Genomic DNA, 72,089 nt, shown 5'->3' with positions numbered 1-72,089 from the left:
TAGAAAAAACTTCTTCCTCTTTTTCAAGCTCCTATAGTGACTCTCCTTGTGTCAGTGAAGTTAAATATGTGGTGAGCCATCTGCATGGTGGTTGTGGATGTGACTAAGGGCAGCATGCCATCCTTGCAACTGTTTTAATTGTGGGGGTGGCTGTTATGGACCACCTCTGAGGAAGCTGTGCAAAGTCTTGTGGTGGTGGTGTGGTGTGGGATCTTACATTCTGTGTGGGACGGGTGGGGGTCTGGGAGGGTGGCTGGCCTATTCCCCTGCCTGCTTTGGTGCCTCCACCATTGGTCGTGGTGCAGCACAGGGTTCTGCCTCCTTTGCAGTTGTGGCAAGGGTCTGGGCACGAGGCTGATCTGTTCTCAAGACTGAGTAATTTATAAACAATAAAAGTTTATTTGGTTCATAGTTTCAGATGCTGGAAAGCCCAAGATTGAGGGGTCACTTCTTGTGAGGGCTTTCTTGCTTCACTGTAACATAGCAGAAGGCATCACATGGAAGGAATTAAAAAAGAGAAAAAGAATCAAGCTGAACTCATCCTTTTATTAGGAGCCCACTCCCAAGACAAATAACCACCTCCCATGATAACAGCATTAATTCACTCAGGAGGGCAGAGCTCTCATGATCTAATCACCTCTTAAAGACTTCCACCTCCCAATACCATTACATTGGCAATCAAATTTCAACATGAATTTTGGAGGGGGCATTCAAACCATAGCAATATTTCTTGAATAAATCAATCATGATGCTGAGTACAATAGTTTAGGAACTAGAAAAAACTGTTTAGTCCAATTCTGTCATTTACTAGCAATGATAACCTAGAAAACCTTTCAAAATCTCCATTTTCCAATCAGCAAACCAATATAAATAACTGCAGAGTGGACACGAAAATCAAATAGAGTAATGCAAGTGGAAATATTTTGAAAAAGTACAAAATGTTATCGTGATACCAGGTATTAACATTATTCATATTCACTTTAAAAAATGATGTACTTACAATTTTAAATGCCAATTTTCTTACATGTGATCTATATTTGTTTTATTTCCACTTAAATATTGCTATATTCAATGGTAGTGTGTTTTTCAAAGTGCTCCATTTATTATCAACAGATATGTTTTAAAATACAATTATTCAAAATAGAAGTTTGCAGAAGTTCATGGGAAAATAAATAAGTGCTATGATGTAAGATCATTTAAAAATACATTTTTGTGGGTTTCATTTGACTGTATAATGCAGCATGGTTGACATGCATTCAGGCTGCCTCTTTCTTTTACTCATCTGAGAAATAAATTCAGTTATTAGAGAAAACTGTCTTTTTGTAAAATTGAAATATAATATTCCATACATGTAATTTCACAAATTGCAAAGCACTTTCATATCGACTATCACATTGATTTCCCAAATAAACTTATATATTGGAAGAAAATATACAACACAAAGTATCTTGATACTGTTACTTCTCTTTTACAGGTGAGAACAATGCTGCTCTCTAAAGTGAAGTGAGTTGCTGAGATCTACAAAGCTGATAAGAGGTAGAGCTGGGACTACGACCCAGGTTTCTTGTTTTCTTGACTGATGATCTTTCTCATATGCCACACTACTCTTTCAATAGTACAGCTTGAGCTAATAACCAGTACCATATCAAAATAAGGACTTTATTCCTTTCCCAATATTTCAGCTGCCCTACTTTTCAGAGTTTAGGAAGTAAGGAACACTTCATGAAGAAAGCTGACCACCAAGCACAGAAAAAATCATTTATGGGGTTACATGTGAGGCAAATTCCAAATATGGAAATACACTTGGTTAAGGTTTCTTTTATTTGTTTAAACAAGCATCTAAAGTAATTTTCAACAAGTGATACTTTAAAGTAGCCGAAACAGTTTTTATTCTATTCATCATTAGTCTCTATAAATATGGTATCTAATGCATGTTATTAGCAGGTATTATAGGATTCTTGTAACGAGTCACACAAAGCTGGTTACCCATCTCTTGGTGACTCATTTGCTTATGTGGCTTCTTTCCCCCTTAAATCAAGTCAATTTTTAACAAGAGTCACCTTGAGCATGTCTTTTGCTTTTAATGGAAAATAATAAATCTTAATGAATTTTCCCTTACCCCAGAATAACATATATTCTCATATTACAACTATGTAAATCCTGTAATTCTCTTCTAAAGCCTACTGTTTCTATTTAATTTTTTAAGCTTTAACGGTAGATGGCTGTAAAGAGGTCCTGTTCTACAAAGAGCTCATGACTTTAGCATAATATCCTTGGAAGGCTTACTATAATTGATACAAAATTATACATACACAAAAAATTGAGCAAGGTATAATCTGTAAGACAGTTGATTTAATGTTTTTTTCTTAACTCTCAAGTTTTAAAAGCAAAAAATTATCTCTTGTTGACCTAGAAGAGTTCAGTTCAAATGTATATAAAACTCTCATATGAAGCAACGGATCCAATCCGTAGCAAGAAGTACTGTCTAAATTCATTCCCTACTCAAACTATGACCATTCTATAACTTTCAAGGTAATATAATGCATGTATTTTTTAATTGTCATTTAGGAGTTTGTACGGGTTCCTAGGACTACTGTAACAAATTACCACAAAGTGGGTGGCTTAAACCAACAGAAATTTATTATCTCATAGTTCTGGGTTCTAGAACTGGGAGTCTAAAATCAGGATGTTGGCAGGGCCATGTTCCCCATAAAGGCTTTAGGGGAAGATCATTTCTTGCTTCCATCAGCCTCTGGTAGTCCTAGGTGTTCTTTGGTTTGGGGCAGCATAACTCCAATCTCTGCTCCATCTTCACATGGCATCCTCCCTGTATTTCTGTGTCTTTTCTCCTCCTGTAAGGCACATTACTCTAGTATGACATCCTAACTAAACTATATTGGTTCTTATAGAAATCTCTAGTTTATGTATAAACAAGCAGAATTTCATTTTCCCTCTTTTAAACAATAGGCATTATACTGTAACATTTGTCTTTACTTAACTTTTCATTTAACAGCATTTTGGGAGACTTTTCCAAATCAGCAATGACAGAAATTGCTAATTTTTATATAGCACTTACTATGTATGAAATGAGTTAATGTATGTAAAATTTATGAAAACCCTGCAAGGTGAGTACTAATATTATCCCCATTTTACATGTGATGAAAATGAGCCTGAGTCTGAAACTTATCCAGAATTACACAGTTAATAAATAATAGAGCTGTGAGAGGAAACCTGGAAGACTTGATCTAATGTCAATGGCCTAACACACTGCACAAAATTGTCTCTCTAAAGAGCTTCCTCATTCTTTTTTTGTGATATTATACTCCACTTCATGCATGTAGAATGGCTTATTTACTCATTTTCCAGTCAGTTTATTATTTAGATGATTTTAAATCATTACTTTTACAAATGATGTTGCAATGAATAAACTTATGTATATAACATTTTATACATGCACAAAAATATCTATGTGTTCAATTCCCAAAGTGGAAATTTGGGTGAAAGGATATATTTATTTGAAATTTTGACAGATATTGCCAAATTTCTTTCCAATTTGTACTCCTACCAGAAACAAATGAAAGTGCCTGTTTACAGAATGCTTTATCAACAAGTATATTACTAAGTTTTTCATGTGCAGCCCACCTGGGAGTTCAAAATGGAAATTCTAAGTAGTTTTAACTATTATTCTTTACCTACACAAAGTAGGTAAGAATTATTGGTCAGGATGGTAAATTTTCCACTTACACGTGCTTTTTATATATCAGGGAGATTATTTTTTTCTTGGTGAAAAAACTTTTTCTCAGTGTGTCATTTAAAAAAAAATATTCATACCATTTTTATTTTTTGTTATAGTATTGTATTGTAATTTGGGCCTTACAAGTGTTGCTTGTATTTTATAAAATCAAATTTATTAATTATTTATCCTTTAAAATTTATTAATTTATTTTTAATTTATTAATAATAATGGTGTGTTTTTATGAAATACATTGTGATGGTTGGACCTATGTATACATGGTAGAAAGATTAAATTGATCTAACTGACATATCCATCATATCATCAACTTATCTTTTTTTGTGGTGAGAACATTGAAAACCTATTATTTTAGCAACTCTAAAATATATACAATAAATTATTATTAATGCATTATGTATACAATACATTATTATTATAACCATGCTGTGCAATAGATCACAAAAACATGTTCTTCCAGTCTAACTGAGGCTCACTTAAGATTTGCTGATTTTGAATTATAGATTGAAAGTCCTCTCTCACTCCAAGGATTTATAAAATTATCTACTATTTTCTTCTAGTTATCTAGTGAACTCATTTTCATATTTAAATTGCTGCTTCATTTGAAATGTATGCTGATGTATGATTTAAAGTGTGGATCCAACTTCTGTTTTTCACCAAATGGTTGATCATATTTTTCTAGCACCATTTAAAAAATAAACCTATGTTCTTACACTGACTTGAAATGCCACCTTTATCATACACTAAATTTTAATTTATTTATTGAATTATTTCTATTTTTGTTGGCTGGCTAATATAGGGATCAAACCCCCAGCCTTGGGGTTATCAGCACCACACTTGAACCAACTGAGCTAACCAGTCAGCTCTCATATTCTAAATTTGTATATGAATTTGGGTTCATTCTTGGATGTCAAGTTCTAGTCATCTTTGGCTATTCACGTACCTATAATAAACACTCTTTTTAATTTAATTTAATTTTTAAATTTTATTTTAAACTGACAAATAAATTTGTATATAATATATTTATGGGGCACAATGTGATGTTTTGACATGTATTTACATTGTTGAATGATTAAATCAATCTAATTAACAAATCCATGACCTCACATACTTACCTTTTTTGCAGTGAAAACATTTAAATTCTACACCTTTAGTGTTTTTGAAATATACAATACATTATTATTCTGGGCAACAGATAACTAAAGTTTATTTTTCCTATCTAACTGAAATTCTATACCTTTTAATCAAAATATGCTCCTTCCTCATACATCCTGCTCCCCTAGCCTCTGGTAATGACCCTTCTAACTGTCTACTTCTATTAGTTTTCCTTTTTTTTGGATTCCACATATAACTATGATCATGGCATGTTTGTCTTTCTGTGCCTGGCTTGTTTCACTTAGCATAGTGTTCTCCAGGTTTATTTATTTTGTCACAAATGGGAGGATTTCCTTCTTTTAAAGCATGAATAGTATTCCATTGTGTATATATAGCACATTTTCTTTGTTTATTCATCTGTTGGCAGACATTTAGGTTATTTACATAGCTTGGCTATTGTGAACAATGCTACAGTGAACATGGGAGTGCAGATACCTCTTCAGCATATTGATTTCAATTCCTTTCTATATAGACCCAGTACTGGGATTTCAGGATCATATGGTAATTCTATTTTTAGTTTGAGGACTCTCCATACTGTTTTCCATAATGGCTCTTATTACAGTTTTATATTATATTTTTCATATCCTCATACTCTTCCAGAACATTCTATATTTACTTGTTTATTTTTCTCTATTAACACTGTAATCAGTTTTTCTAATTTCCCACAAAATATCATTGACATTTTTATTGGGTTTGAATTAAGTTTATAGACCAGATTTAGGGAAAATTAATAACATTATGTTTTTGGAAATTCCTATTCAGGGTAGTATGTTTTGCCTATATTCTTTTATGTCCTTCAAGAGTGGTTTTAAATTTTGTATTTACACAGAAATTGCCTATGACCGTTAACATTTTTTCTATATGTTTCATCTTCTTTGTAGCTATTGTTATGTCACTTTTTCCATTATGCTATCTATTCCATTATAACAACAACCTTATTCCTCCTTATGGATGTTTGTGTCTATATATGAAAGTTATTAATTTCTGCATATTTCTTGTGCCTCACTAACTTACTAAAATTTGCTACTTTTTTCAATTAATTTTCTTGGGTTTTCTATGAATGCAATAGGATCATTTGCAAGTAGGAATAATTTTACTTCCCCTTTTCCAATTTTTGTATAATTTTTTTGCTTGTCTAATTGCTTTAGCTAGTGCGGGGGCGTGCCTGGGGTCCTTCCGCAGACCCAGAAGGAGAAGGAGCCGACAGGATTACCCCCGGTGTTGGGACTGAGGGATCCTGGGGAAAAGTGAGCCTGCTGCCCACCAACCCAGCCCTGTGAAAGAGACACTCAGACATGGCAGGGGTTCTGTCAGGGCAGTTCCACTTTATTGCCGTTACACTGCAATTTATATAAGCAAGCAAGTAGGGGCTTTCCATGACCTAACCAATCAATTAAAGGATCATGCGGGCATGCATTTTGTACTAACATGTTGAGGATAGTGATCACACAGGGTTCATGAGTGTGGAAATATTGGAGGACCAATAAAAACCTTTTGGAGCTATCTTGGGTTACGCCTCCCTTACTTCCCGTGGGTGCCATCTTCATCCTCCACCCATAGGCAACATGTGGCTCACAGATAATGTTTGCTTCTAAAAATGGGCTCAACATCTCCCCCTATTTTCTTTATAAAAAGAACAACCCTGTAATGGGCAGTTGAAGGCTGCTAACCTCTCAGCCTCGTTGGCTTTTGTGTGACTGTGCCTGTCTTAGGTTGTCCCCCTCTGGGGATCTTACCTGTCATTGGCTAGCCAGCCACTTGTGGAGAGCCAGCGGAGCCCCTTAAAGATTACTGTGGATTTTTTGAAGGGCCATATTGACCCAAGGGTTTGGAGGTTTTTTTCTTGGGCCACATTTTCTACCACTTGGGTGAGCATAGTTATGAATACTAGATTTCATCGAATGAGAGCCATGATTTTAGTAAAAATTAAAGGACCAAACATTAGCACTAAGAGGAGGATTAAGAGGGGGCCCGCTAAGGCAGATATTAAGGTGGTAAGCCAGGGAGAACTGTGAAACCAAGATTGAAACCAGCCCTCATTGGCCTCTCTTTCTCTTTTACGTCTTTCCAAGCCCTCTCTTACCTTTGTCATAGATTCTTTTACTATTCCAGAATGATCGGCATAAAAGCAACATTCTTCCCTGAGAGCTGCACAAAAGCCTCCCTGTTGTAAAAATAGGAGGCCTAATCCCCTTCTATTTTGTAATACAACTTCGGAAAGAGAAGTTAATGATTTTTGCAAATGGGTAATTGGTGTTTCAAGCCTATCTAGATCTACATCTATAGCCTCCCTTAAAGCTTGTGTATGGGTGTAAGTATATACTATTCCAGCATCCTCTACCCCAGTGCCTACAATCCCCAATAAAGTACTAATGGTAACAGCGGCCCCTAGTGCCCTTTTACTGTGGTGCGGAAAGTTACTTGTCCAATACTGAAACATTTCTTCCCCTTTACGACGTAATATTTGGGGAACAATATCTACTGATACACAAGTTTCACGAGATAAGGATTGATTAAACACACAAGCAGTAAGCCCTGATTTGGTGTATAACCATCGCCCAAGGCTGGGTTTAGCCCAGGTGCTGTTGAGGTTAATGGTATTGGAACAAAGGGAGGGGTTGTTTACTCCAACACATAATCCTTTTCCCAACATATGTAGTATGGTTAAACCAGGATGGGTTCTGTTGTAATTAATGGCACACTGGGTGCTGTTAGTGGGGAGGATGGTTACGTTACTTAATGCCACAGCCTCAAAATATGGGGGATGAACATCATAACATGACCAACAATCTTTTGTTCAGGTTTGTTGCACTGGTAGGTGATTGGTTCCCATGTGTCGGAGAGCCAGATGGCCCATAGGATGACCAGGTGACGCATCACGCTGCTGTTGATGTTGTTAAGGACAAAGGCAATCAGGATTGGAGCGAAACTCTCCCACGAGGATTAAGAAGCAGGTTCACCTGGGTTGTCGCGTAAGTCTCCTGAAAGAGAAGAATTTGTCTCAGGGTTATTGCTGTCCCTGGGCTGCATTATTGGTTCAAGATTTTGAGGTACAAATTTAAGGTTTGTGGCCAGTATCCATATGGGGCAGGGTTTGTCAAAGGGGAATACACACCCAAATTCCCTTCCCATAGTTAGGAGTGGGTCAGGTCCTCTCCAGTGTCCGGAAATGGGGTCTTCCCATCTAACTTGTACCCCGGGCTTTATGTCTTGATTAGACCAGTGCTTTTGAAAAGGTGTCATTAACTCATTTTTGGAAAAATTTAGAATGTTTAATGTAAATAGTGCTAATCCTAATTGTTGGTGGGGGCTGGTGGTACCCCCTTTTTGTTTTTGTAATTGAGTTTTTAAAGTTTAGTGATAACGCTCTATAATAGCTTGTCCCTGTGGATTGTATGGAATACCTGTGGTGTGGCGAATGCGCCAGCTTGAAAGGAACTCCTGAAATGCACGGCTAACAAAACAGGGGCCATTATCAGTTTTAATTTGATTGGGGAGTCCAAGTGTTGCAAAACATTGTAAAAGGTGACTTTGGGCATGTCGAGCCTTTCCCCCTGAATGAGCGGTAGCCCAGCAGGCATGAGAATAGGTGTCAACAGTAACAAAAACATACTGGAGCTTTCTAAAAGGAGAAAAATGAGTAACATCAATTTGCCATAATACATTGGGTTTTAATCACCTAGGGTTAACTCCTGGGGATTGTAAAGGGGGCACCTGCAAGTAAGGAAGGCAAACTTACAAGTATGAACAATCTTTTTAAAATCTTTAATAGGGATTTGCAGGAACCATTTATGTAGGCCCCTCCAATTTATAGGAGTTAGGGCATGGAGATTAGATGCATCTTGTAAAGTTAAAACACGGGGGTTAGAAGATGCTGTTTTGTCTGCTAAAAAGTTTCCTAGTGAAAGTAGACCCGGCAATTTTCGTTGGCCTCTAAGATGTTGTACATAGATGGGTTGGGCCCATTTGAATAACAATGATCAGGCCTGTATCATAAGAGGCGTAATTGAGTTGTTATCTAAATGAATATGGGAATTAAGCAACCCTGGCAGCAAATTAGTGGCATACAAACTGACAGAAAATAAATTTATGGGTGCTGAGACCTTATTAAGTGCTAAAACTATAGCTAAGAGTTCCTTAAACTATACAGATCCTTCACAGGGCTCATAGTACTTTTGAGGGACAATGTCAGATGATGGTTGTTTTCCATGTGGCAAAAAGACAATAACAGCAGCCCCATGTTTACCCCCATCAGTGAATACATTATAGGCATCAGGCATGGGTTTGTGTAGAAATAATTGAGGTGCTCTCCAGTTTAAACGGCCTGTAGTGACAATTAGGGATGCCAGGGAAACCCTCTAGTGCCAAGGCCATTCTAGGATTGTTTCTGTAGATCCATTCTAGGTCACTCAGTCGGTTTGGAATAATTATTTTGTTAGGTTCCCATGCATAGCATCGGAGTGCTATGTCCCTTCCCTTTTGCGTTAAGTAAGCCATTTGGTCTATATAGGTATAGAATAGAGGGGATCCCCCCCCCCAGAGATATATGAATCCATTGTAAGGGGTTTCCCTCTTGAACTAGGACCGCCATGAGGATGGTGGAATTAGGCAGAATCCATAATTGCAAGTCTTTTGAGGGAGAGTATCTAGCAAGCTGAGCCTGGTTGAGAGAATTTTGAACCTCTTGTAAGAGCTGTTTATGTGCAACTGAAAGCGAGATTTTATCATGAGGCAGGCTGTCCCTTAAGAGGTTAAAAAGAAGTAACAGCTGGCCCTTTAAAATGGGAATCCAGGGCTGTAGCCAATTAATTTCACCTAAAAGGCATTGTAAATCAACCAAGGAACAAGAATCTGGGATACAAAGTTGAGGTTTTAAATGACTAATGCCTTGCAAGGTTAACTAGGTACCTAAAATTTTAAAAGGCAGAACAACTTGGATTTTATCAGCTGCAACATGCAAGTTACCCTTTGTAAGGCACATTTACAGGACTTTATATGCATCAGCTAATTGGGAAGTATTTAGGGCTCCTAAGATAATATCATCCATGTAAATGTACATTTCAACATGGGGGAGCCTTTGACAGGTTGGAGTAATTCATAAACATAGCTTTGGCAAAAGGACAGATTATTGGCCATACCTTGAGGCAAAGCCATCCATTCAAAACATTTATCTGGCCCCTTAAAGTTAGTTGAGGGGACCAAAAAGGCAAATTTTTCATAATCCTGAGGTAAAGGAATGGAAAAGAAGCAGTCCCTAATATCAATAACTATGAGGCATAAGTTACCAGGGATGGCCAGTACCCAAGGCAATTCCTTTAGGGGGGTTCCCTGTAGCAACATTCTTTCATTAATTTTTCTAAGATCCTGTAACAGTCTCCATTTTCCTGAAGAATTTTTAATGACAAAAATAGGGGTATTCCTGGGGCTAGTGGATGGGCGAATATGTTTTAATTTTAATTGTTCTGTGATAAGTTCCTCAAGTGCTTGTAGATTATTAGCTGGGAGAGGCCATTGCTCCACCCAAATTGGGGGTCCCGGTTTCCAAGGGATGGGAGGTATCCAGGGGGCAGTTGCCTTTAGGATTGGGGGTGCACCTTCCATCTTGTAAGTGGCTTTCCCTCCCGCATGTTTTGGAATTTGTGGTCCCCTCTATAATTCGGGCAAGAAGGGAGGTTGAACTGCTGCTGGTACTCCTCCTCATCTAAAATGTCATCATGAAATTCTTTATAATCAGTGGTGATATAGGCGTCTGCTTGTCCCAGAATGTCTTGGCCTAGGAGGTTTGCATTAAGTCCTGTGGCTATAAGAGGTTTGACTTCCCCTCTTGTGCCATCAGCATCTTTCCAGGGGAGTCAGCCAACAGTTTCTTTGGACTGAGTATTTCCTCCGACCCCCATTATTTGTGGTCCTGGGACCATCCTCCAGCTATTAGAAACTTCCTCCTCTCTAAGGACTGTGCGTGACCGGTGTCAATGAGGCATTGGAAATTTTCCCCCGGATCATTATATCCATTTGGGGTCTTAACCCAGGCACAATAGGCACTGTCGAGTTAGCCCTTGCAGGTTTTCAGGCTTTGTTAACTCCTGTTAGCTCTGTGGGGGGTCGGTGTGAGTTGCATCCAGGTTTAGGTTGACTTAGAAGGTTTCTAACTTGTTGTGGTGGAAAATGGGGTCCCCCTTGGGATGATGGGGCTAGGGACTGCCCCTTTTCTAATTTCAAGGATTACCATCCTTATCAAATTTAGATTACAATCTGCCTTCCAGTGGTAGCCCTTTTTGCATCTTGGGCATGGGGTGGTGGGAGGTTTTTGGCCTTTTGGTTTTGAATTATTTGGGGGACAGCTATTTTTAAAGTGTCCCTGTTCCCCACAGCCAAAGCAATGGCCTGTTTTATTACCAGAGAGGCCATTTCCAGGGGAGGTCATGGTATTAAAGGCCTTAGTCATTGCCTGGGTGAGGGTGTCAGTTTGGGCTTGGAGGGCAGTAGCAATGGTGCGGGCCTGACGTCCTTGGGTCCCCACATCCCTAGAGGCGATAATCCACCTTTCTATGGAGCGGTCCTTTTGACCTGAGCAGGCCAATTTGTGATCTGATGTCATTCCCTCCCAAACCAGCATTTTAACAAACTGGTCTCTTAGGGGCCCTAGGGGGAATTTCCTTTGTATGCTTTTTTTTCTACCCTATCCACGAAGGAAGGGAGGTCATCATTGTTTCTCTGGGTGATGCCTGATACGGGGGGCTCTGTAGGGCCCTCTGCAAGTTTTTTCCAAGCCGCTAAGCAGATGGCCCTAACCTGGTCTTGATATGGAGCAGGGATAGTGGCTTGCTGAATTCCTGTGCTGTACTGGTCTGCTGTTCCTGATAGCATCCCAAAGGTTATTGGGATAACTGGGTTAGCAGCCTGATTCCTCTCTGCCTGAGCATGGCATTCTTCTTTTAAAAAGGCTCGAAATTTAATACACTGGGGACCTGAGAGTACTGCCCTACACAGCATTTTCCAATCCTGGGTGGTGCAGGGTTGGTGTGCTAATCCCTGGAGGATGGTTTCTGCCCATGGGAAATTTGGACCATTTTCAGCCACAGCCTTTTTTAGCTCTTTTAGGTCTGTAGCCTCCCAGGGGTACCAGGGTGCTGGCCTGTTCCCCCCAGGTTTGACATTGACAGGAAAAGCCTGGGGTTGGTAAGGAAAGGGTGGTGGAGTTTCCCAGGGATTCCCCAATGACTCATGCTGTTTATAGTTAACGTTAATGGGGAAAGCTTGAGGCTGGTGGTGAAAGGGCAGGGGAGCCTCCCAGGGATCATTTAGTTGAAATTTGTGTTGCCAACTGGCTGTTATTTGTTTATTGTTTGTGGTCCCCTTCTGTAAGTCTTTAGTGAGAGGAGGAGGGGAGGGTAAAGGCCCTCCCCAGGGGGGCTTATGCTGGGGAAAGTCCCGGTCCTCTTGTGACCCCCCACGTTCCTCTGGTGGGTCCCCAGAACTATTTGTTGGCTGAAAGGTATCCTGAGCATGACCTTGTGAAGAGATGGTTAGGCCACCCTTAATACATTCCTTTCAAACTTTTCCCATTGCTCTTCTAAGTGTGGGGAGGTAGGGATATGGCTGTCACCTTTGTGGCCTTGCAAGGAGCAAAACTTAAGGGCTGAAATAGTAGGTAAAACCCTAAGGGTGGGTCTTCCCCACAGCAAACCTCACGCTGCCGGGCAAGGGTTTGTACACAGTCCCACGTGTCCCAAGAAAACATGTTGGCCGAGACAATCCAGGGAGCCAGGGCTAGAACGGTGTCCCAGGTCTTGGCAGCCATACTGTCAGAAATCTCAAGTCCTCTACTTTTTAACAAATATTTTAGCGCCTTAAGGGCCAGTTCATCCATTTTGCCCGTGGTATTTCCCATGGTGTTTAGATGTATAGAAACAGAAAGAGAAAGCAGCTGAGGGTTAGCACCAGAAAAAACATGACGGGACTGGTGATGGCCAGTATTTTGGGAAAAGGGGATGGCCGGTCCTTCAGCTGAGAGAAGGCAAGGAGGACTGTCACCCGGTCGGGCCTCTGCTACTGGAGCCGACTGATATGAGACCTTCAAGGTCTACCAGAGAGTCACCCTGGTCACGACCTGTCAATTGTCCCACACCTGTCTGCTTGTTCACTGAAAGTCATGGAATGGAGAGGGAAAGAATAGTGGGAAATAAGAGTAGGAGGAATAAGAAAAGAGTAAAAACAACTTACCCTATTCGCCTGTTGTGAATAAGGAGACTCACCTTGAAAATGTCCATTACCCCGAGATGGTGTTTCTCCAGAGGGAAACTCCGTGCTGAGGCTTGTGGCCACTCATCGCCTCTCTCTCAAGGCCACACGGTGGGTTGGTTCCTCTTATGTGGTGGGTCCCTGTTCAGGCACCAGTTTCTGCAGGGGTGCACTTGGGGTCCTCCCGCAGACCCAGAAGGAGAAGGAGCTGACAGGATCACCCCTGGTGTTGGGACCGAGGGATCTCAGGGAAAAGTGAGCCTGCTGCCCGCCAACCCAGCCCCGTGAAAGAGACACTCAGACACGGCAGGGGTTGTGTCAGGGCAGTTCCACTTTATTGCCGTTACACTGCAATTTATATAAGCAAGCAAGTAGGGGCTTTCCATGACCTAACCAATCAATTAAAGGATCACGTGGGCATGCATTTTGTACTAACATGTTGAGCATAGCGATCACGCAGGGTTCATGAGTGTGGAAATATTGGAGGACCAATAAAAACCTTTTGGAGCTATCTTGGGTTACGCCTCCCCTACTTTGCATGGGTACCATCTTCATCCTCCACCCATAGGCACCATGTGGCTCACAGATAATGTTTGCTCCTAAAAATGGGCCCAACAAGCTAGTACTTCCAATATAACATTAAATTATAATAATAATAAGAGACATTGTTATCTAATTCCTTACTTTAGTGGGAATGCATCTAGTATTTTCCCATTAAACACAATGCTGCCTTTTGGAAATTTTATTTATTTTTTATTTTTGTGTGTGTGAATATGTTTTCTTTGTTGTTGTTATTTTTATGAGGAATTGGTCAATGGACACAAAGAGTGATTGCATATTGTAAAGATGAGTAAGCTAATTATACTGATCTAACCACCACACGTTCCACAGTTATTGAAAGCCAATGTTGTACCCCACATGAATGTACAATAAAAAATAAAAATAAAATAAAAAATTGGGAATTTTCTTATATTAAGAAAATATACATGCATTCTTATCTTATTAACTATTTTTTTTTTTAAATCAAGAGCTTATTGAATTTTCCCACATACTTTAAGCATTTATAGAGTCCAATTGTTCTGTGGAAATTATTCTCTTGAGATTTTATCTATTTTATGGTAAGTTTTGTTAAAGTATATATTCTAGAAAAGTTTCTATTTTACCCAAGTTTTCACATTTATTAGCATAGAGCTGAAAAATTAGGTTTTTTTTTACAGTTTTAAGTTTATCTGTTCATATGATTTTTTCCCTATTTTGATTTCTTTATTTCATACATTTATGCTTCTCACTGATTAGGTTAGCTAAAACTTTGCTTATTTTTTTAATCAAGTAATTATAATTTAGAATTATCTAATAGCTTTTTATTTAAATTCATTCATTTCTGCTTTTATTAATACCTTGCTACTGCTTTTCTTTCATTTATTTTATTGGCCCTTATATAACTCAGTCAGATGTTTATTTCAATTGTCTTTTATTCTTTCTTCTTTAGTGACATACATATTTAAGGTTATTGATCTTCTGATGACTGCTTTAGCTGTACTCTATAGGTTCTGGGATTTACTATTTTTATTATTGTTGATTTGTATGAATTCTGAAATTTTCATGTTTACCGCTGCCTTTACCAAAGTTACTTAATTTTTTTATTGTTTTTGTATGTACAATTCTTGTATTTTCGGTAATCAGATAATTTCATCTACCATTATTTCTACTATATAAAATTAAAGAGTTCATTTGTAGCATTATATACTCTTAAATTTGTGGCTATACCATGTACACTTATGAATTATACTTACATAGATATCTAATAATCATGCAGGGAGCCTCTGTTTTCATTTTTGCCTGGGCCTGAAAATTTTAGGCGGGGGGCTTTCTGCTTCTATTCTCGTTAACATTTATCCCTATTTTGTAGTATCTTTCCTTCATTTTTTCATCACACCCACCCCCCAGTAGAGTATAATTTCCCTGAGGACAGGGATTGTTTTCCTTATTAAAAACTATATCTTTAACCCCTAGAAGTGTTGGGCATATAGAAGTTTGATAAATACTTGTTAAATGAATGCATACTCCTAGATCTGAAAATTCTGGGTCATAGGCAATTGATTTTAGAGGCTAGATGGACTATGAAGCCCAGAAAAGAGAAACTTTATTATGTATTACAGATATAAATTTCACACTGTCATATTGGATTTTGAACATATTGTGGCAGTGACCATTTGTCAATAAAAACCTCTTCTTTTCTTAAATTCAGTGAGTTCACTTGAGCACAAACTTAAATTTCCCACCATCACTATTAATTAAATGTGGCCATGCCACTAAATTATCATCAAAGAAATATGAATGAAGGTAATTAGTGTAATCTCTGACTCACTTAAAAGCAATTTAGTTGCTCTGGGCTTCCTCTTTTTGTTCTTCCCATGAACTGGATTAGAAATGTGATTATGAGCCAGCCTTGATCTTTCAGGAGTGGTCCCCTTTTTTCCCTATATGCCCTTTAAAAGTGTTTGCATATTCTTACACTGAAATCTAAGGGTTTTTTTTTTTTTTTTACAATTTTAAAAAGTTTAAAAAAAATTAATTTCTAGAATATTTTAAATATTAACATTTTAAAATAAAACTGTTTATGTTAGTCATAAAATTATGTTCAGTGGAATCTAAATACCTTAAACCATTCATTTTCTACTTACTCAGAAAGATACAGAGAATCTGAAGTCACCCATCACTGTTGCTGCTGCTTTCAGAGCAAGTGCCTATGAGCACTGCACTAACAAAACTGGTAGAGCATTAGCTGTCATAATGACCCTAGAAATTCACTGTCAAGCAGAATCCAGAAGACTAAGTTGTCCATGCTGCTTCATACTTTCTAATAGGAACTAGAAGAATTCTAGGAAAGAAAAGAAAATATAGTTTCTCTCTCCTTTCCTCCAGTCTCCCTCTGTGCCTTTCATAAAGACAACTTAAATGGAAGCTAACTGGCAAGAATGTAAGGGAATTAGTCTAAAACTTTCCAACACCCTGCAATACAGGAAGAGGCATGGAAAGGTGGGGATATAAGCAAATAGAAATGTCTAACATAATCCATTAATTCAGCTGCTTAGAATCAATTCTCATCTTTCTTTCCATATTTAAAATTCGATGTAAGAGAAAGAAATAACAAGAACAACATGCTTCCTTCTAGCAATTATTTCTCATGGAAACAAAGATGCTCTCAAACTTTTCCCTCCAAAATGAAGACACAAATTGCTGTATCTAATTCTGGAAGATTTTAATTCCTCTTCTAATTCAGTAGTAATCCTACATGTATACTATTTAATGTAAAATGTAAATTATAAAATTAACCACTAACGGTATATCTTAAACAAAATATTAGGGGAAGTGGAGAAAATAAATATTTACATAATAAGTAAGGAAATTTATATGCATAGCTACTGTTTCCTGTTTCTGTAACAGTCATCAGGCCACAGTTGATATTTACAACTCCCTTGAGCTCTACCTATTCCAAGTTCCCTCTGCTGATCAGGGTCTTAATGGGCCATTATAGCCATTTATTAACTTTTACTATTGGACAGTACTAAATACTAAGAGATTTTGATAATCTGGATCAATCACCCCAGCCAGGAGGTTAACCACACCCTTACCTGTCAATTGAGTGTCATAAAGACTAAAAATAGCCAGGTGGCAGTTTTGTCTTCCAATTCAATGAAACCACGATTGTGTTCACTAGTTGAATTATTCACTTCATGGAGACTAAGACCTCCAAATCAGCACAGCTTAAAGTTGCCAGAACAGAGGCAAAATTTCTGTTTTGGGGTTATTAGCTGTCCTGGAGAAAAGAGGAACATCTTCTTCCAACCTTCATTCATAGACCCTTATTAACAAAATATGAGTTTCTCTGCTCTTTGAAATATATCCAGTAAATTCTACATACCATGTTGGTTTAAAGTGAGCCATATCCATTTAAACATGGATGAACAAGGTCTTGTTTATAAGCAAGTTACGTATGTTTTACTTTTTCTCTTTGAATTTATATTTACCATTCAAATTCTATCACATGATTTTATCTTGATTACATATATTTTGTGTTTGAAAGTGATATTCCCCTGATCGTTTTTGAGTATTCTATGACCCTAAACTGCAAGTTTTAAAATTTGCTAAACTGTCATTACAATTCTTAGTGCATAGTTGATCAAAACAACAAAATTAAACTACAGATTTGATAAACTACAGTTAGACAAGAAAAGGAAAATTTCATTGGAAATACATCTCTTGAAGAAATAATTGGGGGATTTTTTTTTTAAGTAATTCATTTGTTTGTGAAAAAAGTCAGTATTGAATGAATGTCATTTTTGAGCCCTGAATGAAACAAGGTCCAGCATCTATTCCTTTCATGGTTTTTATAAATACTCATTCTGAGAAAACGTGTACTCTCAATTAGTGATTTTTTTTTTTCTGAGTAATATAAAAATAATTTGTCAGCTGAAAATTTCAATGCATCTTTCAATTTTGTTTTAAGCAAAGAAATGAAAACCACTTAATTTACAAAAGGAAATTAAAGATATGAAAACACCCAGCTTATTCATTCAGTCTTTCTATTTATTCAATTTCTGAACACTAATACCATTATTTTAAATTGTCCCTTCATTTGGTACTCTGGTAGTTTTTAACACCTCTGGAGCAATGCACCATAGTAAAATAAGGATTGATGAGACATATAACCTTCTTCTGTAAAGTTGTATAGGGAATCAAGAAAGGAGAGTTGTCAAGAAAAAGTGTCGTGTGGGAAATATATTGATGCAATGAAAGCCTTCAAGTTCACTACCAGGTAAATCATTCTAGAAGTCATGTAACATAAAGGCTCACAGAAAAAATTAAATAGCTCAAATCCCATGTATTATTAAATCCATTTATGCAAAATACACAGTAAGAAACAAGAAAAAAGAGATAGACGGTTATAGCACAAGAGAAGTTGCAGATGGAATGGAAACACCTCACTAACTTAATCCAAGGGTCATATAATATTCTCTTTTTTCTTTATCCCCCCACCTACCCCTGCTGATAGTATGAATAAGAATACCAGAGGTTTGGTGTTATTAAGGAAGAACAACTGGCAAAAGTTACCTGGAACCACCACACACTCATACTTGCTTTATCAGAGATATGATGGGATAGGAGTGCCATATGCTTGGCCAGAGCTGTAGCCTGATAATTAGCATGCTGAACATCTGTGTATTTTATTCACATTTCTTTAGTAGAGCACATGTGGGAGCAAGATGGGATCAAATTGAGTTTCACAATGGTTGGTCAATTTAAAATGGCAACACTGTTGTCCCATAAGTGGCATGATTGCAAACTATGACTTGGTCTTTCAATCCCTTTCTATCTATAAGTAGCTATCTTCTTCTTTCCATCATATATCTTATTTATTTTATCTTTAGTATGTATTACATGTAACTTGCTTACTTTCTCTCTATATTTGACAAAGATAAATTCTGATTATGTCTCACAAGTTACTTGCTTACCCATTATCAATACTTGACATACATATGAGTTGTTCCTATATATAAACTATCTTACTATTTATCCTTAATACCCCTTATGAATCCTATTTATTATTATTTTTGTTTCTTATTCACTACATTGGTGAGGGAGAGGATTCCCACAATAGGATTGTGGGAATGGCTGAACACACAACACCTGACAATGAACAAATGGCATGAGCAGATGTTTACTAAGTTATTACTAATAGCCCAGGAGAGGACTCTGCATGCCATGAAAGGACACATGGGAGTTACACTCAGGAACAGAGCAAACAACTATGGGCTATTGGAAGCAGGCTTTGTGGTATCAGGATGCATGCCATATCTTGGATATTGTGAATAAAGCTGCAATGAACATGGAAGTGCAGATATACCTTTGACATGATGATTTCCATTCCTTTGTGTATATACTCAGAAGTGGGATTGCTGGATCATATAGTAGTTCTGTATGTATTTGTTTCAGGAAACTCCATACTATTTTCCAGAGCAGTTGTACTAATTTACTGTCCCACCAACAGTGAAGGAGCATTCCCTTTTCTCAATATCCTCGCCAGGATTTCTTATTCTCAGTCTTTTTTATAATATCCAGTCTAGCTGGGGTGAGGTGATATCTCAGTGTGGTTTTGATTTGCATTTCCTTGATGATTAGTGATGTTTAGCATTTTTTTCATGTACCTGTTGGCCATTTGTATGTCTTCCTTTGAAAAATATCTATTCTGTTCCTTTGCACATTTTTTAAATGGAATTTTTTTTTTTACTGTGAAGTTGTTTGAGTTCCTTGTATAGTCTGCATATTAATCGCTTGTCAGATGTATAGTTTGCAAATATCTTCTCCCATTCCTTAGGTTGTCTTTTCCCTCTGTTTTTTGCTTCCTTTGCTATGCAGAAGCTTTTCCCATTTGTTTATTTTTTCTTTTGTTGCTTGTGCCTTTGGCTTTTTATGCATAATGAAATTCTGCTGTTCACAGCAACATGAATGAGCTTGGAGAAAATCGTGTTAAGTGAAATAAGCCAGGCACAGAAAGAGAAATGCCTCATGTCCTCACTCATAAGTGGAAGGAGAGAGAGAAGGAGAGAGAGAGAGAAAGGAAAGAAAGAAAGGAAAGAAAGACCCCAATAAAACTTTGAACTTTCAGAAGAAAACAGAGCTATAGTTACTAGAGGTTGGAAGAGAGGAGGGGGAGAGGTGTTAGGGAGTAATTGGGTAAAAGACACAAAGATAATTACGATTGGTAATGATGAATGTGTTAACAATATTGATTTGATCATCACATGCTTTACACAAACACTAATAGTTAACTCTGTACCCCATAAATATGTATGAAACTCAAAAAATGAAATAATTTTTTTAAAAAAGCATGCTGCTCCCTGGTTCCAGCAGGAGGATGTGACTGGCTCGTTTGAGTAATTCAGAAACTGTCAGACAACCAAAACCCACTACTGAAGGATAAGCAAGAACTGCACCTGGTCCCCTAGACAGAAGGGTTGTTTGGCTAGGGGAACTTACCTGGAGCAAAATGAGTAGTTCTGTGGTTATTAGAGTTGGGAAAGGGGGGGCGGTTAGCAAGAAAATAGTCAAGGGTCACAAAGATTGATTACATTTTATAAACATGAGTATACTAATTATCCTGATTTGATCACCACATATTGTGCACATGTATTGTTATTCAACTCTGTACCCTACAAATCTATATGATATGATCAATTACATTTCAATAAATAACACTGTCAAAAAAAGAAACTTATTAAATCCATTGAGTAACCCAAATATTTTCCTTGAAAGGCAAAACATTGTGGATTACTAATGTCAAAGAGTTACGGACTTAATAGCGCCACAGCAATAACTACAGATGTACATTTCTACTTTTTCATTTCTCTAGATGTTGATTGCATTTGTCTAACCTTATTTAGGAAGTTTGTGGCCATGATAAATAGAAAGTGTATTAGTCTGTTTCTGTTGCTTATAACAAAACACTTGAAATGGGTAACTTATAAGGGAAACAAAACTTACTGCTTATACTTTCTTAGGCTAGGAAGTCCATAGTCCAAGGAACACATCTGGTGTTGGCGATAGTGACTCAGGAATCTAACACTGCAAGATGGTGGAAGCAGAGAGAGAGCAGAGAGGGAGATAGACAGAATCTCTCTTCATTTAAAGCCCTCAGAACCATGCCCCTGACCACTATTTTTAATCCATTCACTACTGCATGGTCCTACAATCCAATCATCTCTTCAGGGCTCCACCTTTCAATTACCATAATAGGATTCCCCACCCTCTTAACAGTCACAGTGGGGACTAAGTTTCTAATACATAAAACTTGTGAGACACAATTCTAGCTTCAATGAGTTTGGGGGGAACATAACTCAATACACTACAATTTTCTTTAACAATAACAACAACAATAAAATTATTTTTCTTGCTCTACTTCTAAAAAGTTCATATTTTATTCAAAATGAATGGATAATGAGATGATGATAAAGGAAAGATCCACCACATATCTGTATGAAAATGTAATTAAGCAAATCTAATTGCAGTTAATTTCAGTATGGCTAACTTACTGTGATCTTACATGTTTTTTGTTGATTCACATTTTCTTTCTCACAGGAGTTATAAAATTTGAAAGAATGCACTCTTTTTAAGATGGTAGAGACTGATTTATTTGTGTTAAACAAAAAATGAAATATCAAGAATAAGTCTATCTGAAAGTTATTATATTGCAACTGATGACAATTAGAATTAACTGACTAATGTAGAAATTCACTAATCATTTTGTCCCTTTAATTATTTCAGTGTTTGCTTAATTACATTATTTGAAAGGACTGCAAAGTAAAGTGCAGTGATTACTAACATATTGTGGTTTTGATTTTATTAAAATTGCAAGTTTAAATATACATGAGAGGATGAGCCAAAGACAACAAATCGCAAGGTAGAAATACTTGTCAGGCTGTTTGCAAGGTTGGGTGCTGGTTTCACTTTATCATTGATATTCCTTCCATCATCAACAAAAAGAAAGTGAAACCCAAAGGCTGAGCTGCGTTAAATAGTCCTTTCCTGGGAATACAATAGCTTGCAGGTCTTTTATACAGTTATATATGTTCATTGAGTTCAAATTGTGAAGGAATCTAATAGGAGGTGGTTCTGTTGAAGGGTCTGCCAAACATAAGAATTTTTATATATACTACCATGTTCCTACAATAGTGATGTAAGAAATATCTGTTTCCTCCTGTCTTCACCAACACTGAGTGTACTGTTTAAAATTATTTTTGACTATGTTTCCAATAAAAAATACAGTTTTTATTGTTTTAATTTTCATTATTTTATTAATATTAAATGGTACCATATTTCATGTATGTTTCTTCTGGTTCCTTCCTCTATGTACTAGATGAATACAGATGTATTCTAACATTACAATTTTCTAATTTTAATATCTTGTAAGGCAAATTCCATCTGCTCAACTTCTGATTTATTCTTTACTGTGGTTATGGATTGTTTTTTTTTTTTTTTCAGATAAACACTAAAATATTTTTCTTAATCCTCAAATGCTATTGGGATTTCCATTGAAATTTTTACCTAAAAACTAATTAGGGAGGAATTGAGAAATTTAAAAATATTCAGTTTTCCCATGCCTGCCAGGAGCATGCCTTAACTTTACATTCAAATAAGGTTACATACATATGAAAATTCTTCACTTATTTTCTTGGAAGTGTTGCTAAATATTTTACATTTCTGTTGCTGTCTTTATGTTCTTTTTGTCTTCTTTTACTTTTAATTGACACATAATGTACATATTTATGGGGTACAGTGTGATGTTTTGATACATGCATAAATGTATAATGATCAAATTAGGGTAACTAGCATATCCATCGCGTCAGACATTTATCATTTCTTTCTGTTGATCTCATAGAAGTAGAGAGTTGAGAGTGGTTACCAGAGCCTGGAAAGGGTAGGGTGTTAGGGGATAGGGAAGGCCAGTCAAAGAGAACAAAGTTACAGTCATGTAGGAGGAGTATGTTCTAGTGTTGCATTGCACAGCAAGATAACTACAGTTAACAATAATATATTGCATATTGCAAAATACCAAGAAGTGAGAATATTGAATTGTCTCATCTACTATGTTCTTAAGTAATTTTAGTTCATGCAACAAGAGTACACATCTTTTACGGTAATTCTAAGAATTTTTCAGTTCATTTGTTTGAATTTTTTAGATAGAAAATGTTATCATATGCCAATAAAGATATTATTATTTCCTTCTTTCAATTAGTTTACTTCTCCTTCTTATTTCTTTTTTCTTTTTTTTTTTTTTTTTGTGATGGAGTTTGGATATGTTGTCCCCTCCAAAACTGATGTGGAAATTTGATCTCTAATGTGGCATAGTTGGAAACTGATTGAGCCATGGAGGCGGATCCAGCATGAATGGATTAATGCTCTCCCTGGGGGACGGGGGATTAATGAGTGAGTTCTCGCTCTATTAGTTCCTGCGAGAGCTCGTTGCTTAAAAAGACTCTGGCACCTTCTCTTTCTCTCTTGCTTCCTCTCGCCATGTGATCTGCTCCTACCCGCCGGCTGCCTGCCACTTTCCGCCATGAGTAGAAGCAGCCTGAGGCCCACGCCAGATGCAGCTGTCCCAGAATCATAAGCCAAATAAACCTCTTTCCTTTATAAATTACCCAGTCTCAGGTGTTTCTGTTATAGCAACACAAAACGGACTAAAACAGAAAATTTGTGCTGAGGAGTGGAGTGTTGCTATACAGATACCTGAAAATGTGGCTGCATCTTTGGAGCTGGGTAATGGGCAAAGGTTGGAGGAGTTTGGAGGACTTAGAAGAAGAGAGAAAGATGAGGGAAAGTTTGGAATGTCTTAGAGACTTCTGTGGTGGGGAGCAGAATGCTGATAGAAATGTGGACAGTAAAGGCCATTTGGATGGTGAGGTCTCAGATAAAAATGAGGGACTTATTGGGAATTGGACAAAAGATCACCCTTGCTACACCATAGCAAGGAACCTGGCTGCATTGTGTCCATGCCCTTGGACTTTGTGGAAGTTGGAACTTAAGAGTTGTGAACCAGAACATTTGGCCAAAGAAATTTCTAAGCAGCAAAGCATTAAGGATGCAGTGTGGCTATTTATAACAGCCTACTCTGAGTTATGGTGGCAAAGGCACGATGTAAAGCCAGAATTTAAAAGGGAAGCAGAGCATAAAGACTTGGAAACTTTGCAGCCTGGCCATGTGGTCAAGAAGCAGAGAGATGGAGAACAATGCAAGGGTGAAGCAGATAAACTGGTTGCTAAAGACATTATCTTGGCAGTAAGGCAGCCAGATGATAATAGTGGAGAAAATGAGAGGAAAGCCCTGCAGACATTTAGGAAGTCTGGAAGGGTGCCCCACTCATCACAGATCCTGAGGCCTAGAAGGACTGAGTTATCCTGGAGGACAGACTGGGGGAACAGCTGCCCTCAGGATCCTGCTCCCTGCATCCCAGCTGCTCCAGCTGGAGCAGCCCCAAGTGTGGTCATGCAGCAGCCCTGGAGAGTAGAGGCCCGAAACCTTGGTGGCGTCCACATTGTGTTAAGTCTGCAGGCCAGCAGGACATGTGAGCAGTGGAGGCATGGGAGCCTCCACCCAGATTCCAGAGGATGTATGGAAAAGCCTGGGGCCCAGGCAGAGACCTGCTGCAGGGGCGAAGCCACTGCTTGTGGCCATCTACTAGAGCAATGCCGAGCAGAAAAGTGGGGTTGGAGCCCCCACAGAGAGCCCCCACCAGGGAAATGTCTAGGAGAGCCAAGGCAGTGGGACCACCATGGAAACCCCAGACTTATGGAGCTACCACAGTGGAACACCAGCCTGCAAAAGTTGTAGGCACCAGCGCATCCCACTGGGTTGCAGCTGGCAGAGCTGTGGGAATGAGGCTGCCTGATGATTTGGGGGCCCACATCCCCAATTGTGCCCAGGATGCAGGACTTGGAGTCAAAGAGCATTATTTTGGGGCCAAGCCCGTGGCGCACTCGGGAGAGTGTGGCGCTGGGAGCGCGGCGACACTCCCGCCGCGGGTTCGGATCCTATATAGGAATGACCAGTGCACTCACTGGCTGAGTGCCAGTCACAAAAAAGTCAAAGAGCATTATTTTGGAGCTTTAAGACATAATGTCTGCCCTGCTGGGTTTCGGACTTATTTGGGGCCTGTTTTTCCTTTCTTTTGGCCTATTCCTCCCTTTTGGAATGGGAATGTGTACCCAGTGTCTGTTCCACCATTGTATCTTGACAGTAGATACACTTGGTTTTGTTTTTCAGGTTCACAGCTGGAAGGACTTTTGCTTTTGGCCTCAGCTGAGACTTTGGATTTTGGACTTTTAGGTTGGTGCTGGAGCAAGAATGATTGTATTTTGTATGTGAGAGTGACATGAGTTTTGGGGGGCCAGGGGTAGATTGATGGAGTTTGGATGTGTTGTCCCCTCCAAAACTCATGAGGAAATTTGATCTCCAATGTGGCAGTGTTGGAAACTGATTGAGTCATGGGGGCATATCCCTCATGAATGGATTAATGCTCTCCCTGGGGGAAGGGGGATTAATGAGTGAGTTCTCGCTCTATTAGTTCCTGCGAGAGATCATTGCTTAAAAAGACCCTGGCACCTTCTTTCTGTCTTTTGCTTCCTCTCGCCATGTGATCTGCTCCTACCCGCCGGCTGCCTGCCACTTTCCACCATGAGTAGAAGCAGCCTGAGGCCCACGCCAGATGCAGCTGTCCCAGAATCATAAGCCAAATAAACCTCTTTCCTTTATAAATTACCCAGTCTCATGTGTTTCTGTTATAGCAACACAAAACGGACTAAAACATTTGTATTGATCAGAACTTCTCAGATAATGTAAATTAATAGAGGTGATCATCGGAATCTGAGTATGATCTTTGATTTGTAGCATAAGCTTTCTATATTTTCTTTGGTACAAATGATATTCATCATAGTTTTAAGATAAATATTCCTGAAACTGTTTTAAAAAGCATCTTCTATTTTAAGAAAGCTTTTATTCAGGAATTGGTAGTGAATTTTTTTGAATGTTTCTTTGCCATCTACTGATTTATTCATAATGACTTAACCCTTTAGCACAATGATATTTTTATTATTAACATAACTTATATTAAGATACAATTTTTAGAATAAACTGAACATTGCACATTATTTTACTGTATTTTTTATTCATATTCCTCATGTTTTATTTGATCATTTTTCATCTATCTATATAAGTGATATTGGTCTGCAGCTTTTTGTGTGACATATCTTTCTATGGTTAAGTTATTTTCACAAATGTACTGGAAAATACCAATTTCTCTTTTTTTCAGCTTCATTGAGGTATTATTGACATATAAAAATTGTAGATATTTAATGTATGCAGCTTGATATTTCGATATACATACAAAATGTGAAATGACCACCACCATCAAGCTACTTAAAATGTCCAACACCTCACAGTTACTATTTTCTATTTTTCTCTGTGTGTGTTTGTGTGTGTGTGTGTGTGTGTGGTGAGAACACTTAATATCTACCAACTTACACTTATAACAGCCTTTCTTAAGTTAATAGCAACTAAATTTTCTTCACATACACAAAATCTACATTTTATTCTCCCTCTTTACATGTTTTATATTTTCGATCACACTTTATATCTTTTTATACTGTGTGTCCCTTAACAGATTATTGTAGCTTTAGTTGCTTTTCATAGTTTTGGCTTTTAGCTTATACCAGAGATATAATTGATTTACTCATCACCATTACAGTACTAGAGTGTTTTGGATTTGACAATGTACTTAGTTTTACCAGTGAGTTTTATATTTTCATGTAACTAATTAGCATCCTCTTCTTTCAGCTTGAAGAACTTCCTTTAGCATTTCTTGTAAGGCAGATCTAGTAGTGATAAAATCTCTAAAGTTTTGTTTGTCTCAGAAAGTCTTTATCACCCCTTCTCTTTAAAAGACTGGATTGCTGTGTATAGTATGGGGGTACTTCAAAAAAATTATGGAAAAATAAAATTAAAAGATATACAGATCTTTCCATGAACTTTTTGATGTCCCCACATATTCTTGGTTGGAAGGTTTTTTGTTTTTTGTTTTTTTCCCTTTATGATTTTGAATATATAATCTCACTCTCTTTTATCCTTTACGATTTTTTCTGAAAAATCCTCTGATAGTCTTATGGAAGTTCTCTTACATGTGACATTTTGCTTTTCCCATGCTGCTTTCAACACTCTGTCTTTCTCTTTTAACTTTTGATAATTAGAGTATGATGTATTTTGTTGTGGGCCTCTTTAGATTCATTTAATTTGGTGTCCTTTGGGCTTCTCAGATCTGCCTTTCAATATTTTTCCTCTGGCTTGGGAATTTTTCTGTCACTATTTATTTGAATATATTTTTTGGTTTTTTCTTCCTCTTTTGTTTTTTAGTACACCAACAATGTGTGAATTGTTCTGCTTGACTGTGTCCCATTAGTCTCTTAATTCATCTTCGCTCTTTTTTATTCTTCTTCCTTTTTTTTTTTTTTTTTTTGCCCTCAGGTTGTATGGTTTCCAGTGAACTGTCTTCAGGTTCACTGATATTTTTATCAGGATGATCCAGTCTGCTGCTGAACTCCTGTATTGAATTTGTCAGTTCAATTATAGTATTCTTCAGATCTATAATTACTATTTGATGGTTTTTTTATATATACAGTCTATCTTTATGACCATTATTTTGAACTCTGTTGGGTAAATCACATATTTCCACTTCACATGGCTCAGTTTATGGAAACATCTCTTTGCTTGCTTGTTTGGAATCTATTCTGCTGTTTCTTCAATTTTTCTTTTTCATTTTCTATGTTTGTTTCTGTGCATTAGATAGCACAACTACCTCTCCCATTCCTGTCAGTCTATCCTTACATAGGATAAGGATCTCACCAATCCATCCAAAGATTTTAAGATGGCTGTCAAATGTTTGTGTTCATTTCTGGTGGCCTCCGGGAGCTTGGATTGTGCCACATCCTGTCAGTAGCTTGAAACCAGAAAGGTAGGAGCCAGACTTTCTAGACATACCTGGAAAGGTTAAGGTGTTGTCTATGTATTTCAGTTTCTTCTGTCTTCATGGTAAAGCTGAATGAGGAAGTTTATCTCCTACTTTCTCTGCACAAAGCCAGGTAGAGGATCTGTGGCAAATGCCTGTGCTTATATTCAGGCTTCATCCTCTTATCCCAGGGAGATATCTACAGGAGGTGGGCCCAGCATTTGTTCAACTCTTTGTTTACTGTGGTCTAAGGTCACTCAGGAATGCAAAGCCTTATCCATTCCCAGAGCTAGTTATTTAAGAAGACAGTCCTTTGGGTGGGAGCTATAGAAGTTGTTGTACTCAGTGTGCGGCCAAAATCCTTCCAGGAAGAATAAGTATGCCTAGATTTATCACTGGAGCAAGCCAGAAAGAAAGCTCATGAAGTGTTGAGCTCTGGCTTTTGCTGCTGGATAGCTACTGATTTAATGTTTTCTTGATTTTCTTATGTTTCTTACAGTGAGTATCTTTCAGATAAATGTGGTTGTTCTAATCTTTCAGGGAAGAGTTTGAGTCACAATACATGTCCTTGGGTCTATTGAGTTATCTCTATTCATTCTTACACAAAAATGACTAGGCATTCTAAAATATTATTTTTCTATTGTTAAATTTAATTTGAGATGGATCTCTTGGAGAACAGACTGGGTCTCTGATGAATTCTAAAGGTACAAGTAGAGGGGAAATGGCACAATTACATTTACTAAAAATTTCTCCTTCAGATTCAGAGATCTAGTTCACTGTCAGAAGTATGAAGAGAGTTAGAAACAAAAGTATGGTCAGCAGAGACATTGCATATACAAAAGTGCCTGTTTTTCCCAAGAAAGCCATGCAGGAAGCAATGTTCAACTCTGAGCCCAGCCCATCTGCTAATTCTCACAAACATTGTTGTTCACTGTAGGAGCTTTTGCCAGGAATTATTCTTGGATGCACCAAGTGACACTATTGGACTTCACATTGTGTTGGTTTGTCCACATTGTTAAAAAGAAATCCAGGTGATGTGCCATAACTGCCCCACAGCATGCTTTTTTCTCCAGATACGAGCCTCATAAAATAAGAGGTGTCAATTTCATTTCTAGGTATGCTGTTATTTTATTAGAAGTGGCTAAAAATTCAGTCACATATCTTCCTTCAAATAGATAACATATGTATTATATCTGGTGAAAATTGGCATTTACCCTTCCCTCGTTTCTAGCATTAATGTCAATTTTTTCTCCATTCATCTATGCCTTTAGTCATTCTATTAGTTTTCTATGGCTGCTGTAACAAATTACCCAGAACTGCATGACTAAAAAAACACACATTTATTATTTTTTTTATGGCTGTGGAGGCCAGAAGTTTAAAGTGGGTTTCAATAGATGAAAATCACAGTGTCAACTGGGCTATACACCTACTGAAGTATCTACGGAAGAATTCATTTTCTTTTCCAGATTTCATAGGCTTTTGTCATCCCTTGACTCACACCTCATCATATTTCATTTTCTACCCCTACTTTTATCATCACATAGACTTTTTCCTTGTCCGTCTTAAAATCTCTCTCTGCCTCCCTGTTCTAAGGACACTTGTGTTTACATTTAGGGCTCACCCAAATAATATAGGTAATCTCCCCATCTCAAAATCCTTAATCAAATATATAAAATTATTTTTTGCCATATGTGCAAACATTTACAAGTTTCAGGAATGAATATCTGGGTATCTTTGGAAACCATTATTCAGCCTTTCACAGTCATTCAGATGGGAATTCAGAAGAGTAAGTATTACATTCTAGTGCTAATGTTGCCTTCTTGCTTGGAGGTCTGTTATAAAATATAACAATTTTTAAAAAATTATTTTTACAAATATTTATTTAATCTCCTGTACATCTGGTACCATTGTAAGCTTTTCACAAATATTCATTCATGGTTCTCATAATAACCTCAATTTACATATGAAAAAAACAAGGCAAGGAGTGGTTAAGTAACTTGATAAAGTCTATACAATTTATAATTGAAGGTGCTAGGACTTGAACCCAGGTAGTCTGACTCCAGATATCAAGTTCTTCTTATTAAATGCATTCTTGGTGATAAATATTGTTCCTTATAAAGGATGAATGTGATTTCTTGATTTAAAACAAGTTGAAAAAAATGAAAAGGTCTATACAACAGTTTAAAACCATGAATATCCACATATTTCCTGCATAAATTAAATAGATTTTATTTTGTATTTTTTTTTTTCTTGGTCATTTCAATGGGAATCTGGAAGTCAGGGAAGCAAATGCATAGTGATCTTGACTATAAGTCCATTTTTCTAGGCAGCTGGCCATAGAGTGATTTAAACCCTTGACTATAAGTACATTTAAATCTTCATTTTGCCTCTCTTTGGCCTTGAACTACCAAAGCAGCATAATGTAACAGAATAAAAAAAATGAAGTTAGAGATATCTTATTTTGAACACTGCACCAAAGGATATAGTGATATGTGAAGCCTTGGGCAAGATGCTTCATTTATCTCACCTTCAATTTCTTTATATGTGAAATGGAACAACTGAACCTAACCTCTTAGGCTTGTAGAGAGATGGGAGGAAAACAACATTTATTGCCTACCAAGCACAGTGCTTGGGATATAGAAGATATTACTTAGTATTACTTTTCATTCCTATGTCCCTTTTCTTTATATCCACATACATGGATGTGTATTATATATCTATACATTTTTTGAATCTGCATGCCATTTTTTCTTAATATTTTAACATTGTACAATTATCTATGACCATCTTCTCATTCATTTCTCTATAGTTTCTCTGCCTATGGCTGTCTATTAAGCCAAGAACGCACGCTTAAAAACTCCACAGAAGGTACTCCTGCTACTTTTGTAGTTATGTACTAAGCCCTCCTCCTACTTATAACACTGCCAGTTTGCCACTGAGCAGTGATTTTACTTCTGCCTCTACTGAAAAACTGCAAAATAGGCAACACTAAGAAAAGATAGAAGCATTAAACAAAAACTCACAGGGAGATACCAAACTGTATGAGCTCTTAACAGGAGCTCGTAACAGCAATGTTTCTCATAATGTAATTTTCCACAACTATTTGATGTTATAAATAGGAAGAGGGATTCACGCCCTCCTTAGAAAATTCATATAAAATCATTTTCTATTTCCCGTACTTATAGTTAAGAAATGCTATTGAGGAAGGGACACCTTTCACAAGTCTGGGCTACTGACATCATTCTCAGGGAACTCAAATAATCTACAGCTTGTATCTTAGTACATAGATTTAGCGAGAATGGTCAGTTCACCTCCAATACGTCCTCTGATACATGTGCTCTTACACAAAAAAGGATTTTTTTAAGAAGTCTTTTTTTTTTTTTACGATAATAGGCATTGAGAAGGAATCATCTTTTCTTTTGCTTTTTGTTGTCTTCGGTGTTGGGCCCAAGTTTTCCAGTCTTCAGTAGTTATATCTCTCTTTATTACCACAGGAAAGTTTGATTCCCATTTTGCCTGGCTTCAGAGAGTGCTTTATATTTAATTAACTTCTCCTCACCCATTGTTTTTGAAAGAGGCAGAGTATGAATGACACATCTGTCCTGCACATCACCTCAATCAACTGCTTTGTATGAACTTTTGCTCCACGCCCTGCATTTCACCTCCTATCATCTCCTAACTGTCTTTTCCAAAGACTTGCTCATAGACATTATCGTGTACCTTTTCTTTCATTTTCCCAAAGACCAACTCTCACCAGGGTGTATTGGCAAAGCTTTGATGAATATTAAGAGATAATAGAAACTAATTACAATATAGAAAAACAACAACAACAACAACAACAACAACAAAAAATACCCCTGCACTTACAGTCGGCTCGTGGGCTTCCACAATGAACCTCTCAAAGACCACCAGTCTGCCAACATGAGACAGGAGCCAGTTCACCTCCCACCAACAAACAGAAGTACCTTTGACCATCTCTCTCCTGTCTGATCATAGCCCTCCGCTCAATTCCTCTGACGCTCAATGATGAGAAAAAACCCATTGTCTCTTTTTCCACTACCAGGCCTGCTTTTCTATAAAAATCTCCTGAGATGCAGTTTTATCCAGAAATGGTAGATTAATGTATGTGTAAGAAATAATAATAACAAACATATTTCATACTCTACTACTCTTCTTTTTTTCTTAACTGTCATGGGCATTGTTCCATGTCAAGATTTTTGATGACTACTTCCCTTTCCATTGCATTGATGTTAATAATTTATCTAATAAATCTCTATTAATAAACAATTGGCTCATTTTAACTTCATTGTAATATAAAAATCCCGATGTACATGTATCCTTGCTGTTTTTATTATTTATTTTCTTAAGATGAGCATCCTAAAGTAGTCTTAAAATTTCCGACAGATATACATATATTAAATTTTAATAGATGTTAACAAATTGCCCTCCAGAAATGGTATGCAATGCATGTTTACTCACACACTCATAAAACTGAATATTTTTATCACCTTAAATCTCTGAAAAGTTTAGATTATGCTGATCGACATTGGGAGGTATGTGCTTTGAGTTTCACTGCCAGTGGGAACGATTTGGAGATGATATATCCTAACACTCTGGTCTATTTTATTTGTGAAATCATGGTTTGTGTTCTGGTCTGTGGTCATGACAGGATCAGAGGCAAGTGAACATTCTTGCTAATATGGAGGGTGACGAAGAGGAAAAATCAAGGACAATTATAGCTTTCGGGATATTGTAACTGGCTAGATTGTGATAAGTTTAGAGAGGATGATATTGAAAAAGATATATTGTGGGAGCAAAAAGTATAGATAATGAAGGGCCTTATAAGCAAAGGTAAGAAATTAGAATAAAATACAAAGTGGGACAAGAAGCCACTTGTATTAGTAAGCTATTGCTGCAAACAAAAAGCACCCACAACCTTAGTGTTTAAAAATACAATGGTATATTATTTCTCATTATTCTATGAGTTATCTCATCAGTTTCTCTGCTAGTTTTTCCAGGAATTATTCATAATGGAAGCATTCAGCTGTAGGAACTGATGAGCTGAAAGGTCCAAGATGGCCTCACTTAAATGTCTAGCAGTTTCTGATTGCTGTTGGCCATAATGACTCTATTTCACTCAACATGGCCTCTCATCTTTCAATAGGCTAGACCAGCTTTCTTACATGACAAGCACAAAGCATCACTCCAAGAGGTTGAAAGCAGGAACTGCTTGATAACTTAAGCCAAATCTCCTGAATTTTCAAACATCATTTCCATCACATTCTTTAGCACAAAGCAAGGCAGAAAGCTATCTCAGATTTAAGGGCTGATAAAACAGACTTTACCTCCTAGTAGGGGGAGTGACAAAGCCATTGCAAAGGGATATACATACTAGGATGTAAGAAATTTGTGGCCATTAATTTACCACGTACTAAAGTGTTTGAAAAAGGGGAATCATATAATCTGAATTTTTAAAAGATCACTCTGGCTATTGAAGGTGAAGGGATTATATTGGAACATAAAAATCAGAAACATCAGGTCCAAGGGTAGTTCCAAAGTAAATTTTCTTAAAGATGTTTCAAAAATTTTACTACACATTTCTGAGTGAACAATGTCCTAGACATTTTTACAAGTTTAGACAAGTGCTGTAGTATATATAGTTTAGACTGATTATCTTTTTGGATTGAATCTTTCATATCTAAAGAAGAATGAACAAGGACAAAACTCTACTGAAAAAGGGTTTTAGAAGAAAATGTTAAGATAGCCCCAAACATAATCATCGAGTTCACTTAATGTATATCTACAGTGGACAAAGTCAGATGTGTTTTAGTCTCTGCTCAAAAAGTATAACAAGGGCAAAATGTTTTCAAATGCAATTTGTTGTCCATTTCTTCTCTTCCTAAATTTGATAAAAGTTAGATGACTACTTTTCAAAGGGACTTTGAGTTTGTACTCCTTGAAAACCAATATATTCCTGTGACCTAATTAAAATTTAAAACTTAGGAGCTGGATGAATCAATTTACACTCATGAAGAACTGATAATGAGAATGCTGTTTCTAAAAATGGCTCCATTAGAAAGATAAAGGAAGTTTATGTTGTATGTGATGACGTGAAATGATATGCTGCTCTGCTGCAATAAAAGGCAATGAATGAAATAGTCAAGGAAAACGGAAACTATTCACTAATCCTAAATAAAGAATTACAGAGTTGAGCTAAATAAAGATGTTTACAAAAACAACTCAAAAGTACCAGATCTTTTCAACTATCTAGTTATAAAAGTGCATATATTTTTAATGTTAACTCTCAATATGGGTAAACAGTCTCCTACAGTACTAGAAGAAAATTGTTATGGTCTTTTTGAAAGAATGGCAATATGTATCTCTAACCTTTAAACAAATTATATTTTTGACTCAATAATTCTAATTATAGAAATGGCTTCAAAAAAGAAATTCATATGCAAAAACTATTTATGGCAGTTTGTCAGCACCACGCTCAGCTAGTGAGCAAACTGGCCATCCCTATATAGGATCCGAACCCGTGGCCTTGGTGTTATCAGCACCGCACTCTTTATGGCAGTTTGTAAAGGCAAAAAATTTAACCTAAATTGCCAATAACAAATGCTTCAATAAATAAATTATGATGCCTTAATACAAAGAACTACCATGTGGTTATTAAAAACCATATTTCAATGAATTTATAATGACATAAAGAATTCTTGCTAAATTCACTGAAAATATGTACACTGTGGAATACTACTCTGCTATAAAATGAATGAAATTCTCCCATTTGCAACAGCATGATGAGCTTGGAGAAACTTATGTTGAGTGAAATAAGCAAAGCACAGAAGGATAAATACCACATGTGCTCACTCATAAGTGTGAGCTAATCGAGAAAGAAGGAACAATACAAAGGCCACAGTGGTGCGTTGGACTTGCAGAGGGAGAGAGCATACCTAAGGATACAAAGTAGAGTGGGGGGAAGGGTGATGGGGAAGGAGGATGGGGGTAATTCGATGAGGGACATGGGATATAATCACAATTTGTGGTAATGGGCATGCTGCCAGTATGGATCTGGCCTTCACATCTTGGGCGCGAGTGGTGACAATCAGCTTTGTATCCTGCGAATATTCAGAACCAATAAAGAAAAGAAAATACCTGAATGTAAAATCATATTGAGAATATGACCTCAATAATTTAAGAAACACATACACTCATGAGAGAGGGGTGCTTATGAGAAGTAAATAAGTTGAAAAGTTCTATTCCTAAAAAAAAATCTATAAAATTGGACAAGTGTTTGGTAACAACCATTTAAAGGTTATGGAAATCAATCTAAGGTAAACAACAAATTGAGAAGAGTTTATTCACAAAACTCAGCTAAAAATCAAGTAAAAATGTGGAAGTCAATGGTGTTCTGGCCTAAGGCTCCCCATAACCCTCATGAGTTTAGTCAGAACAGTAGTGATACCAAGACAGTGTTTGCTGTGAGAAACAGCAGTTTTATTGCTAATGGAGGCTGGCTTAATTTACAGCAGAGGGTAGAAAATCCATACCCAGTATCAAACAGGGAAAGTCTGCAACTTTGCTAACTAAAGGTTGTTGTCACAGTGGAAGTGAACAGAAGATTGGAATACCAGCCAGAAATCTAACAGCGTGATCCTGAAAATGAGCAAGTCACAGAGAGACTAGAAAAGCACTTCACACATACCTGGCCAGCTCATTCAAACACAGGGGAAACCCAAGAAAACCCAAGTTGTTTAAACAACCCTCACTGACTGAGAGGCTATATTCATAAGTAGGGGAGTCTTGAGAGGACACAAAGTCTCCACATATTTCTAGCTCACTGAGAGACTGAAAATGTGCATGAGAAAACTAAGAGGACCCAGAGGAAACTAAAAGCTGAAAAATGTTAAAAACTTCATGAACTTTTAAATGCATCTGTCAAGCCACACACAAATCCACTGGCAAAGAATGGAAGTTGTACTGACCTGAGATGTTTGATCAAAACCTCTTATTAATTGTTGCCAAACCACCAAGCTGTGTAGAAATAAGGGTTACTCATAGGAGATAAGACAAATAAACTAAGAAAAGAAAAGTTGAGAATAATCTTCAGTGGCCACACAGAGGAGGGAACACCATACTTAAGTTCAGGAAAGTCACTTCCAAAAAAACAAATGATGACATGAATGAACCTGGTGGACGTTAAGTTAAGTGAAATAAGTCAGACACAGAAGGGCAAACACCGCATGATATCACTTATTTGTGGAATCTGAAAAAGCTGAACTTATAGAAGTAGAGAGTAGAATGGTGGTTATCAAAGAATGTAGTGGTTAGGGAGTGGATGGGGAAAGAGAAGGCGATGATCAAAGGGTACATAATTTTAGTTAGACAAAAAGAATAATCTTTAGTGATCTATCACACATAATGGTGACTGTGATAAATAATAATGCACTATATATTTCAAAACTGCTAAAAGAGTCGATTTTAAATATTTTCACCAAAAAAAGTATGTGAGGTGATGGATTTGTTAATTAGCTTGATTTAATAATTCCACAATATATACATGTACTGAAACATCATATTGTACCCTGTAAATATTTGCAATTATTATTTGTCAATTAAAGGTTAATTCTTTTTAATCAAATGAAGAAAATATCATTATCAACAACTGTTAGGGAGAAAATTTCAAAAAGCAAAATTAAGACTTGCTAAATACTTTATCTAAAATGTCCACTATTCAAAGAAAAATTACAAAAAAATAGAAAAATGTGAGCCATACACAGAAAAAAATATATAAACAATAGAAGCTGCCTTTGATTGGACACAGATTTTAAACTAAAGAGACAAATTCTTCAAAGCACCTATTATAAATATCTTTTCAAAAAACTAAAGAAAACCATGTATAAATAATGAAAGATATGATGACAATATCTCATCAAACAGAGAACACAAATAAAGAGATACAAAAAATTAAAAGAACAAAATAGACTTTCTGGAGTTGAAAATCACAGTTACCAAAATGATAAACTTACTAAAGGAGATGATGGGAGATAAGAAAGAATCATTAAACTCAAATAATATCAATACAGATTCTGCAGTCTAAAAATAGGGGGGAAAAAGGATGAATAAAAATAGACAAGGACATATCGCAGAAATGTAGTATGCCAATAGGCACAGCAACGTACATGTAATGGAGTACCAGAAAAAAAAGATAGTAACAAAAGAAAGTAGTAATGCCTGAAAGCTTCTCAAATTTGAAGAAAAATATTAATCTAAAATGTTAAATAAATTAAATGGGATAAAATTAGATTCACACCTAGACACATCATTAATCCAAAGATAAAGAAAAAATCTTGAAAGCTTCAAGAAAGCAATGACCAGTCAGGTACAAGGGAACTCCAATAAGAATAATACTTAACTTCTCATATGAAGCAATGAAGGCCAGAAAACTTTCAGATGGTATAATCAAAGTGCTGAAAGAAAGAAACAATCAGCCCGGAATCTTATATCCAGAAAAACTTCCCTTTAGAAATGGAGGGAAACTAAAGATATTCCCAGCTAAACACAAATCATGAGAGTTTGTTTGTTGCTAGCAGACTATTTTTGCAAAGAATACTACAGGAAGTTTTCAAACTGAAAGCAAGTGAACCCCAGTGGAAATTCAAATACACACACACACACACACACACACACACACACACACACACACACACACACACACAAAAGAACATCACTAAGGGTAATTATGTAGGAAATTGCAAAAGACAACATAATTACATATTTCTTCTTTCTTTCGTTAAGTGATTTAAAAAGCAATTGAATAAAACATTATAAATCTATGGGTCTACAACACATGAAAATATATTTCACAATAATGGCACGAAAGCAGTGTGTGGGAATAAATCTGCATTAGAGCGGGAAAATGATAAGAGATGTTAACTTAAATCCACAGGTAGAAACGAAGCCAGAAATGGAAATAAGAAGGCTAATTTCACAATCATGTTTTCTACTCTCAGTTACTTTAAAAGTCATGAAATTATATAGCATAATTACTAAAATGTATTGCTGAGTTTTTAACACACACACACAGACACACACACACATATAATGTGTACAACAATAATAGCACAAAGTGAGGGAAGAAAACAACAAAGCTGTATAGTAGTGATAACTTCTCTGTATCACGCTGGAATTTAATTACCATAAATCTGAAGTAGATTCTGATAAGATTGATAATCCCTATACAAACTGCTAAGAAAAAAATATGTTTTGTGAAAATATCATTAAATAAATTAAAATGTTATCCCAGGAAATAGTCACATAATGCAAGAGAAAAGGAGGAAGAGAAACAAACAAAAAAAAGAAGTGAGACATATAGAAGATGAAAAGCAAAATGACAGGCATTAATCCAAAGATATCAATAAAAATATTAAACTTGAATGGATTGACCAATGAAATCAAAATTCAGAGAGTGTCAAAATAGATGAAAATGAAGACGCAACAATATGTTGTAAACTGGTGATAATTTAAATTCAAAGATACAAATATTTTTAAAGAAAAATATATACCATGCAACCACCAACCTTAAAACAGTAGGAGTGGGCTATACTAGTTTCTGACAAAATAAATTTTCAAAAAGTTACTAAAGGTAAAGTAGGACACTTTATAATTACAAGACAGTCAATTATTCAGAAACATATAACAATTATAAACATATACACACCCAAATTAAATAAAGCAAAAACTAACAGAATTGAGGGGAGAGAGAGAAAAATCAACAATAATACTCAAAGATTTCAGTTCTTCACTCTCAATAATTGATAAAACAACTATTCAGGAGATCACTAAAGAAACAGAATATTTGAATAACACTATGACCAACTAGATCTAATGGACATTTATAGAACACTAGACCAAACAACGGCACAGTGCACATTCTTGTCACGCACATTGAACATTCTCTAGGATAAGACATATGGCAACCATAAAAAAATACTTCAATAAATTTAAAGTGTTTGAAATCATATATAGTATTTTTCCTGATCACAATGGAGTGAAATTAGAAATCAGTGACAAAAAGAAATTTGGGTGATTATTACATGTGGGAATTAAACAGCACGCTCTTAAATAACCAGTGATCAAGGGAGATATCAAAAGGGAAATTAGTAAATACTTTGAGATAAAAATAAATGAAGACACAACATAACAAAACTTATTAGATGCAGCTATAATAGTACTTAGAGGGAAATTTTTATCTGTAAAACCTTAAAAATATAAAAAGAAAAACATATAAAAAGAAAAATGTTATAAAGATAGTAACCCAAGAGATACACCTTAACAAGAAAAAGAAAAAATTAGTTAAATGAGAACAGAAAACCAATCAAGAAAAATCCATCAAACTAAAAGGAAGGATATTCAAATATGAAGTATTTTTTATCTCTGTGAGATACTATTGCATAATTTTAATTTTTATCATTTTCTGCATTTTCTAAGTTTCTCACATTGATTATGTGTTACTTTTATAATCAGAAAAACAACTATTGTAAAAATGTCAGTGAAGGAGTTATTCATAGATAATAAAGGCAGTAGTTGTCACAATGAATATCTGTTATTTCGTTAACAAATACAAATGAAACAGCTACTCTCGAAGGAGCAGTGTGCTCACTGTGGGAGAATAGAATAGAAATAGGAATGTGGCTACTTGAGCAAGCAACATGGGTAGTCTTCCATTGCCATTGGTAATGTGAGAGCAACATGAAAATCCACAACTATCAGTTCCTGTAACGTTACTGTGTCTTCCAAATACCTACCTTACTTGAAAGTCATAATTCAAAATCCAATGAGCAGGGAGATAGATAGGCAGAGTGGAAGCATTCTTAAAAGTATTCACAGAGAAATTCATATTTGAGCTTGGTCTTCCATGAAGAGTAGTCGCTCACTACAAGCAGAAAAAATAGCATACAGAAAACATGCAGGATAACGGAACACAGGTGATTGCTCCTTCATGTGGTGGGAATGTGACATGCAGGAGTAAATCGAGGTAGCAAGAGAAGAAGCTGGAGGCTAGGTTCAGGACAGAAGGACGACCCTGTTGCTATGCTATGGATTGCAGCATTTATTCTGAAACATAGTGACAGCCATTTGTTTTACAAAATCACACAGTATGATTCACATTTTATCACACAACTGCAGTAATTTTGCAAGGCCTAGGCTGGGTGATGTAAACTCCAGAGCCACAGTATCATACCAATAAAAGCAAATTGCCCAGGTTTTAGAAACAGTGAGTCTTTGCTACTTTCGAGTGTAATGGCTGAAAACATGCAACTGACTTCTCGGTGACTATGGAACAATGTGAAGTCAGGCCACTCTCACATCACTAAAATGGACGGACTTTCACAATGGTCAGCTCCCTTCATGTATTTTTTTTAAAAAACAGTGAAGTATGGTTCATATATCATTACACTCACCATGATAAAGTGCAAAATTCAATGATTTTTAGTATATTTATAGAGGTGTACATTACCCCTAACCAAAAGAGAAATCCTGTACACCCACTCGTGGATTGTTAAACACAGCAGAATCTCTGAAGTAGCAAGGACATAAAACACATGGGAAGTCCACAGCACTGCCAATCCCAGAAATTTGTCTGAAAACTACCTTCTTGCATGCTCACAAAATCATTAATTCCATTCATGTATTCATACATCTATTCATTCCTCAAAGATTTATGAGTACATACTATTTGACATGCATTGTGCTAGGTGTTGAGTATATAACAGTAAACCAGACATCCAGGCTTTCTATACTACGGCACCTTACAATCTAGGGAAATAAAAAGACATTAATAATATTCATAAAGATAAAATTAAATTGTGATAATTCCTAGAGGAAATAAAATGTATAAGGGTCATTGGCTACCTTAGAATTGGGAGTCAGCAGAGGTTTCTCTACAGTATGACACATTTAAGCTGACATATAATGAAAAGTAAGAGCAAGCCAGATGTACGGTTGGCCCTGAGGGAGAAAAGAGTTTGGCATAATTAAGAAACTTAAATAATGGTAATAATAATAATAATACCTTAAATTTACCTGGTTCTTAAACATACCACATTTCCTAATTCACTTATTCCTATTTCTTGACATCAGCTTCTATATTCCCTTGCTCGTTCAACCTTTTAGACAATGTGTTCTGGCTTATTGACTTCAGTTTCCTACCAGATAAGATGTCTTAGAACAATATTCAAAAGCCTCTTCTAGTTTAAAAAGAACAGTTCTCCAAAATAGTGACTCTTCCTAAACTCAGGATGTGGTCGTAGATCTAGGTCTTTTCTACATTAAGGGCAATTTTAAATGTCATCTTCAATGAGTTTTCTGAACAATTCAAAAATTTTAGTCTTCTGTCTTTCTATAACTCTGGATCTCAATTTTGCATTGAAAGAAGATTAAATCTGATGCAGCAGTGTCTGCCATTCGAAATACCTATTCTGGAAAAAATCAATCTGAAAAATGTGAAACATATTCATGCACTCAAAGAAAATGAACAAAACTGAGAAACACTTACATTCGCATTCATACATGCATACCTGCACACACATGTACATGCAAAATAGCCCAAATCTGCTAGTGTCTTGATCTTGGACTTTCCAAGCTCCAGAACTGTGAGAAATAAATTTATGTTGTTTATAAATTACCCAGTCTAAAGTATTTTTTAACAGCAGCCTGAAAGGACTAAGACAGAAGCTTTTCTCATCTCCTAGTCTAGGTAAAGTCCCCCGTGCCATACTTCTACAGTAGCCCCAAATTTCTCTGCTATTATACTCATTAGATTCCACTGCAAATGCTTCTTCAATGTCTATCATCCCTGCCAGGTTGTAAGTGACTTGAAGTAATCAATGAATAAATGCAAAGAACTTAAAGAGAAGAAAATTCCAAAATTTCCCCCTTGGTATAATGACACCTTTTTCATGACACACTCTAGGATGACTCAAGACCTGTTCATTCAGGTGGCAATTTATTGGACATCTTCTCTGTGCTAAAAATGCTAGTGGCATAACACTGAACGAGATCATAGAACAGTATATACAATGTAGACAGGCAAGCTTTCTAACAGGGAGAGTACAAGGTGCTATGGGGCCTCATAAGAAGGGGCACCCAAGTGAGTCTCTAATGTTTGTTCAGCTAACTGAAGGTGGTTCATTATATTCAGATACACCTGTGGATAACAATAGGAAACCAGAAATTAGAATCATTAGCCTAGCATGCTATCCAGATAATAAATTTCTCATCTGTCCCTGAAAGCCTTCAGAAAAGTCCTAGGAATGAAAGAAAAAAATTTCCTGGCAATTTTATAAAAAATTGTTTAAATGTATCTGTCCCTTTGATTCTATTCCTTGAAGTACTCAGTGCACATGTGCCTTGACACTTTAAGCATAATGTGGGAAGAATTGTCTAAAAAACCAAATTCTCGCCATTCAAACATTTCACATTCTTTTGATAGATAACTTTCCAGTAGCAATCTGTGTCAATTTCAGGAATTGTGTCAAACACCACCATCTTGGTGTTAAACTGGAATAATAATAATAAAACAGCAAAGGAAGATCGTGGGCTCTTTTTAAGCATTGCCTATTGTAGAGTATTGTGTGCTTCCACACTTTCTTGCTCGCTCAATATATTGGCTGCTGGTTGAGGCAAAAAGAAGGGATGGTTTTCAAGAGATGATTAAATCGTGGTAAACATTCACAGATTTCTCCCACTCCTCTCCATTCGTCTGCGTTACGTTGTGCCAAAGCTGTTTTTTGTTTGTTTGTTTGTTTGTTTCCAGGCTTCCGTGGAGCCAAGCAATATCATGTCTTTGGTTAACAGTTCATGTGATCACTGCTCAGGAATGAGACTTTTCAAACCAAGGAAAAAATTTAAATAAAGCAACTAAAAAAAAAAAAAAAGACTAATTTGTGGTTGAAATTATTTATATAAGTTTGTAGTCTTGAGAGAAAATTATAGGGTAATTTTTCCCCATGTTAAAATTTTATAAACCTTAATTTGGTGCAAATTAAATTTTAAAGACATTATAAATTCTTACGAATGGAAATTCACAAAGAAAAACTGTGGAAAACTCAACTCATTGTTAAAAAAAAAATACTTTTAAAATCCAGCAAATGTCTTTCTAAATATCTAGTTTGGGATAATAAATAAGCATTAGAATGCTGTCTTTAAAGTCATATATTTGACCTTTAGGTTTCCAAATATGAACTCTTTATGAAGAAACACGGAAAGTGCGTATATCCTTATATATCCATATATGTGTGTGTGCGCATGCGTATGTGTGTATAAAAATAACTTGAAATTGTAATAAATGCAACAAGAATGTTTAGCTATGGTTTTTAATTCAAGTACTTGGGTATGATATAGTTAGACACCAGTTGTATATACTTAAGGATAAATTTATGTGTATTATTACTGCATTTTATTGTTGAAAATGATAGATGCTTTTAGTTTTTATACTGAAAAAGATTTTAAAATGCAAGTCACAATTATTATTTCAGCATTACTTCAGAAAATACTGCCAAAAGAAATAAAATTTGATAATCTTTGGGGATATTAGTGTCTTCTTATATAGGGCAACATTATTCTAATGGTGAAATAGAATCAAATGACATTCAACTTCAGAACATGAGTCAAGCAGCCCTGAGTTGTGAAAGGACAGGGCTAACTATATTGAACCAACCCAGCCATGTGAGCCACTGCACATTAATGGAAGTTCTGTCACAGTCTGAAGACATGTTGATCTTTAAATATTTTTGAATTATCCATATGCATTCACGGAGAAAATGCAATCTGGCTCCTTCTTCAGTGATGTGTTTGTATACGATATGCCATGAGTGTTTTGTAGTATCATATTTGCCTGGCAGAGAAACATGTTATAATATCTAAAAGTTAACCAGGTAGGTACAAACAGTATAAATTTCCCTGTTACTTAAAAGTATAGAATGTATAATTTTTTTATGTCAAACTTATTCTTTCTCTTATTATTATCAAGTCAGAATAGTATAATGGGGGGAAAAATCACAGGTTTAGAGTAGAGTACATCTAGATCCAAATCCCAGCTCTGACAGAATAAGCTGGGCTCAATTTCACCAAACTCTAAATGGGGACAACATTAACTACAGAAATTAATTGTGTCTGAAAGCCCTTTCTTAAAAAACAGAAAAACAGCTTTATTGAAATATAATTGATATACAAACAAAGAAACAAACAAAAACCTGCACATATTTAATACAATTTGATGAGTTTAGAGTTTGAAGAAAACCCTGACTCTTTTTATTTATTTATTTATTTATTTACTTACTTACTTATTTATTTATTTTGAATATTCATGAGATACAAAGCTGATTGGCCCTCCTACTGCCCATGATGTGGGGGCCAGATTCATATTGGGGACATACCCATTACCAGAAATTGCTTTTGTACCCTTTGTCCCCTTCCAGTTATCCCCCAACCTCCCTCCCCCTCCCCCTGTCCCCTCAACTTCAATTCATAGCCCTAGGAATGTTCCCTCCCTCTGTTGGATTATGGGACTACTGTGGTCTTTCTTTCCTGCCTTCCTTTCTCTCTTAGCTCCCACACATGAGTGCGCACATAAGGCATTTATCCCTCTGTGGTTTGCTTATTTTACTCAACATAAGTTTCTTCAGGTTCATCCATGTTGTTGCAAATGGGAGTATTTCATTCTTTCTTATGGCAGAGTAGTATTCCATAGTGTATTTATACCACAGTTTCCTTATCCAATCATCCATCGATGGACATTTAGGTTGGTTCCATATCTTGGATATTGTAAACAGAGCTGCAATAAACATGGGTGTGCAGGTATACCTTTGACCTCATGATTTCTATTCCTTTGGGTATATATCCAGAAGAGGGATTGCTGGATCATATGGAAGATCTATCTGCAGTTGTTTGAGAAACCTCCAAATTGTTTTCCAAAGTGGTTGTACTAATTTACATTCCCACCAACAGTGCAGTAGTGTTCCTTTCTCTCCACACCCTGGTCAGCATTTGTTATTCACCATCTTTTTGATCTTAGCCAGTCTAACTGGAGTGAGGTGGTATCTCAATGTGGTTTTAATTTGCATTTACCTGATGACTAGTGATGGTGAGCATTCTTTTATGTATCTGTTGGCCATTTGTATGTCTTCCTTTGAAAAATGTCTATTCAGCTCCCTTGCCCATTTTTTAATTGGGTCATCTATTTTTTTACTGTATAATTGCTTGAGTTCTATGTATATTCTGGATAGTAGTCCCTTGTCCAATGCATAGTTAGCAAAAATTTTCTCCCACTCTGTAGGTTATCTTTTCCCTCTGTTGCTTGTTTCTTTTGCTGTGCAGAAACTTTTTAGTTTGATATAGTCATATTTGTTTAGTTTTTCTTTTGCTGCTTGTGCTTTTGGGCTCATGTTCATAAAGCCTGTGCCCTGACCTAACTGTTGAAGTGTTTCACCTATGTTTTCCCTTAGTAATTTTACAATTTGGGGTCTTATACCTAGGTCTTTAATCCATTTTGAGTTGATTTTAGTGGATGGTGAGAGATAAATATCAAGTTTCATTCTTCTGACTATGGATATCCAGTTTTCCCAGCATCACTTGTTGAAGAGGCAATCTTTTCCCCAATGTAGATTTTTGTTGCCTTTGTCTAATATCAGATGACTATAAGCCTGAGGAGTGATTTCTGGGTTCTCTATTTTACTTCACTGGTCTGAATGTATATTTTTACCCAGTACCATGCTGTTTTGGTTACAACAGCTTTGTAGTATGATTTAAAGTCAGGCAGAGTTATGCCTCCAGCTTTGTTTTTTTTTTTTTTTTTGCTCAGGATTGCTTTGGCTATTCGGAGTCTTTTGTTTTTCCATATGAAAAGTAAGATTGTTTTGTTTTTTTCCATTTTTGTGAAGAATGTCATTGGTATTTTGATAGGGATTGCATTGAATCTGTTAATCACTTTGGGTAGTGTAGACATTTTCACAATGTTAATTCTTCCAATCCAAGAGCATGGAATATCTTTCCATCTTTTTGTGTTTGCTTTAATTTCTTTCAGAAGTGGTTTTTAATTCTCATTGTAGAGGTCTTTAAACTCATTGGTTAAATTGATCCCTAGGTATCATATTTTATTGGTGACGATTGTAAATGGGCTTACTTTCTTTATTTCTCTTTCTATTTATTCATTATTTGAATATATAAATGCTACTGATTTCTGGGCTTTTATTTTGTATCCTTCAATGTTACTGAAGTCATTAACCAGCTCTAGGAGTTTTTTTATAGATTCTTTAGGTTTTTCTATATATAGTATCATGTTATCTGCAAATAGGGAAAGTTTGACTTCATCTTCTCCAATCTGGGTTCCCTTAAACTTGTTCAACCATAAGAAACTCTGTGATAGGGCAGCCTCCAAGTAAGTTATGCAAAGGATTGCCTCTACTTCTTTGCAATTTTCTGTCCTCTTCCCTATGCTTTCTTCAGTCTCAGAGGAATGTCTAGAGCATATAAGGCACCATATCCAGACAAGGCAACATCCAAAGGTAGAAGAGAGAGCATCTTGTACAGTGTCTCCTTTTATTGATAAGGGAACCTGATAAAGTTTGGATATGTTGTCCCCACCAAAACACATATGGAAATTTGATCCCTAATGTGGCAGTGTTGGAAACTGATTGAGTCATAGGGGAAGATCCCTCATGAATGGATTAATGCTCTCCCTCAGGGCAGGGGGAGTAATGAGTGAGTTCTCGTTCTATTAGTTCACACAAGAGCTGATTGTTTAACAGACACTGGCACCTCCTCTCTCTCTCTCTTGCTTCCTTTCTTGCCTCCTCTTGCCATGTGATCTGCTTGTACCTGCTGGCTGCCTGCCACTTTGCGCCATGAGTAGAAGCAGTCTGAGGCCCATGCAAGATGCAGCTGTCCCTGAATCGTAAGCCAAATAAACCTCTTTTCTTTATAAATTACCCAGTCTCAGGTATTGCTTTTATAACAACAAAAATGGACTAAAACAGAACCTATCCGAAAAGACTTCCTAGCCAGCCGACCCTCTCTGAGTCTCACCAGCCAGAATTAGGTCATACTCATTCCTGATGATTACTGGCAAGGAAACTGATACTACCCCAATGGCTTTCTAGCCATCAGGATTTATTCTTGAGCAGACAATGGGGTTGACCATCTTCTACCATATGGCCGTTTCTCCATATGAAGAGTGGTATATATCTGAACAAACTAAGGATACTTTTGGCAAGAAAAAAAAATGGAAGATGACTGGGACAAACAATAAATGGAAAGTAACTCATAGGGTATTAGTAAATAAAAGCATATATTATGCAAATAATATAACATAATACAAACATATATTTAAATAATATTACATCCTTATGTTTCTGACAAAAAAGTACTCAATAAATAATAGCTACTGATAGTATAAGTGTCGTTGGTATTATTATTAAACTGTAAGGTTAACAGTACTATAATAGGAGCCATAATTGGGATGCAAAAGAAATATACCTTGATTTTACTACTTATTAACTGCATGGCTTAGACTCTTTACTGAGGATTGGAAGAATTCTCTAAAAGAAAAAATTGTAAATATTTTAGGTTTAGTGGGGCACATAGTTCTTTTTTGTCACATACTCTTTGCTTTTTTTTTTTTTTTTTCAGCTCTTAAAACATATCAAAACATTTCTGAGCTCCCAGGCAGTACAAAACAGGCGATCCCTATCTTAAAACAAGTACTTAGCTTCACTGTGCCTCAGTTCTTCCATCAATAAAATGGAGATACTAGCAGTGTTTTCTGTGGAGTGTTGTGGTGAGGATTAAATAATGATATACACAAGTTAGATATAGGGCTTTCACATGGTAGGCACTCAATAAATATTTGTGATAGAGGTTGTTGTTGTTGTTTTAATATACCATACATATGCATCAATGGATGCAAACTGATAAACATATTCGGAGATTAAACACACCCACAACAGCAAGTGAGTACATTATAAGCTAATAAATTTTATGGTATAAGTGATACATATATCTTTATGTATTTTTATATATATTTATTTTGATATATATTTATATGTATCTATGTGTATATATAAAGTGATATATATGTATATATAGAAAGAGATATATGGTATAACAAGGGGTATAACAAGTGATGCAGTGAAAGACAGAAGAAGAGCATGAGCTCATGAGTCAAGCAGGCCTGGTCCAATTCTGAGTTCATCACTTGGTAGTTGTTTTGACCCCAGATAAGTTATTTCACCTATGTGAGTCTCATTTTCCTCATACATTAAAATTAGATACTAATAGGACCTGTCCCATAGGATTGATCTGAGCACTAAATAAAGATGCATGTCTGTCAAGAGACTATCATGTGAGAAGAACTCTCAATAAATAGCAGTTGCTATCATTTCTCATGTCCTTTTTAGTTGTATTAAATACCTCTGAGGCTGTGTCTCCAAAATAGCCAGTCCATTACTTGTGGAAAAATAGCAATTGACTGCTTGTGATTTGACTATATTTTTGACTGGCATGACCAACCCAGTAACTAATAACAACCAGTGAGTGAAGAAAAACAAGAATTGACTGGTTAATTAAGCCTAAAATCTTGGTCCGATAGCCCTGTACACACAGCTTGATTATAATTTCTTTTAGTTATGTATAGCCTTTCTTAATATATCTGATAAGAAAATGATTGAATTTTATTTAATCAATTTAAAAGTTTATGCCTTAGAGGCTCCTAAACTTCAACTTAGCTGTGTTACTGAGGAGATTGGGTATTTTAACCCTGCCCAGGCTAATACTAGAATTTACCTTCTCATCCTAGGTGTCTGCTAATACTGATACAGTACTAATTTGAGACAAATCTTCAGGCTTTTGATAAAAGTCACCCAAGTCTGGGACGAGAAGTCAAATCTTAATGTGGTTATGACATGGGAAGCTTGAAGACAGAGAGTGATGCTTTTACAAAGAGATTTTGTTTTTCAATTTGAAAACAGTCACTCTTTATTAACTAGGCAGATTGCAAAAAACAATTATGGCAGACACCTTAGTTCATCATTCTAATAAGCCTGTTGATCTGGTCTTCCTTGTTGCCAGAATCTTCACCTTCCGCAAAATGAGTGGTCTTCGTCTTCATCCCACCATGTGAAAGATAATTCAAAGAGCCACAGGAAATTATTTGCTTCTTTGAAGCACTTTCCAACAGTGTAGATCTCATGAATCAGATCTTCCATGCAGGTGATGCTGTATTTACCAAGAGATCGGGCAATCAAAGTGTTATCTGTTAAGACAATTCACTTCTTATTGATTTTGCCATAATCACGCTTTTTGATTAGTTCATTTACTGACTTCAGGTTTGGGTATCCCCAAGCAATATGTGTGGAGTACCCCCCCCCCTCCACAATCCTCAGCATGTTAGTTGAAGCTTTGTTGAGTTTAACAAAGGTGCCATTGAAGATCTGGCGAAGGTGAAGAAGCTGCAATGCCTTTGGGACCTTTGGGCTCACACCATTGATACCTCTGATTCTGATACTCTTTGTATCAGGAAATTGAAAAATACCAATTTAGGTTCTGCAGGTACATAGAAGTTACCAGCTTTTCTTGCCATCCTAGCCATATGATGGAGTTTGGATGCATTGTCCTCCCAGAACTCATATAGAAATTTGATCCCCAATGCGGCTGTTTGAGTCATGGGGGCAGATCCGTCATGAATGGATTAATGCTCTCACTGGGGTAGGGGGGATTAATAAGTGAGTTCTCGTTCTATTAGTTCCCGTGAGAGCTCGTTGTTTAAAAGACCCTAGCACCTCCCCTCTCTCTCTCTTGCTTCCTCTCTCCATGTGATCTGCTTGTACCCACTGGCTGCCTGCCACTTTCCACCATGAGTAGAAGCAGCCTGAGGCCCATGCCAGATGTCCCTGAATCATAAGCCAAATAAACCTCTGTTCTTTATAAATTACCAAGTCTCAGGTATTTCTGTTACAGCAACACAAAACGGACTAATACACCATATGAATCTCAGTTCTGTATAGCTTCCTATTCCTTGAGATAGTGCTTAGCTTTTTCAGAGATAAGCTTCTCCCACCCTTTTGAAGCATCTTCAGGTCAAACTTCTTCCTCAGGCCCTTGACTTTTAATTCTGTGAAATTCCTTCACTTTTTCGTAAGGGTTTCTGGCACAGCAGGAACCTTCTTTTCCTTCTCTTCAACACCCTCCATGGTTCCAGCCGGAAAAGAGCTACAAAGAAATTGAAAATATAAATTTATAATTATAATTTTCTTTCAAGTAACAAATTAGGGTTTTAACAGAATACAGACTAACATTGCGAGATTGTCTACTATGCACTACACATAGTTGGGGAAACTGAGGCACAAAGAGGCCGAGTAGCTTGTCCAAAGTCATATAACTAATAAACGCATGGGGGAAAATCAAGTCAAGTGGGCTTCTTTCCTTGTTACTCATTCAGTCTTTGTGCTGAGTTTAATGACATTAAACTGTAGCTTATCAAATTCTCAAAAGATACTTTAAGAAATGACCCATTTCTGCCTCTCTGGTTTTAGTTCCACTTAGCCTTCAAGAAGACAAATAGCTCATATTTACCAAATTATAGGAGTTAGCTATTTAAAGAGAAAATTTTATTCCCTTATGGTCTGCGGGTTCCTGAAGGGGAAAGGCCATCCCTCCCTTGCTCAGTGCTGCATCCCAAGTAGCTAGAGCAACAATGCTTGTGCTGTGGATTGCACGTTCCCCCAAGCCCACTGAAGCTTGAATTGTGCCCCTCAAGTTTTATGTATTAGAAATGGTCCCCACTGTGACTGTGGAGAAGTTGAGAAATCCTTTTATGATAATTGAAAGGCAGAGCCTTGAAGAGATAATTTGACTGCAGGACCATGCTGTAGTGAATGAATTAATAATGGCGGCCAGAGTTGTGGTTCTGAGGGCTTTGAAAGGAGAGGGCACGAGGAGCTCCACCATTTCCTGCCATGTGAAACCTCTGCATTGCTGTAAAGCCACCCCAAAGAAGACCCTCACAAGATATGTTCCCTGGACTTTGGACTTCCCAGCCTCCAAAATTGTAAGTAATAAATTTTGTTTTCTTACAAAGTACCCAGTTTCAGGTGTTTTGTTATAAGCAACAGAAATGGACAAATACAGAAAATTGTTACCAAAGAAGTGAGGTGCTGCTTATAACAAACACTTGAAAGTGTGGAGCAGCTTTGGAACTGGGTATTGAGGAGAGGCTGGAAGAATTTGAAGGAGCAGGGTAGGAAAAGTCTAGATGCTGGTGAAAGTTTAGAAGACAAGAAAACCAGCAAAAGTTTAGAATGTTTTAGAGACTGGTTAAATGGTGGTGAGCAGAATACTTATGGAAACATGGACTGTAAAGACCCTTCTAAGGAGGCCTCAGATAGAAATAAGAAGGAGTTTAATGGAAACTGGGGCAAAGATCACCCTTGCTATGAACTGGCAAGGAACTTGGCTGCATTCTGTTCATGCTCCAAAGCTTTATGGAGTGTGGAACTTAAAGATGCTGAACTAGTATATTTGGTGGAAGAAATTTCTAAGCAGCAAATCATTCAGGAAGCTGAATGGCTACTTGTAACAGCCTACACTGAGTTATGGCAGCAAAGACATGATAAAAAGCCAGAATTTAAAAGGGAAGCCTTTAAAAGGGTAAAACTTTAGAAAATTTGCAGCCTGGCCATGTGGTAGAGAAGCAGAGAACATTTTCAGGAGAAAAATTCAACAGTGCAGCTCAGAGACACTTTGCAAAGGAGATGAGTACAGAAGAAAGGGATTATCAAGAGAAGGGAAAAAAGGCATTGAAGGTATTTCAGACATCTTGGAGGCCAACCCTTCCATTACAGACCCAGAGGCCTAGGAAGACAGAATGGCCTAGGGCAACAGGCACAAGGTGCCCTCCACAGGCTCACTGACCAGGGCCACCTCAGGAAGCTGCTTCCAGCACCAGCATCCTGGCTGCTACAGTTGTAGCTAAATTGTCACCAAGTGTGGCTGGACTCACAGCTTGGGAAAATACAAGCTGGAAACCTTGAGGGATTCCACATGGTGTAGGTCCACGGGCTCACAGAATGCAAGACCTGTGAAGGCTTAGAAGCATCCAACCCTATTTTAAAGGAAATGTGGAAGAGTCTGGGGATCCAGGAAGAGATCTGTCACAAGGATGTAGTCACTGCAGACAGCGTTCACTAGTACAATGCCAAGTGGAAATGTGGGGTTGGACTTGCAGCAGAAAAACCCCACCAGTGTCATGCCTTGTGGAGCCATGAGAGCAGGACTGCCATGGAGACCCCAGACCTGTGGAGCTATCAGAGTGAAACACCAGACTAGAAGAGCTGAAGTCTGGCCTGAGACCAAGAAAGCCATAGGAGCGGAGCTGCCTGAGGACTTGTGTACCCAACCCCCACATCAGAGGGCAGAGGACATGTAACATGGAGTCAAAGTACATGATTCACCAGATTTGAGATTTGATGCCTGCACTGCTTGGTTTTGGACTTGTTTGGGACCTATTACACCTTTCTTTTGGCCTATTTCTCCCTTTTTGAATGGGAATATGCACCCTATGCTTGTCCCACCATTGTATCTTGGAAGTAGATAACTTGTTCTGATCTCACAGATGGGACTTTGGACTTTGGACTTCTGAGTTGAAACGAGTTAAGACTGGGGATGAAATGAATGTATTTACCTGTGAGAAGGACATAAACTTTGGGGGCCAGGGGTGGAATGGTATGGATTGAATTGTGTTTCCCAAGTTTTAGGTATTAGAAGTTTGATCCATGCTGTAACTGCTAGGGTAGTAAATCCTATTACGGAAATTGAAAGGTGAGGCCTTGAAGAGGTGATTAGATTCTGAGGAACATGCCCTAATGAATGAATTAATAATGTTGGTTATGGGCATGGTTCTGAAGGTTTTTAAAGGAGAGAACATGAGAGTCTCTCTCTGCTCCAGCATTCTGCCATGTGAGACCCCTGCATTACTGCCAAGCAACACACTCACCAGATGTGTTCCCTGGACTTTGAACTTCCCAGCCTCCAACACTGTAAGCAATAAAGCTTATTTTTTTACAAATTACCAAGTTTCGGGTATTCATGTTATAAGTAGCAGAAGTGGACTAATACACTTGGCACAGCACATTTTAGATGCTTAATACATATTTCTTGGACGAATGAGAATTTGAAATTCTAGAGAAAGAAACCATGACGCTTCCCCAGTAATGCATCAGAGAACTGAGCATTCCAGAAGAAACAAACCTGCATCTAAGGCCCACTTCATTTTACTTTTGGGAAATAGTGGGGTCAAAATCCCAGCTGAATAATACTGCAATGTGAGTAGAATTGTCCTATAGTCAATTTTGTGATGCTCCACTCAGATCCCTCTATCAGAGCTGAAGGACTTATTCCTCCAGCTGCTGAAAGTATAGGCAGCAAAGTAGCCCTTAACAGGAATTGGCTCAGCCGAAGTGATCCACCTTGCCCAAAGTCGCATCCCCTTCTGGAGCAGCCCATAGCCAGTAAGCAATTATTTCAGCAGTTAAAAACCTGGACCCACTGCCCAAACTCGGAAAATTTTAAATGGCTATCCCAGCTTCTGAACTCTTCATGGCATTGGCAGAGGTCTTTGTTAAGATGCTATCACAGACCAACTTCTCCCATTACCAAGTTCTGCTTCCTTCCCTTCTCCACCACTGATGTTGGTGTAAAAGAAACTCCTTATTAAACATTCTATATGCTAATCTCTGTCAGTATATCTACTGCCCCAATAACCCAACCTAAGACAAATTCCACTATGTCCTCTTTTCTCCAGGCACACTTCCCTCATGAGGGAATTCTTGCCTAGCACTGCAAGCACTTTCCCATCTAAAATGTAAGGTTCACATAAGGTTTCCAGTCGGGTATGGGATGTAACCAATCACAAAAGCACAAAGGGGAGGAAACAGAACTTCTACACTTCCTTGATGGATCTAGGCATTGCAGGGTTAATAATTTCCTTTCCCAGACTCCTAAAAATTGTTTTTCAAATTTCTCCCTTAGTTAGGAAGAATGAAACTGGGAATGTAGCCTTAAGTGGCCAAGGAAGCTTAACATACTTTTGAAGTCCCAAGCTTTATGCTAAAAATAATTATAAATTTGGCATTCAAGTTCATCATATGTCATGTTTCTTTAAGTTTAAAATGCCCCCACCAAAGCAAAACAAAACAAACAAACAAACAAAAACCTGAGAAAAATTAACTTCCCAAGAAGGTGAATATTCTTCTTGTGGCTTTTCACACAGCAGGACGTGTATCTAAGTTGAAGTGTAGCCACGATCAAAACTCCTGGTTGATTGGGAGAGTCATACTGGAGGTATACAGCATGCAACATTCTGACCGGTCAGTCCTACATCTTCCTAGTTATTAAGTACTTTGAATATCACCCTTACCTAAAATATATGGCTTTCAAGACAACTCGGTTATACCATATTTTGTCATATCAGATATTTTTAATTCTCATCCCTTTGGAGTTTTGTTTCTCTTTCTTGTTTTGCACTTCTTCTACCCCTCTCTTTCTCTCACCACATCCCTTCCTCTCCTTACCTCTGTCTTCCCTTTCTGTCTTCTCTCCCTATCTTCCTTTCACCCTCCCCTCTGTCTACATATTTTTCTGACCATATGATAGGTTAAGTTTGAAGGAGGCAGCTTAAGCATGCTGATACAGGCCTAATATTTTGCATCTTAAATAATATTCAAACTTGGAATTATGCTAAAGCCTCCAAACATTGGTTTGGGGTTAACTTTTTTTACTGAACCAAAAAGCCTTGATTATTTAATTTACATGGTTTTGCTTAATTCTGATACTGTGATACTCTGGCCAGATTCCTGTCCAATGAGCTAAAGATCCGTCAAGCTTAAAATACCTCCAATGTCCCGGCTGAGTTCAGAGTGCATTCTAGATGAAATGTAATTCAAATTTTGAACAGTGTGATATAAAACTTTGACTATGTCTCTGTACTAATAGTAACTATAACAACATTATCAACAAAAATAACAAAAATGATAGCTAAGATTTATTAAGTACTTATTATATGCCTGGTGTTGTGTTAAGACATTTTCATATATTAGCCCACTGAACCCTCAAAACGACCCAATGAGACAAGTGCTATCATTTTTCTTTTTTGCACAAATGTTAAAAATGATGGTTGGTGATGTTATGTGTTTTGCTAAAGGTCATACAGCTACTAAGTGACGAAACCAAGAGTTGAATCAACATAGTCTGTCAATAGAAACAGCGTCCCCAGAATCTTTCAATTCTGTATCAGCATTATCTTGGGAAAACTAATGTCTATGGCTATGTGTCAATTTCAGTACAATGTCAATTGTCATATTCTGTACTCTTGGCTAAGCATGTGCATTATGTGTGTCCGTGTGCCCACGTGCACACATACATTCAACATACACTTATCTATGATAAAAAGTGATGCATGTAATCATAGAGATCCCACCTCAAGGAAGGTTTTCCGGTGCTTTCCAGGCTGAAATTGTTGTTTCTCCTTGATACTTCCATAGTTTCTGCACATTCCGTTAGTAAGGAGTTATTTCATTATATTCAATCATAGGTTATACCATCTACTATAGTTTGACTATGTCCCCCAAAATTTCCTGTATTGGAAACATGCAGCAGTGCTGAAAGGTGAGACCTTTAGGAGGTGACTGGGTCATAAGGGCTCTGTTCTCATGAATAGATTAATCCATTCATAGATTAATAGATTAACAGATTAATGGATTATCAAGGGAGTGGGTTAGTTATCATGAGAGTGAGACTCTTATAGAAGTCAGTTTGGCTGTCTCTCATGAGGCCCCTCACAATGTGATGCCCTGCACCACCTCGGGACTCTGCAGAGAGTTGTCACCAGCAAGAAGTCCCTCACTAGGATCTACCCTTTGACCTTGGACTTCCTGTCCTCCAGAACTTTAAGAAATAAATTTCTTTTCTTTATACATTACCCAGTTTCAGGTATTCAGTTATAACAACAGAAAACAGACCAAAACATCATCTGTTTTCCCCACTAGATCATGAGCTTATTTCAGGAAGTCCACTTAGCTCTTAGCATCATATCTGTTCCATATTAGGCACTATATAAATGAGTTGCAATAAAAGCAAAAAGTACCAATAAGGGCAAAAAGAAGGGAGCTACTAAATCTTACTAAATGAGTCATGGAATGATTTGTAAAGGAGGTGACATTCCAACTTGGAGTATGCTGAGTATATAAGAACAGAAGAACATTATAGGCAAAGGGAATAGGCTATTTCTGAGCTCCAAAGGAAATGTGAAAAATTGTGAGGGATGGAGCATAAGATGTATGAAAGAAGGTAATACATGGCATGGACAGCAAGTGGAAAGAAGTTCATGATCAGGCTGCAAGAATGATTGGGTACAGGTTGCAAGTGGTATCTATACTAAGGTCAAGGAAAAAGAATTAACATATTATATATCTGATGGGGAGACGTGGAAGGGTTTTAGAGATTTTATACTGGGACTGACAAGGCTCATTTTAATTTTAAAAACATGATCCTGGCTGCTATATGGAGAAAGGAGAGGATCCATAAGAGAAACGGTAGAATAATTAAGGGCAATTGCAGTCATTCAGGTGAGAGAAGACGATGGCCTGAACTGGGGGTCACAGTGCAGATGGACAGAAGTAAATCAATTCAGGATTTGAAAAACACAGAGAGAGGTGGAATTGGTGGAATATGAGGGGAGAATTGATTGATTGGATATGAAGAAAAATTAAAGAGTTCTGAATGAGGATTACAGAAAAATAACATGTTTGAGGATGAGGTAATGCATTTGGTTTGATGCATCTCATACATAGTTTTTATAGATGCACAAATTATTTTTACCACAGTTGAAAAACAAAGATTAAATTTCCTGTAAAATGGAAGCAATAATATGGATGACAACCAAGGTCCTCAAACCACTCTTTTGACTTTCAGTTGCTATTCATAGACATGCAGTTTGTTTGGATAGAGTTAATATTTTTAATTGTATTTCCTGAACAGAATCATCTACCTTGATCATTTCACTCCCTCAAAAATTTTCTCTTATAATTCTTCTTGCACTTTATCATAGAGGTTTATCCCCTGTTATAGATTCTTAAAATTCAAATACATGATTTGTTAATTTCATGTAGTGTTGAATATATTATTGTCAGCATGTTGTATTACATTAAGCCAGTTTACAATCATAGATACTTGAAAAAAATTATAAATAATAAAGCTTGATTCTCTTTCCTTTGCAGTTTCTCTTTATTCAGAAGCTTATTTTAGCTTTTATTCTTTTCTTTAATATTACTTTAAACTAGATTTTGTCACAAACGTAAACACCTTCAACGTCCAGGTAGGTATGTTAAATGAGTGAAGCAGGCCACTTATAAGATAATAAGAAGTGGTGGAGCCTATAGTGAAAGGGGCCTCATTTATTGACATTTAAAAAGAGAGAGAGAAAATAAACATAAAAACGCTGTTTAAGCAGAATTAAAACATATTTGCTGGCAAAACCATCAATTTTCAGACTATATTTTAAAGATTTTATGAAATAGGGATTTCCATGGAATGGATAGTGTCTCTGCTACAACCAGAGACTATTCTATCTTGACAATGGGGGGATTAAGAATAAAAGCATCCTAGATGTGAAAAATGACAGTCTAGTAGGGAAGGAAAGAAAGCTAACCTTGAATAGGGTCAGGTGAGATAGGACCAGAACTGGCATTAATTTGGCTCCGGGACTGGCCACTGATATGGTTATAGCATCCAAATCACAATATTCAAGTGGGCATGTTTAATTTAGTCTGGTGTAATCAGTAATGGTAGTAATCAGGCCTTACTGATATGATGAGCAGGACATGGCAGTAGACATTTTTAGGTGCAATGTTGCTAAGAATCAGACCATTGACAGCAACACATGTGCTGGGGGTGGGGGTGGGGGTCCCATCTGGTTGAGAATTAGGCATAAAGGAAACTAGATTCAACTCTTCAGGGAAGTTGGGTAGCATGAGATCATGAGATTAGTAGAGCATCAGGTTATTTAGGAAGTTTACTAGAGTTCTGAACAGTTTTCTAGGGATTCAGAGTACAAATTAAGAAAACAGAAAAGAAATACTATAATACAGCCTGGGCAAAAATGTAGGAGGGAAGGGAATGGCTGCAAAGTAGTGGATACTTATGTACCCAAGACAGCAACATTAACTTTAGATTCAATCCAATTGTAAAAACAGGATTCCTGGCATCTCGCCAGGCTAGTTTACGATAGACTCATATAGTGAGTGGGACTAAACCTATAGGATGAGAATAGCAACTAAGTGGGCCTGGGGCTGGAAAAGTTAGGCAATGGCTTCTTTGAGCTGGTCCCTGCTCCTCACCTTGGTGAACATGTTATCTTACGAAAGTCTAAAACAACCCTAGAGACATATTCCAACTGCTTGACATGCTAGTTTGGAAGGCAACAAAGCTGCTACAGATTACCTGAGCTAGAGTTTTGGGACTTAATCTGACTTTAATGCTGAGCTCTGAAAGATGTAGTAATCGGTGAATACGGTAACGTGAGGAGTAACATGATCCGATGATGATATTGACAAGGTACAAGAATATAATCTTCCAAGACACTCTGCACTTAAATAGGAGGAAATATCATAGTGCTGGGTAGTATATCTTGTTTGATGTAAGACCCAAGCCATCACCTGGGAAAAGAAGACAGGGTCCAGCTACTGGATGAGAGATTGCAAAGGACTAGGTAAGAAATAGGGCTGCATCCAAATGGAAATGGGTTTAGGGGAATGGTTCTAAGAAGGGATTAAACAGCTATAAAGTAACTGTGACAGATGCCCAGTGTTTATAATAAGGTGGATATTTGGGTGCTCACAACAGCAAGACCAGTTCCAGACTCCACCCAGTGATGTGAATAAGATTCCTAATATTCTTCCAGTATGGACCTGTATTGCCATATTGGCCCATCACCTGGGTGGCACAAAGCCTATAGTTTGATGGAATGGTACCTGTAGCTGAGTAAGACTGGGGAAGTCAAGTCTTGACACTTTGGTTTTATAGACACAGAAGAGTATTTAGCCTAATTATGAAAATTGATTTGCTACTTAATCAGTATACCTAGACCTTTCTATACTGAGAATTAGATAAAATTGCATTGACTATTGCAATTTACCCTAACCCTTCACTCATCAAAGAAAATACTTATAAATTGTAGAAGAAACAATAAAGGAATTGCGTTATCACACTGCAAATTGAATGGAACTTGGCTCACTGTTATTAAAAATGGTTTAATGAAAGCCACTCTCCAGATATGAAACTTTGTAATTAACAGAGAGCAAGAATAGAAAAGAAATACTTTTTAATTGTTGCTCAAAGGTAAGTAGAGTAATGAATGAGACTCAGTGAAAACAGTAAATCCAGCCAAAGTCACAAGAAAAAGGGAAGCATGAAAAGGGTCCCATTGCTCCAACTTCCTCCCAAACATTAGTTTTCCCATCCATTTAATAATTATTGCAATAGCTTGGGTCTGTGTTTCTTGAACATTTTGAGTGTGAAATAAATGGAGCTCAGTGCCTTTCTTACTCTCTGTAGTCAACATTTTGAATAAAAATACATGACAACTGAGTGGAGTGCTATAACTAGGGATGCTAGCTTCAACAGGACACTTTGATAGTTACCTCTGAATCTAGTCTTCTTTTTTCTTTTAATTGCATGACTGAAGGTAGCTGATCCCTGTCTGTTCCAATTGCCTCTTTTAAACAAATCAAACATGTCCTTTCAAAAAGGCACAAAGAGACATCATGGATACTTGCATTCTACCTGAAGGATGCCTCAAGTTGAATTTCAGATCTATCTGCATCTATCTATCACCACTTTTCTTATTCTTCTTTCTGTCTTGTTTTGGGTCTAGATTTCAATTTGCTGATGAGGCCGGACCTCGTATTGAAGACAGTATGAAACTATTTACTTTGACTCTGACACTACTGAGTTGTAGTATACAACCTCTAGAATTTGTTTGTTGGCTACACATACCACTATTATTGTTTTCCACAATCCTACCCATATTTATTTTAACAAGGGCACCTACCCCATCTTTAAAGACTTTGCACAGCTTGGCCTTCCCTTAGATACATCAGGAAGCAAATAAGACCTCTGTGTTGTTGAGCACTAGTAAGCTATATTCTATTTCCATGGATCAACTTGATAAATGTTTGCCTATAACCATCATCAGGTGAGCCTATTTTGCCCCAAATTAAAACCTTAATAGAAAACACCGCATGAGCTTTTGACTCTTTGCCGTGAATATTAATGATGCTATACAAAAAAGATAGATCTCATTACTTCCATGGCAGCTGAGAAGCAATGCCATGCAGTGTTTACTAGCCAGCTGTTAGCATGCATCAGTGCAGACTGACAGTAGAATCAGCAAACAATTGGCTCAATCTTTGAAACATGTTTTTGTGCCAAGCACATGAAGTTTTAATTATAAGCACTTTGAAATATTCATGGTTATTGAATTCCCTTATACCCATGCAGAAACAAGATAAAAAGTTCTTTTGAAATCTGATGACGGAAAACACTTGATACTGACACACAGTTGTGTAATGCCTAATTAATCACTCATAGGAAATAAGCATTTTGTCCTGGGTTGGTGATTATGCTCAATGCCACAGTATAACAAACCAAAATGAGGCTTCTTCCATAATTCTGAAACTTTGAGTTTTGTCAACATATGCAAAGATGACTTTGGTTAATATGACAGTTATTATAGGTGTTAACATGTCCTATACTAGGCCATGAAAGCTTCATAGTTTCCCAGTTTTCCAAGATCATCTTGTCTCACTATGCCAATGCTCACATGCATAATGGTATATATACACTATTCCCTGAAACTTATGCTCAGTATCCCACTTCTCCCTGAATTCTGGCCTCTGTGAAATTCAAACACTCCTTAATTAAGCAAAAACCTATTGAGCACTATTATGTGCCATGCTCCATACTAGGCACATACAATATTGAGAATCATAGTATATAGACTCTGCCATCAAGAATTTCACAGTTTAGAGGCCAACTTACCCATATAAACAAACAAGGGTAACAACAATTTAAAACTGAGATGTGATGGGAAAAATACAATTTAACTAGAATTGAAGTAGTAGGAAAGCATGCTTTTGGAGTTCAGTGATTTGCTGGGATTGGCCAGATCTCCTTCCCATAACCCCTGTTCCAATCCAGTCAATCCATTTTTTCTTAATAACCACTTCCTGTAATCCATACTTTTCTGTGGTGGTCCCAGCTACTTGTGCTTGCCCTTCTACTAATATTTAATACAGCCACCAAATGTCTCCACTACCAGAGCTTATTTGTGATGTTACAGGTCACCACTGAATACCTGCAGAGAAAAGAGTGCTCTACTCTTCCTAAAAGCTTGAATGTCCCTATTGGAGTGCAGCTGTTCCTCCATGATTTTTTTAGACTCCGCCCACAAAATAAAAATTTAAGAGAATAATTCTTAATGTGTTATCCCAGGACTACCTACCTTAGAGTCATTTGGGTGATTTTTAAAACCTGATTCTTGGGCCCCACTCCTAGATCTACTAAATTTAAAATGGGGGGTGGGAGGACATCACGCAGGCATTTCCCAAAGGAATTCAGATTTTGCAAACAACAGTTTGCAAACAACAGTTCAGGGGCCATTCACCTATCTTATCAAATCTTCTCAACTTCATATCCTGGATGGCTTATTTCTTGATCCAGCCTTCAAATTCTCTTCACATTCATTCATTCATTCATTTATTCATTTTGTCGATAAGATTCACAAGATCCCTAGGTTCATGTACGAGGGTACTTCAAAAAAATCATAGAAAAATAGAATTAAAAGATAATACAAATATTTTAATGAACTTTTTGAAGACCCAAGTATCTTATGCTCTACTGGAATTCTAATAATGCATGTATACAAGCTCTTGAGAGTGTTTTCTTAACAATTTTTACTGAGATATAACATACAAACAGTAAAATACACAAATCTTAATGTATAGCTTGATGAATTTTTGCATATTTATACACCCATGTAATGAACAACAAGATAAAGAGAACACTTTCAGCCCCCTAGAAGGCTCTCTCATGCCCCACCTCAATCAATACCATCTCCTCCACCCTCCTGCAAAGGCAACCACTATTCTGACTTTTATCACCATCTATTAGTTTGCATGTTTTATCATCATAGACTAGTGTTTACTTGTACGAGGGTACTTCAAAAAGTTAATAGAAAAATAGACTCAAAAATAATATAAATCTTTCCATAAACTTTTTGAAGTACCCTTGTATAACTTATACAATATTTATTTCATTTTGTGTGGCTTTTTTTGCTGGACATTATGAGTTTCATTCATGCTGTTGTATGTAGCAGTAATCCATTATTTTTTATGGTAGCATTGCATAGTTTGGATGTAATTCTATTTATACATTCTACTGTTGATGGACACTTGGATTTTTTCCAACTCTTAGCTATTATGAATAAAGTTATAATGAATATGATTTTACATGTTTTTTGGGAAACCGTTCAATCATTTATCTTGGGCATGTACTCAGAATATGATCGCTGGATTGTAGGGCAGATGTATGTTTACTGCCAAACTGTTTCCTAAAGTGGCTCTACCATTTTGCAATGCCACCAGCAATATATGAGATTTCCAGTTATTCTACATCCTTGTCACCTCCTGTTATTTTTACTTATTTTAAATTTAGCCATTCTAGTGGTTATGTAGCAGTATCTCATATTAGTTTTAATTTAATTTTATTCATTGAACAATAATGTTGAGCATATTTTCATATGCTTACTGACCATTTGTATATCTGTTTTTGTGAAGTGCCTGTTCAAGTATTCTGTCCATCTTTTGACTTATTTATCTTTCTTGATTTGTATAAATTTTTTATATTTTCTGAATGTGTCCTTTACCCAATGTATGCATTGTACATATTTTCTCCAAGTCTTTGGCTTGCTTTTTTACTCTCAAACATCAAAGTGTTTCTTGATGAACAGAAGTGTTAATTTTAATGAAGTCAAACAATCAATATTCTTTTTATGGTTAGTGCTTTTATTATCCTGTTTAAGAAATTTTTGCCTATCCCAAATTCATGGAAGCATTCAACTATCTTAAAAATAATGCATACGATTTTTTACATCTGAAACTTTTTTATGTGTACAGTGTGAAGTAGTGGTCTAATTTGAAATATTCCCAAATAAATATAGTTATCCTAGTGTCATTAATTGAAAAGTTCACAATTTCTTTAATGATCTGCAATGCCATCTTTTTCTTATATGAATATCATGAAGATATTCTTTTATGTTTTCTCAAGAAGCTTTATTGTTTTCCCCTTAATGTTTAGGTTATAAGAAATGTTGACAAAGAAACCTGAGTGAATTTGTCTCTGATTCTTAAGCTGATACCTAAAAGATCTAACCTAGTTAACAAGATAAAAAGATGAGTAAGAAGGAAAGAAGATAACACTGTGGAGCAATGAATCTTTAAGTGACAGCAAACCTATGGTAAGATAAATATTATGACATATTTGATGGACCAAAACAAGGCCAGTCTGGCTAAGGTGCAGATTGAGCCAGAGTGTTACTAAATGAAGCCCAGGAGATTGTGAGGGACTGGACAATACAGACTCTTATATAAAATGTTAAAGAATTTGGCCTTTATCTTAACAGCAATGTGAAGAAGAGATGGTGGAGAGAGTAATGTGAGTAAGGACAGACCAGAAGGTCATTGCAGAAGTCCAGATGAGAGATGATGGAAGATACAGAACACTGTGCAAAAAGATAAAATTGTTTTGGGGGGTGGGTGTGTGGAGGAGAGATCAATGGTAAATGTTTCATGCATTTAGCTCAATTTGTTTTTGATACTCCCAAGTGGAGGTGGTAAACAGGTAGTTAGATATGTTCTGGAGTGCAACGTAAAGAACTATAGAACTATTCAGCACAAATCCTTCCACCATGTCCTCTGTTACTTCTACTACCTCATTAATCATAATTTCCTCCACAAACTGCCTTAAGTAAAACCTATAAGTCCCTTGGAGTTGGCATATCCCTTTTCAAGCAGAGGTTTTCCACACTATGTTAGAATAGGGAGACGATATCAGTATCATCTCCATTAGTATAAGCATGCTGTATTAGTTTTCTGTTGCTGATAATAGAATATCTGAAACTGAGTAATTTACAAGTAAATAAAATTTATTTGCTACAGTTTTGGAGGATGGGAAGTTCAAGGTCAAGGCAGTACATCTGGTCAGGGCCTTCTTGTTGGGGACTCTCTACAGAGTACTGTGGCAACACAGGGCATCATATAAACAAGGCTAAACAAAAGCATGCTAATGTGCTTCTTCCTCTCCTCAAAAAGCCACAAGTGACACTCACGTGATAACTCACTTATCCATTAACCCATTAATCCATGAAAGGATTAATCTATTAATGAGGGCATAACCCTTATGATTCAATCACTTCTCAATGGTCCTACCTTTCAACACTGCCACACTGAGGATCAAGCTTTCACATGACCTTTGGAGGGGACAAACGTTCAGACCATAGCACAGGTCTTTCTTCTTCCTATAATGATATAAAATATTCTTGCTCCTTTGAGACTCATGATATCCAGCTATATACTGCATATTCTCCCACTTTGTCACTGTCATCTACTGACTTGGTTCATTCTATTCCTCCCTACTCCAAAATTTTCCAGCATCCTGGAAAAGATCTCCCTTCTTTTGAAAATCTACTCAACATCTTAGTTTCTCAGTTCCTAAACTTGGTCTACAAAAATATTTTCTTTCTTTAGCCATCCATTGTTAAGGGCACAACCTGAATATTGTCATCACCTGAATATGTTCCATTTCTAAAGTCATCAATCCAAATACCCCACTCACTAAACATAAATTTCTACCCCAATGTAAACCCAGTTTTGCTATAAGCCCAGTCTTTCCTCTCGAGTGGAAGCTGTTTATTCTCCCACAACCCTCCACCATTCAATTCTTTTAACTGATTTTTTTTATTTTAACATTTACACGTACATATTTGTGGGGTACACTGTGTTGTTTCAATACATGCATATACTGCACAATGATTTGCTTAGGGAAGATAGCATAGTTTTTGTATCCATTGATCCACCAGTTATCCTCCTCTCCACTCCCACTCCCCTTTAGGCCTCTGGTAATTGTTATTCTACTCTCTACTTCTACAAGAACCACTATTTCTTTTCTTGACTTCACATATGAATGAGATCATACAGTATTTGTCTTTCTGTGCCTGACTTACTTCACTTAATATGCTGGCTTCCAGTTCCATCCATGTTGCTGAAAATGATAGGGTATCATTTACTTTTATAGCTAAATAGTATTCCATTCTGTATATACACCAAAGTTTTTTTTTTTTGATTTTTTTTTTTTTTACATCTATTGATGAGTATTCAGGTTGATTCCATCTCGTGATTATTGAGAATAGTGTTGCAATGAACATGAGTGTGCAGGTGTCTTTTTGATGTATTAATTTCATTTCCTTTGGGTATATACCCAGTACTGGGATAACTGGATCATAAGGGAGATCTATTTTTAGTTTTCTAAGGAAACTCCATACTATTTTCCACAATGAATATATCAATTTACTTTCCCACCAACAATGTAGGAGGGTTCCCTTTTCACCGCATCCTTGTCAGCACTTGTTATTTTCTGTCTTTCATTATTATTATTATTATTATGGCTGTAATACAAGCAACCTTTCATTTATCCTAGTATAAATAATAATGTCTCTGGAGCTCAATATTATATTCAAGCTCCCAGCTCCCTCATGCAGTTGGCAGGTTTTGAAAATAGAAGAAACAACTTCAAGTTTAAAGAAGAAAGCAAGTGTTGAGCTCATATAAAGTAACCATAACTTCATTAAAGTTATAACTCAACTCAAGATGTTTCATGCACAAATGCATGAAAATAGGCCCTCTTCTCCCTTCCAAATTGAACCTACATCCAGTCTGATCTCCTATACCTAGAGAGAGGACATATTTCTACCTACGAATAATGCTATCAGGGCAAAATTTAAAAAACATACCTTTTCCACATAATAGAATATTATGCACATATGCAAATTATGATTTCAAATAATTTGTAATGTCATGGAAAGCAAATAAACAGGATATTAAACCATATGTGTTCTATAACCTCATTGACATAAAATATGTAATATAAAATATAGGGTGGTTTTTTGGCATTTTTTAAAACTTGACATTGACACATTGTAATTGTCCATACGTATGGGATACAATATGATGTTTCAATACATGTATATATTGTATAATAATCGGGTCAGGGTAGTTCAAGTATCACCTCATGCATTTATCATTTCTTTGTAGTGAAACCATTCAAAAGCCTCTCTTCTAGCTATTATGTTATATACAAAATGTAAATGTTAACCATATTTACCTTTCTGTGCGATAGAATACCATAACTTATTCCTCCTAATTGTAATTTTATACCAGTTGGCCAGACTCTCCCTGTTTTCCCTTCCCCCCATCCTGCTTCTCTGAAATATAGTTTAAATGGCTGGAAAGTAGTACATAAAATGTTCTTGATAATAATCTCTGAGTTATACGATAATGACTTCTGTGTTATTTTCTTACATTTATCACACTTGTTGTATTTTATTTTATTTTTATTTGCATGAAAAGCTGAAACAAATGTTTTGAGAGGGTGACAATCATTTCAACGTCTTGTTGACAATAGCCATTCTAACTGTGCTGAGATGATATCTTGTGGTTTTAGTTTGCATTTACCTGATGATTAGTGATTTTGAGTATTTTTTCACGTGCTTGTTTGGCCATTTGTATGTTTTCTTTTGAGAAAAGTCTGTTCAGGTCCTTTGCCCATTTTTTAATTGGGTTATTTGATTTTTTGCTATTGAGTTCTTTCAAGAAATGTCTGCTCAGGTCCTTCCTCATTTTTAAATTGGGTTATTGGGGTTTTTTTGTTTGTTTGTTTTGTGTTGATGCCATTGAGTTTTTTGAGTTCCTTATATATTCTGGATATCAGCCCCTTGTCTGATGTGTAGTTTGCACTTTCTCCCATCCTGTAGGTTGTCTCTTCACTTTGTTGGTAATGTTCCTTGCTGTGCTGAAGCTTTTCAGTTTGATGTAGTCCCATTTGTATTTTTGCTTTAGTTGCCCATACCTTTGAAGGATATTGGTCTGTAGTGTTTTGTTTTGTTGTTGTTGTTGTTGCTGTTGTGTCTTTTCTGATTTTGGTATTAGGCTAATGTTGGCCTAATAGAATGAGTTTGGAAGTATGCCCTCCTCTTCAACTCAGATTTTATAATTGAGTTTGATATCCCAGTAGCTATACAAACTTCTTTTAGAACGTTACTATTCCAGCTTTTTTTTTAAATTTCTCATTTTTTAGAGACTTGTGCACTGTGAATAAGCCATCTGCTACTTCTTGTCACTGTATCCACACACCTTCCAGTAACAAGTCTCCCTCTTCCAATTATTTGTTTAAGGCAAAGGCGTTTGATTCACATGCCTTCTGTTTATCCCAGGCCTTGCTATTATACTATGGAATTTCTGTGTCCGTGTAGATAAGCTATTCAGCATTTTTGTCTCTCATTTTCTTGACACCCAATGTATTTAGTCTACAGTCTACTTCAGTCGACTTGCAAAATCTCACACCAGGACCATTACTCAGAAATATTCCAACTCCTAGGGCTGGCCCGTGCCTCACTTGGGAGAGCGTGGTGCTGATAATACCAAGGCCACAGGTTTGGATCCCTGTATAGGGCTGGCCGGTTAGCTCATCTGGAGAGTGTGGTGCTGACAACACCAAGTCAAGGATTAAGATCCCTTTACCAGCCATCTTTAAAAAACAAAAAACAAACAAACAAAAAGGAAATATTCCAACTCCAAGTCATTCTAGTTTTTGACAACAACCTCCATCTTACTCATTCATTTATTCTACCACTGTTTTTGCTCTGTTTTGTTTTGTTTTAATTTACAAGGACGTGAAATTTGAGTCCTCTCTCAAATTCCTTACTATTTTTTTTTAGCTCTATCCTTACCTTACAGAGTTTACATGGTCTATCTCTTCATCTACTCTTCTATTCTAATCCTTTCATCTCATATATCTGGCAATATCTTAATCTTGGATAAGCATAAATCTCACCTCCTCTGTCCTTGTCACCAAACTAGAAAAATCAATAACACTTGGCTGATGATAATACTCTAAAAACAGTAGCTACCAGCCTCAAATGGAGCCCAAACACTAAGTAGCAGTACTACTAGGTTTTCTCTAATCAGCTTGCTCTCCCTTTCTCCATGTTGACTACCTCAAATTTTCCTCACTTCTCTAAAACTTTCTACATCACAAATTCATCCCATATGTTTCTGAGATGAGTTTACCTTCTATAAACCTACCTACATACACACCCATTTTTTTTCTTCATTCCCTTCAGGTAGAATTAAAGAGGCATAGCCTCTTTCCATCTAAATAATATATGTTTCAAGTTGCACTTGGGATTCCACACTCTCCCACCTTTTCATAATTCCTGCATTTCAACCTTTCTTCCTCTAGTAAATTATTTTCATCAACTACTACCTCCTCTAAATTTTTACGTTTTTTAAGTTTTCTATTGATTTCACTACCTTAGTCAATCCTATTCCTCTCCTTCTTATGCACAAACTTCTCCTCTGAAAAGTTATCTACATTCACTGCTTCAAAATGCCTGCCATCGTTACTCAACCAAATCCAGTCTTGGTTACACTCTGATCACTATAACGATATTGCTCAAAATAAGTATACATGAACTCTATTTCACTGTATCTAGAAAATACTTTTAGTACTCATGTCACTTTATTGCTCAGTTAACACTCTAGTCAGTTGATTCCATACCTCTCCCTTCTTGAAAGATTCTCTTCTCTTGACTTCTTTGACACCATACTCTCTTGATATTTCTCATTTTCCTTACCCTTAAATGTGTTGTTCCTCAGAGATCTGCTCTATACTTACCTATTTATATGCTTCCTGAATGATGTTATTAAACCTATGGGTTTAATTATCATAGATATTCTGATGACTTTAGAATCTTAATCTCCAACCTAAATTCCTCTTCTGGATATGAGGCTCATATAAACTCCCTCTTACTGGGCATTCTCCTATTGAGTTTTCACAGACCTCGGATTCAGTAGAATATAAAGCAGAATGATAAAGTAGAATTTGCTTTGTATCACCTGAAATTTGCTCTTTCTCCTGTGCTCCCAGTCACAGTAAAAGGTAAAACTTCCTACAAAAGCAAAAAACTTGGGACTTATTTTGATTCTTCTCTCTCACTTTACCTTTACCATGTCTTATAGCTCTAACACCTATTTCCTAGAATCAACCCATTTGACTCAATCACCACTGCAACACTCTTATCTAAATGATTGTCATTTTTCTCAACTACTGAAAATAACATCCAGCCTGGTCTCCATACAACTATTCCTGACTCCCTCTTCTCCTTTTTGTGCATGAAATGCCGAATGACACTTAAATCAGTTCTGACGATTTACATTTCTCTTTTACAAATTAAATAACACTCGTTTAATGTCTATTGTCTACAAATGTGGCTTTCACCAAGAAATATATATCTGACTATAGATAGACAGCTAGATGGTCAGTTTCTTTCCTTATTCATTATTTACTTAAAATTAGAAAGTATAACTCACAATTATAGGATGTTGATAATGGCAGCAAGTATTTGGTGACTCTTTCAGATGGATTTGGATACTAAGTGAAATAAGGACCCAGAAATAATGGAGAGATGTCTAAAAAAACTATTATCAGAGCACCATTAAATGTAAAATTGACAAGCACATTACACTCAACAGCTGGAAGGTTGGATACTTCAACTTGAAAGATGTCAGAGAATAGATTCCAATTCTAGTCTCTGGTTTTCATTTGGTTCTGAAAATATTCTACATGTTTTATTACAGCATTTAAACGTGAGTTTTAACTATGCCTAATGATATGCCATCAATTTCTTTCTTCAATGAATGAGGAAGATCTTTAAATTTTGGAAAAGAGCCAAGTTCTTGGCAATCATTTTGCAAACAAATTGCATTTAAGACATTTTGATAGGTTATGCACAGTATTATAAATCATCATGTTTTGTCCATGAAATCATAGGTTTAGGCTGTTCAAGATACTGAATATATTACTATTCTGGTGTGAAAATAAGACTTCATTTGATCTTTCTCTTCAAAAACTCTTTTGTGCATGTTTATTTTTGTCCCTTAAGAGCAAGCGTATTTTACTACGTAAAAGATGATTTTGTTAAGCATTCGTGTAAACAGCATGCAAGAAATACGTTCAGTGGTAATTGTTTATTAGTTTCACAATTTTAGCTGCATCAGTTTCAGGAGGTATGAGTGATTTATGTGACTAAATCAGTTTGTGGACTAATGTTTATATACTGCTCTTATTGTCATAACAAACTGTGACTGGCTGCACACAAAACTGGTGCTACAACAGAGATACTCTTAGTGAAGCATATCTAGTCCTAAAATGGGTTACAAAATAGTCAATGACTTAGTAAGAACTTTAAATTTTCTTCTTCCGCAGTTTGGGCTTTCAGTAATAAACAAAACAAAATCTAGTCTAGCATTTCTTCAAGATATACATATAACACATATGCAGGAGGCTGATCCACACATTGCATTTCAGTAAAGGAAATTTTTTAAAAAAACTTCATTTGTGATGGGTATTTACTCTTCCACTTTGTGTGTCATTGATATCTTATGACATCTAATTGTGTGTATCGTGTTTGGCCCAAATGGCATTCTGCTTTTTCACTACATATTAATACTTACTTTACAGTTGTTTTTTCTTAGAATGTACACTTACCTACTTAGTTCATTTTTTTTTAAATTAGTTGCTTTAGGTTTAACTTATTGTAGGCTATCACATTCTATCTTCAATGAATCTTATATAATTTTACATATAATGTAAGAATTTAAAATATTATATTTCTATTTCCTCATTCTCAGCCTCTGAGCTATTGTCATAACTTTTACTTCTGCATGTTAAAAATCCAAGAAGACAATGTTGTAATTTTTTGTTTTAAAGTCAGGTCTCAAACAAAAAATTTTTAAAAAAACAAGAAAATAATTTGAGATCCTTCTTTGTTAATGTAAGCATTTATCACTAAAAACTTTTTTCTTAGTACTGGTTTTGCTGCATCCCATACATTTTGGTACGTTGCATTTTTGTTTTCATTTGTCTCAAAAATTTTTTTTTTTAATTTCCTTTTGTTGTCTTTAACCCACTGATTGTCCAATAGTGTGTTGTTTAGTTTCTATGTATTTGTACATTTTCCCATCTTCTTACTGTTATCAATTTAGTTTCATTCCATTGTGGTTAGAAAAGTCACTTTGTATAATGTTGATCTTCTTAAATTTGCTAGGGCTTGTTTTGTGTCCCAGCATATGATTTATTCTGGAGAATGTTACATGTGCACTTGAGAAGAATGTGTGTTTTTCTGCTGCTGGGTGAAAAGATCTGCATATGTCTTTTAGGTCCATTTGTTCTGTGGCATTTTTTATGTTGACTTTTTTTTGGATTGGTTTTCTGTCTGGATGTTTTATCCATTACTGAAAGTGGAGTATTGAAGTCCCATACTATTATTGTATTGCTGTAAAATTTTCCATTCAGACTTGTCAATATTTGCTGTGTACACTTAGGTGCTCTGATGTTGGATGCACATATATTTATAATATATCTTGTTATATCTTCTGGTTGAATTGACACTTTTTTCATTATATAATGACCTTCTTTCTCTACAGACAGTTTTTGGCTTAAAGTCTATTTTGTCTTATATAATGATAGCCATGTCTGCTTTCTGTTGTCTACTATTTGAATGGAATATTTTTTTCTATTCTTCACTTTCAGCCTATGTGTGTCTTTGAATCTAAAGTGAGTTTCTTGTAGACAGCATATAGTTGGATCTTAGTCATTTATCCATTTAACTAATTTATAGTTTTTTATTGTGGAGTCTAATTCATTTACTTTTAAAGTAATTATTGATAGTTAAGTATTTACTATTGCCATTTTGTTAATTATTTCTGTTTGTCTTTTAGTTCTTTTGTTCTTTTTCTTTTGTGCTGTCATCCTTTGTGTTTATCTTTTCTTGTTTTCTATTTTTACTATTAATAAACTTTGATAGCTTTCTCTTTTTCTTTTGTGTAATTTCTATAGATTTTTTTTTACCTTTTTTTTTTTTTTTTGGATACCATGGAGTTTAAA

General features: G+C 36.5%; 1 pseudogene; it reads right to left on the bottom strand.

Annotated features, from left to right (window-relative positions):
- Positions 1-48,780: 48,780 nt before the first annotated feature.
- On the bottom strand, positions 48,781-49,951 carry LOC134367462 (large ribosomal subunit protein uL30-like; annotated as a pseudogene).
- Between the last annotated feature and the right edge of the window lie 22,138 nt (positions 49,952-72,089).

Source organism: Cynocephalus volans, chromosome X, assembly GCF_027409185.1.
Source record: "Cynocephalus volans isolate mCynVol1 chromosome X, mCynVol1.pri, whole genome shotgun sequence".
Classification (NCBI taxonomy): domain Eukaryota; kingdom Metazoa; phylum Chordata; class Mammalia; order Dermoptera; family Cynocephalidae; genus Cynocephalus; species Cynocephalus volans.
Note: the sequence above shows the minus strand (reverse complement) of the source record. Positions and strands in the feature narration are given on the sequence as shown.